The sequence below is a fragment of the Oncorhynchus mykiss genome, chromosome 10 (assembly GCF_057628025.1).
Source record: "Oncorhynchus mykiss isolate SJ-2025 chromosome 10, ASM5762802v1, whole genome shotgun sequence".
Lineage (NCBI taxonomy): Eukaryota > Metazoa > Chordata > Actinopteri > Salmoniformes > Salmonidae > Oncorhynchus > Oncorhynchus mykiss.
Window position 1 is genome coordinate 9961434 of NC_143031.1, and position 70930 is coordinate 10032363.

Below are 70930 nucleotides of genomic sequence, written 5' to 3' on the forward strand. Positions count from 1 at the left end.
GAAATAATGTGATATACTGGGGTAATCTGAAATAATGTGATATACTGGGGTACTCCGGAATAATGTGATATACTGGGGTAATCTGAAATAATGTGATATACTGGGGTAATCTGAAATAATGTGATATACTGGGGTAATCTGAAATAATGTGATATACTGGGGTACTCCGGAATAATGTGATATACTGGGGTACTCCGGAATAATGTGATATACTGTGGTACTCCGGAATAATGTGATATACTGGGGTACTCCGGAATAATGTGATATACTGGGGTACTCTGGAATAATGTGATATACTGGGGTACTCTGGAATAATGTGATATACTGGGGTACTCCGGAATAATGTGATATACTGGGGTACTCCGGAATAATGTGATATACTGGGGTACTCTGGAATAATGTGATATACTGGGGTACTCTGGAATAATGTGATATACTGGGGTACTCCGGAATAATGTGATATACTGTGGTAATCTGAAATAATGTGATATACTGGGGTAATCTGAAATAATGTGATATACTGGGGTACTCCGGAAGCCAAGAAGCAGTTAGAAAGTAACATAACGTCAAAACCACACAGAGGTTGACAGAGGTTGCATCTGAATTATCTTTCAGTGAATCGATCTTAAATAATTGATCAATGATTAAACTGTAATAGACTTCAGATAGTATGTAGAACACCTTTTCTTTCTATAAATAAAGTTTAAAAGGATAAGAGAAATGCCACTCTGCCCACTGCTGTCAGACTGCACAACAAAACTCTAGTTCTTAAATGTTTTCCCCCAAAAAATATGTTTTTAACTATTTTAGTTTCCTGTAATGTTTTAAGTTTTTTGTATTCTATTTATGCCATTTATTATGTATTTTTTTGGCAATTTTTTTAATGATGTAACTTCTGCATTTCTTCAGTTTTATCTGTGAGTAATAACTAATAAACTCAAAGATCCTTGATAAAAGTAATATTAAATAATAATACATTTTATTTGGCGGACTCCCTTCAGGGCACTCAAGGACATCTTACATTAACAGTAGGCCTACAGTGCCCCTTGAGAAACTATTCACACCCCTTGACTTTTTCCACACTGTGTTGTATTACAGCCTGAATTTAAAATGTATTAAATAGAGATTTTGTTCCACTGATCTACACACAATACCCCACAAAGTCAAAGCTGAATTTAGTTTTTAGAAATGTTTACAAATCAATAAAAAAAAGCTGAAATGTCTTGAGTCAATAATTATTCATCCCCTTTGTTATGGCCTAAATACATTTTTCTTTTTTTACCTTTATTTAACCAGGCAAGTCAGTTAAGAACAAATTCTTATTTTCAATGACGGCCTAGGAACAGTGGGTTAACTGCCTGTTCAGGGCAGTTCAGGGATTTGAACTTGCAACCTTTCAGTTACTAGTCCAACGCTCTAACCACAAGGCTACCCTGCCGCCCAGGAGTAAAAATGTACTTAGCAGTGCTGTAAAGTTCTTAAGTGCTTGAAAGTACTACTTAAGTAGTTTTTTTTGGGCCATGTGTACTTTACCATTCATATTTTTCGACAACTTCTACTCCCTACAAAAAACAGCGCTGTCTGGTTTGCTTAATATAAGGAATTGTAAATGATTTATACTTTTACCTTTGATACTTAAGTATATTTAAAACCATTAAAAAATGTTTTAAATTATTTTACTGGGTGACTTTCACTTGAGTCAAATTCTATTTTGTATCTTTGCTTTTACTCAACTATGACAAATTGGATACTTTTTCCACCACTGGACTCACTCTGTGGGACTCACTCTGTGTGTCATCATCTTTATGATTACCTCATCTCTGTACCACACACATCCAATTATCTGTAAGGTCCCTCAGTCGAGTAGTGAATTTCAACCACAGAATTTAACCACAAAGACCATGGCGGTTTTCCAATGCCTCGCAAAGGGCACCTATTGGTAGATGGGTAAAATGAAGAAAAAAAAGCAGACATTGAATATGCCTTTGAGCATGGTGAAGTTGGTGAATACACCCAGTCACTACAAAGATACAGGCGTCCTTCCTAACTCAGTTGCCAGAGAGGAAGGAAACCGCTCAAGGGATTTGACCATGAGGACAACAGTGATTTTAAAACAGTTAAAGAGTTTAATGTCTGTGATAGGAGAAAACTCAGGATGGATCAACAACATTGTAGTTACTCCACAATACTAAACTAAATGTCCGAGCGAAAAGAATGAAGCCTCTACAGAATACACATTTTCCAAAACATGCATCCTGTTTGCAATAAGGTACTAAAGTAAAACTGCAAAGAAATTGGCAAAGAAATTAACTTTTTGTCCTGAATACAACGCATTCTGTTTGGGGCAAATCTAACACAGAGTACCACTCGTCATATTTTCAAGCATGGTGGAGGACTAAGGAGTTTTTTTTCTGGGATAAAAATAAACGGAATAGAGCTATGCACAGGCAAACTGGTTCAGTCTGCTTTCAACAGGGAGACAAATTCACCTTTCAGCAGGACAATAACCTAAAACACAAGACCAAATCTACACTGGAGTTGCTTACCAAGATGAGATTGAAATTTCCCGAGTGGCCTAGTTAGTTTTGACCTAAAATTGGCTTGAAGAACTACGGCAAGACTTTAAAATGGCTGTCTAGCAATGATCAACAACCAGCTTGACAGAGCTTGAAAAATAATAAATGTTGTACAATCCAGGTGTGCCACGCTTAGACTTACTCCAAAAGAAACACAACTCTAACCTCTGCCAAAGGTGATTCTTAACACCGCAGATTTCAGGTCTTGCTGAGCACAAACTTGAACTACATTCTGTGGAACTTCCGGCGCGCATGTTTACTGTGAACACGGAGGCTGTATCCCCTTTATGTTACAGTGTTAACAGTGGCCAAGTAGGCTGCTGTGGCTATTTGATCAGAATGTAGACCTACCGTCAAAAACAATGGAGAAAAATGTGTCCCATGAAATCCTGACATGGATGTTAAATGTTGACATGGAAATAGCCGTTCTGTCATTCAGTCTACAGTAGCAGCAAATGTGTGGTGTTCAATGTAGGCCTACATTCCATGAGACTGTTGAAAGAAAGAAAAAACATGCACTGCTTGACATTTAGTGGTTTATCCACCTGTACATCAATGTGACTGAAAATGTTGTGTTTGATGGAAGAAACCACAATACAAAATAAAATTGCACTATCATTCCCATAGCATTATTGGCTACATAGCTTATTCAAGACAGTCTCAAAAATACAACACTGCCTGCCCCCTTACGACATAATAAAAGCTCTTCACCGGACTTCAAAGATGGCTAGAAATGCACAGGCTCTTGTGCTCTTGTAGGAAGCAACCACTCCCCCATTGTTAACTAGACATTAGCTATAACTAGGTTAATAACTCACTAACTAGCAAAGAATATGAACAAAAGTGCACACTTGGGAACATGAAGCTCCTGCTTCGATATAGAATTTAAAATAAATAAATGCACATCTACTTGTGACCGCTCGTGCTATAAACACAGCAGTTCAACGTGAATGGCTATTTGCATATAGGCCTACTGCAGCTCTGATTGGTTATGGCTCGCTGGTCCGTGTAGAGCAGGTGGATGAGTCATGTCTGTCAATGCAATAGAATCCTACTCCAATGCTGCTCTGCCTACAAGTAAAATCTTTCGCAGTTAGTTTTGCATACTAAGTCTTGCATAGTTCATTTTCTTTCAGTATGTTACATTGAAAGTGGCTAATATTGCGTTGACTCGAACACAATTCCAACAAGTCGAGGGAAATGTTGACAGTGTTAAGTAAAGAAGTGAAAAACTCTAGAAAGTTAAGTGGAGTTCAATCTTGTGCGTCTCTGCTCGGGCTGATATTTCCTCTCCATTAGAGAGAGTTGCTCCATTGCTCAGCGGCTTGAATACTTTTCTGAATCAAGATAAAGTAAAAAAAAATATTAAAAAAATACAAATAAAAAATCTCACTTTTACTTTAAATTAAATCCATTTTAATCCTAAATTTGTAACAAAATGTTGAAAAAGTCAAGGGGTGTGTCAACATCCGGGTAGGCACTGTACATCAAATCAAGTGTAGTACATAAGATCATGAGATCATGCACATCAATCCAAGTACAATATAAATTAAAAGGACAGATAAACATTTTTAAAAAGTGGAGAGAGGGGTTGGGTAGACGATATGAACCCGCCTAACTGAAACCATTTCATTGTTGCATCATAAAAATATACACCGTGCTCTTTGGGTAATGCTAAACAAAACACAATGTCCAAATAAATACATAAAAAAGTAAAAGTTGCGACCTTCATATAAAAGATACAGATAAACGACACATTCTACGCAACCATCCCAACCTGTAAGATCACAGATTCTCTCGAACATCAAGATCTTCATTCTTACTTGCTCACGTACCCGAAACAAGCACACTTGTGGAGGGCAGGACGAACAATGCAACTTCTCCAAATGTACACAACTTCCACATGACGAAGTAAACTAAAAGGTTTTCATCAACCAGGTCTTATGAGGTATAACAATATCCTTGAGTATCTACACATATATGTGAATGTCAGTAAATAGCTAAACACATTCATATAACTAATAATAACAATAATAGATATGCTTTATATAGCTAGTGTTTCTAATACAGAATCTCCAAGTCTCTTGACATTTTTGTAATGTTTAAATCAGGCAGCTGGCAGTTCATTGGAGATGGTCTTCTTCCACAGATAACTATGCCGTTCAATAAAGGAGTAGCTTGAGCGGAGGTGGCGTCAATGGTACAGCCAGGGAGGGACAGGAGCTTTTCATCAGGCACTTCTGTCTTTGAAGTTCACAGCTATGGCTCTGTATAGGCTGGGACATCCACCACGAAAGTGTAACCCCCACCTGGGTCATCCTTCGGCAGCGATAAGAGCCTGAGAGACCACCACACCTCGGCAGTTATCCTATAAGGCGAGCCTCTGTCATCCCCTAAACAGCATAGTCCCCGTCCTTCCAGAAACAGGGGATCAAACATCCGGTACATCATTCAAATTTAGAATTACCAGCTAGCTAGCCAAGCTAAGTAAAGACTCGCCATCGTCAGTCCTACGAAAAAAATATTGTAGCTCAACAGGTTATCAAATGCCCGAAAAATAAACATGTAATTAAACACAAGAAAATCTCATAAAAATAACAAAGATAGGCACAGTCTCAAAGTTAAAGTACTTCTAGAACAACGTGACAGTGACCCTATTTCCAGATCAAGTCAAAATTAAAGAAAATACAGGAAAAATTATAATACACAAATTATTACAAATACAGTACCAGTCAAAAGTTTGGACACACCTACTCATTCAAGGGTTTTTCTTAATTTTTTTACTATTTTCTACATTGTAGAATAATAGTGAAGACATCAAAAATATGAAATAACACATATGGAAACATGTAGTAACCAAAAAAAAGTGTTAAACAAATCAAAATATATTTTATATTTGAGATACTTAAAAGCAGCCACCCTTTGCCTTGATGACAGCTTTGCACACTCTTGGCATTCCCTCAACCAGCTTCATAAGGTAGTCACCTGGAATTCATTTCAAATAACAGGTGTGCCTTGTTGAAAGTTATTTTGTGGAATTTCTTGCCTTCTTAATGCGTTTGAGCCAATCAGCTGTGTTGTGACAAAAGATAGCCCTATTTGGTAAAATAAGTCAATATTACTGCAAGAACAGCTCAAATAAGCAAAGAGAAATGATAGGCCACCATTACTTTAAGACATGAAGGTCAGTTAATCCGGAACATTTCACAAACGTTGAAAGTTTCTTCAAGTGCAGTCACAAAAACCATCAAGCGCTATGATGAAACTGGCTCTCATGAGGACCGCCACAGGAAAGGATGACCTAGAGTTACCTCTGCTGCAGAGGATATGTTTCTTAGAGTTACCAGCCTCAGAAATAGCTTCACAGAGTTCAAGTAATAGTCACATCTAAACAACAACTGTTCAGAGAAGACTGAGTGAATTAGGCCTTCACGGTTGAATTGCTGCAAAGAAAGCACCACTAAAAGGACACCAATAAGAAGAGACTTGCATGGGCCAAGAAACACAAGCAATTAGACCGGTGGAAATCTGTCCTTTGGTCTGATGAGTCCAAATTTGAGATTTTTGGTTCCAACCACCGTGTCTTTGTGAGACGCAGAGTAGGTCTCTGCATGCATGGTTCCCACCATGAAGCATGGAGGAGGAGGTGTGATGTGTGGGGGTGCTTTGCTGGTGACACCATCTGATTTATTTAGAATTCAAGGCACACTTAACCAGCATGGCTACCACAGCATTCTGCAGCACCCCATCTGGTTTGCGCATAGAGGGACCATCATTTGTTTTTCAACAGGACAATGACCCAATACACCTTCAGGCTGTATAAGGGCTATTTGACTAAGGAGAGTGATGGAGTGCTGCATCAGATGACCTGGCCTCCACAATCACCCAATCTCAACCCAATTGAGATGGTTTTGGATGTGTTGGACCACAGAGTGAAGGAAAAGCAGCCAACAAGTGCTCAGCATATGTGGGAACTCCTTCAAGCATGTTGGGAAAGCATTCTAGAGCTCTTTGAGAGAATGCCAAGAGTGTGAAAAGCTGTCAAAAAAAAGGGTGTCTACTTTGAAGAATCTCAAATATAAAATATATTTTGATTTGTTTAACACTTTTTTTGGTTACTACATGATTCCATATGTGTTATTTCATAGTTTTGATGTCTTCACTATTATTCTACAATTTTGAAAATAGTACAAATAAAAACAGTGGAATGAGTAGGTGTGTCCAAACTTGTTACAGGTACTGTGTGTACACAATTAATCTAGACAAAGTGACAACATTGAAACAACCCACATGAAAAACATTTACGTAACTGAAAGGATTGACGCACATCTGGATCTGTCAGGTGCAGACGACCGTGAAGTGCTACAGAGAGGTCAGAGACTAGCACAAGCCTTAGTCCTGCTCCTGTGTCATCACAGCTATGCCCACCTGGGCATGTCGGATGGTGCGTCCATGGAGTTTGTACCCATCATGCTTCACCACAGCAACAGTGCCAGGCTCCCATCCCTCAGCAGGAGTGTGGCACACTATCTCGTGCTGGTAAGGGTCGTATTTAGCCCCAACAGGGCTCATCTTCATAAGGCCGTGCTTTGTAAAGACCCCCTGCAGTCTGTCTTTGATCTGAGCAAGTCTCTGGCCCTCCTCCGCCTGCAGGTTTCCTGTCGTCTGCTTCAACAGGTCAGCTACCTCCACCAGGTCACGGCAGAAACTCTGGATCCCTGTAGGAGTGGAGCGGTAGGGAAGAGGGATTACAACAGGACAAAGTAGAAGGACCATACTCGGTACGGGTCTGAGATGTCAGGGTAGGAGAAAAAACAACAACATCTCACCAAACAGCTTGGCGTCTTGAACAAACTTCTGAGTTCTTCTTCGAACGTTGTCAGAATCAGCCATGACTCTTTTGTATCTTTCCTAGAATACAATACAGCTTCCGTGAAAATATATATATATAAATATTTATATATACACACAGATTCTGATGTTGACGCACTAAACAACATCTCAAACTCATTCCACAGAGGGCTGAGTGTCTGCGAATTTTTGCTCTTCCCTTGTGCTTGATTGATGAAATAAAGTCACAAATTAATAAGGAACTCTCCTCACCTGGTTGTCTAGGTCTTCATTGAAAGGAAAACCCCAAAACCTGCAGACACTAAGCCAGGGATCTTCAACTAGATTCAGCCGAGGGACACCAGTTGGGGGAACCCTGCACTAGGCCCTCCATGGAATGAGTTAGACACCCCTGAACCATTCACACTAACTATGGTGCGTTTTCCCCTCCACTTTCCTCCTAAATTCGCATTAACGTCACCAACACTGCTGCGGTCATTCTCTGAGGCAATATGTTGTTCAAAGAGAGAGAGGACGCAGTAATGAGAGGAAAATCATACATCATTGGAAAAACAATATGATAAGGCCGACATTAAGCTTTTCATCTTCTAGGATGAATCATGAAAGGTGCTTGGCCACGTTTCAGTCAGTCCACCCCATTTATTACGCGAGAAAACGCAAAAAACCTGGCGCCTGTCGTCATTCCACGCAAAAAAATGCTGACCATCATGACGCTTGCTGCTTAAGGTTCTCTTTCCATCTGATTAAAGAGACGCAGTCCAGACAGACTCGGCCTTGTTATAGGAAACTTTCTGAAAGGACATGGAGAATTAGCAAACTCATACCCACCTAAAAGAACCTGTCAATCAAAGCCGCCTGCAGTGCATCTCACTCAGACATTAGCCAATTACATTTCTCCTTTTCCAAAAATGGATTAAAAACCTTATGCTACAGAAAGTATTTGAAGCTATCAAAAACAAGTCTACATTATAGTATAATGCTAAATAAATGTAGCCTATCATATAAACTGACAAGCAGAGTTAAGGGGGAGGTATAGAGACAGCTGTGATACAGGCTATTTGAAGATGAAATTGCCAACCATTACAAAAATAGAAAAGCATGCAACCTGTCCATAGCCCAACAATCAGCCGTTGATCCACAGCCCAACGATCAGCCGTTGATCCACAGCCCAACGATCAGCCGTTGATCCACAGCCCAACGATCAGCCGTTGATCCACAGCCCAACGATCAGCCGTTGATCCACAGCCCAACAATCAGCCGTTGATCCACAGCCCAACGATCAGCCGTTGATCCACAGCCCAACGATCAGCCGTTGATCCACAGCCCAACGATCAGCCGTTGATCCACAGCCCAACGATCAGCCGTTGATCCATGTTTGTGAAGCAATGGGTGGTTATGTTGACACTACATTTTTAATTATAGTAGAGTGCTTTATCTAAATCTGTGCAACCACTTATTGATAAGGGTCAAATCTGGCAGATATTTACTCAGCCTATAGCACAGATTCACTTTAGCAGACCATACAATATACACACACACACACACACAGTTGAAGTCGGAAGTTTACATACACCTTAGCCAAATACATTTAAACATAGTTTTTCACAATTCCTGACATTTAATTATAGTAAAAATGACATCTTAGGTCATTTAGAATCACCACTTTATTTTAAGAACGTAAAATGTCAGAATAATAGTGGAGAGAATGATTTATTTCAGCCTTTATTTCTTTCATCACATTCCCAGTGGGTCAGAAGTTTACATACACACAATTAGTATTTGGTAGCATTGCCTTTAAATTGTTTAACTTGGGTCAAACATTTCGGGTAGCCTTCCACAAGCTTCCCACAATAAGTTGGGTGAATTTTGGCCCATTCCTCCTGACAGAGCTGGTGTAACGGAGTCAGGTTGGTAGGCCTCCTTGCTCACACACGCTTTTTCAGTTCAGTCCACACATTTTCTATAGGATTGAGGTCAGGGCTTTGTGATGGCCACTCTAATACCTTGACTTTGTTGTCCTTAAGCCATTTTGCCACAACATTGAAAGTATGCTTGGGGTCATTGTCCATTTGGAAGACCTAACGAGTTTTAATGACTCCAACCTACGTGCATGTTAACTTCCGACTTCAACTGTAGTTAGAAACTTAATTCAAGCAATTTTTTAAAACTACATATAGGCTACCAGGCATAGAAGCATAGATCGATCCCCTTACTTGCTAGCATTGGCAATGAACTGGCGGGGAAGTTTGAATGGCGAGAACGCCGTGATCCCATTGGCTAAACTTGACACATTGCAAATGTAAAAAATTGGCAGAGAGAAATGTATTATTTTATTCACACAAAGAATCCACAGACCTGTCAGTGGCAGTGCGCGTTCTTTTGGTCAACAGCTTATTTTCGAATGCGAAAAGACGCAAAAATTCAACCTGTATAAATAATTGACAGATTGAGGCAGGACAATATTTTGCAATTGAACAACACCATAAACAAGACGTGCTCATATAAATATTTTTTACAGACTGAAAAAGAATGGACTTTGTGAGAAAGGGCCTCTCACCATTGAGGCTCTTACCGTGAGCTCCCTGACCTGCTCCTCCAGCTTGCTGGCTCTCATCTCCAGCAGTCTCACATTGGTCCCCGCATGGCTGGAGTCATCTGTGGTGTCATCACCATGGCAACCATCACCTGTTCCCCACTGCTTTGCTGCTGTGCTGTAGAGGCCAATCACGGCGCTGGAATGAAAAATATGGAAGAGAAGAGAAGAAATGTTCAGAATATCGGCCTCAATAGATTGTTTTACTTCGTGCCGTAATATTATTAGTAGCAATCAGGGCAAACCCGTAAAAACCCTTAATGTATGTTCCACCAAGTACATCGTGTGAAGGAATTAGCTGTTCAAACAATTTCCTGCTGAACAACATTTGACTCCTTAAAATCCTACTTAAATGTGGCTGAGCGCCAACATCCCACTTCTGTGGAATTTGTAACAGAGCTCAGGCTATAACCACTAACTAACTCAGGATCCCTTAATTCTTATTTCTTTGAGAGGAATGACAGTAAAATATTTTGACAGAGAGTGGGTGTAAACATAGACGTGTAAACTAGAGCAGTACCAATAAGTGCTTCATGCTTATCTAACACACTCTTATTCTAGTTCAAATAAACAGTTTAAAACAATAGATTCTAGATACAGGGATTGCCGTCTATGCAGTGCTATGAGAGGTGCTATGAGAGGTGCTATGAGAGGTGCTATGAGAGGTGCTATGAGAGGTGCTATGAGAGCTGCTATGAGAGGTGCTATGAGAGGTGCTATGAGAGCTGCTATGAGAGCTGCTATGAGAGCTGCTATGAGAGCTGCTATGAGAGGTGCTATGAGAGGTGCTATGAGAGGTGCTATGAGAGGTGCTATGAGAGGCATGATGCTTCAACTCCATTGACTGGGAGACTGGAATTCAATCAACCCCACCACAGCAAGGTTTACAGTCTCTAGTTTACAAAGTATTGGCCTGGGCAAGGCAAAGTAATTATCAGCTAGCTAGTTAGCGAGCTAAAATCAGTGGTAGCTAGCTAGTTAATGATAACAAGCTATCTAGTACTTAAACCAGTATCTGGGCAGAGGAGGAGACGAAGAATATGACGAGTCTCGTGTCTAGCTCAGTTAGCTACCATTAATTTTGACAGACAGCACTGCAAGCATTTTGTCATATTATGTTTTGTTACTCACCAAATATGGAGTTTCGCTGAGCAACTATAGTAATTTAGTGCAGTCACACCCAGTATGTACTAATTGGTACTATACAGACAACTGGTAACTGACAAAAAACGAGGTCGAATTATGATGTCACTGATCTTAAAATCAGAAAGTCGGTGCCTTAGAAAGATGCCCGAGTTTCTGACTTGGAATTCTGAATTGGATGGACGGTCAAAGTGATTTTCCCCCAGTCTTTTCTGAGTTGCCAGTTGTCTTGAACACACCGAAGTTGGAGATTTCCGAGCTGTTTTAAAGCAGCAATAATATCAGCGGAAAAAAATCTGACATGATTGTACCACTGTAAATTGAGAAAACCAGACAGGAATTGTAACAGTTTCTTGTTGTATTTGTCACAATTTAGTCCTAATCAACTCAAAGTTTGTTGATGTTTAAAAATAAATAGTTTAAATGTAAGCCTAAAATATTATCAGGTTATTAGCCTACAGCTTAGTGAAAATTACATTCGTTTTGGCTTACCTTTGACTGAAAGATGTCAGCCAGCTTGTTGGCCCTTTCCTCAACCCTAGCACCTGACTACGAGGGAGATTTCGGGAAGGTTGTGGTTGTTTTTACTTGATGATAACCCACTTATTGTGGTGACACAGGGAACATATCTGATTCAATATTTTTGCACTGGTTTCCTCACGTATAAAAGGGGTGTCTAATACTTTAGCAGACCATATATACAGTGCCTTGAGAAAGTATTCGGCCCCCTTGGAACTTTGCGACCTTTTGCCACATTTCAGGCTTCAAACATAAATATATAAAACTGTATTTTTTTTGTGAAGAATCAACAACAAGTGGGACACAATCATGAAGTGGAACGACATTTATTGGATATTTCAAACTTTTTTAACAAATCAAAAACTGAAAAATTGGGCGTGCAAAATTATTCAGCCCCTTTACTTTCAGTGCAGCAAACTCTCTCCAGAAGTTCAGTGAGGATCTCTGAATGATCCAATGTTGACCTAAATAACTAATGATGATAAATACAATCCACCTGTGTGTAATCAAGTCTCCGTATAAATGCACCTGCACTGTGATAGTCTCAGAGGTCCGTTAAAAGCGCAGAGAGCATCATGAAGAACAAGGAACACACCAGGCAGGTCCGAGATACTGCTGTGAAGAAGTTTAAAGCCGGATTTGGATACAAAAAGATTTCCCAAGCTTTAAACATCCCAAGGAGCACTGTGCAAGCGATAATGTTGAAACGGAAGGAGTATCAGACCACTGCAAATCTACCAAGACCTGGCCGTCCCTCTAAACTTTCAGCTCATCCAAGGAGAAGACTGATCAGAGATGCAGCCAAGAGGCCCATGATCACTCTGGGTGAACTGCAGAGATCTACAGCTGAGGTGGGAGACTCTGTCCATAGGACAACAATCAGTCGTATATTGCACAAATCTGGCCTTTATGGAAGAGTGGCAAGAAGAAAGCCATTTCTTAAAGATATCCATAAAAAGTGTAATTTAAAGTTTGCCACAAGCCACCTGGGAGACACACCAAACATGTGGAAGAAGGTGCTCTGGTCAGATGAAACCAAAATTGAACTTTTTGTTAACAATTCAAAACGTTATGTTTGGCGTAAAAGCAACACAGCTCATCACCCTGAACACACCATCCCCACTGTCAAACATGGTGGTGGCAGCATCATGGTTTGGGCCTGCTTTTCTTCAGCAGGGACAGGGAAGATGGTTAAAAATGATGGGAAGATGGATGGAGCCAAATACAGGACCATTCTGGAAGAAAACCTGATGGAGTCTGCAAAAGACCTGAGACTGGGACAGAGATTTGTCTTTCAACAAGACAATGATCCAAAACATAAAGCAAAATCTACAATGGAATGGTTCAAAAATAAACATATCCAGGTGTTAGAATGGCCAAGTCAAAGTCCAGACCTGAATCCAATCGAGAATCTGTGGAAAGAACTGAAAACTGCTGTTCACAAATGCTCTCCATCCAACCTCACTGAGCTTGAGCTGTTTTGCAAGGAGGAATGGGAAAAAATGTCAGTCTCTCGATGTGCAAAACTGATAGAGACATACCCCAAGCGACTTACAGCTGTAATCGCAGCAAAAGGTGGCGCTACAAAGTATTAACTTAAGGGGGCTGAATAATTTTGCACGCCCAATTTTTCAGTTTTTGATTTGTTAAAAAAGTTTTAAATATCCAATAAATGTCGTTCCACTTCATGATTGTGTCCCACTTGTTGTTGATTCTTCACAAAAAAATACAGTTTTATATCTTTATGTTTGAAGCCTGAAATGTGTCAAAAGGTCGCAAAGTTCTTGGGGGCCGAATACTTTCGCAAGGCACTGTACATCTGGCCCTTCCTTGGACACCAAACCTCCAAACGAGCATCAATGCCATAAAACACTCCTTCCGTGGCCTCCAACTGCTCTTAAATGCTAGTAAAACTAAATGCATGCTTTTCAACCGATCCGCCCTCCCGCCTGCCTAGCATCACTACTCTGGACGGTTCTGACTTAGAATATGTGTACAACTACAAATACCTGACCTGTAAACTCTCCTTCCAGGCTCATATTAAACATCTCCAATCCAAAATTAAATCTAGAATCGGACTCCTTCACGCTGCCAAACAAACCTTCGTAAATCTGACTATCCTACAGATCCTCGACTTTGGCGATGTCATTTACAAAATAACCTCCAACACTACTCAGCAAACTGGATGCAGTCTATCACAGTGCCATCCATTTTGTCACCAAAGCCCCATATACCACCCACCACTGCGACCTGTATGCTCTCGTCGGCTGGCCCTCACTACATATTGGTTGCCAGACCCACTGGCTCCAGGTCATCTATAAGTCTCTGCTAGGTAAAGCTCCACCTTATCTCAGCACACTGGTCATCATAACAACACCCACCCGTAGCACGTGCTCCAGCAGGTATATATCTCACTGGTCATCCCCAAAGCCAACACCTCCTTTGGCTGCCTTTCCTTCCAACTTCTCTGCTGCCAATGACTGGAACGAATTTCAAAAATCGCTGAAGTTGGAGACACATCTCCCTCACTAATTTTAAACATCAGCTATCTGAGCTGCTAACCGATCGCTGCAGCTGTACACAGCCCATCTGTAAATAGCCCATCCAATCTACCCAACTCATCCCCCTAATGTTTTAATTTACTTTTTTGCACACCAGTATTTCTACATGCACATCATCTGCACATCTATCACTCCAGTGTTAATTTGCTAAATTGTAATTACTTCGCTACTATGGCCTATTTATTGCCTTATACCTCCTCACACCATTTGCACACAATGTATATAGACTTTTTTTCTATTGTGTTATTGACTGTACGTTTGTTTATTCCATGTGTTGTTTGTGCACTGCTTTGCTTTATCTTGGCCAGTTGTAAATGAGAACTTGTTCTCAATTGGCCTAGCTGGCTAAATAAAGGTGAAATAAAATAAAAAACAAATATGTGATTTGTTAGACAACACGGGGGACTTTCTGCTATTTGAGTTCATTGGTAAATTTCAGGGTAATATTACTCAGAGAGAATATATGAAGGTTTACAAAGCAATTCCACTTCCTATACTTGGACTTATTAAGAACACTTTATTATGAGGTTGTTCCCACTTTCGAAGTTCACAAACGAATGACGAACCTTTTGGACAGAAGAAAAATTCAACAATAAATGGATGCAATTGGCAATTAATGAAGTCATTTTGGTGATAATAATTAAATATATTGCTATGGAAGTGACCAACCCATGCTATGGTCAAAAGCAACTATCTTTACCCTTAAATTGTCCAGTTATCCCAAAAGTTAAAGAAATTAATTTAAAAATAATATCTACCCTGTTTATGATTTCTTGCACAAAAAGGTTCAATTTTGACAAAATGCCTTGTGTTTTTTGTTCCTCTGCCTCAGAATCTATAGAGCTTTTTATTTTCATGCCGCCATCCTAGTAAACTATGGATTGAAATTCATGGATGGTTGTGTATAAAATCTCAAAATGTACCTATGTTTACATTTGATGATGTTGAAAGGCATTATGCTTATCCTTGTAATTCCTTGTCCTTGTAAATCATTATTATTTTCTTAAACAGTATTATTCTCTGGTGTTTATTTCATTTTTCATTGTATTTACATGAATGTCCCTGTATTGATGTGTAATAATGGTATTATTGTTGGAGAAAAAAAATATATAAATCTATCTAGTTAGCGACAGCTAGCTGGCACGCGGCGTCACCAACGACTGCTGTGTACCGGAGTCCTCCTTAGGACTAGCTGGCTAAACTAGCAAACAGTGTCCTCCGCTCCCGCCTACCGAACATCTTCCCTCAATGTCGCTAACAGAACTGCAGGAAAACATTGCCCCACAGGCGGAGGACACTACCAGTGTGTACTAGCTACTGTTGTCAACCCCCGCCTCTTCTTCTGTGGGGTTTATCGGCTGTTGGCATCCAACGTTATGGTGCATTGCCACCATCTACAGTACTGTACGGAAGCGCCCCTGCCTCCCGCCCATGTACTGGAGTCATGGCTTACAAATGTACCAAAAGAAGTATAAAGATGGGTTCCTGCAGATGTAGGCTGGACAATAGAACGAGTCAAAATTCACCCAATGGCAAAAGAACATTGGCTAAGATGGAACACTAGCGCGAGCCCATAGCAAATGAATGGAATCGAACGTTCTGTGTTGACTGGAGTGGCGCATAAAATGTAATTTAGCCTGAATGGCACCAAAGAATATATCCCTGTTCTTAGGACAAAACTGAAAAATAACAATTTGTGAATAAAGTAAACATCCGCACCTCGATGGTACCAAGTGTGCTTATGTCTGCATAACGAGGACGTAACAGGGAAAAATGGCAACCTTTGACCATTTCTGGTCTAACGATGATGACAGCAGAGTACGCTGTCCAACCTTGTGCAATTAGAAAGAGGTGGTTATCTTGATTAAAATGGTGTCCGACTTGAAAAAGAAAATCATAATATACACATTGCGAGATATTTGGCAAAATATACCAGCATGCCTCTCCATAGGAAAACAATACATATTGCGAGATATTTGGCAAAAATAGAGAGCCATACCTATATTTCCCTAAAGGAAACAACGGGACGACAGAGTTCCATGAGTCATTTTGTGTTGTTTACATTTTAACTACGTGGGCAGGTCTCATTGCCAACAATAGCAAAGCAGGCATTGTGACGTAGTACAAATAGGCTGGAATAGAACGTTCGGAAGTGTTCAATAGAACGAACAGGAGCAGGCTGAAAAATGCCCTAAAATAAGGCATGTTTTCGTGATTACTTCAAAACTACGGCAAGCAGCTGGGACATGTGATAATATTACGAAACTGGTCTAATCGGCTGATGAAATGAACTAGTTTTCATCAGGGAAAAAAAAGCATTGTTAAAAATGTCATGTGTCCAGCCTAGGATCGCCCCGAATTGCGGGCTTCAATAATCTGTAGACACAACTCCGCTACATCTCCTTTTGTCTGATCACCACACCAAACGAGTACTTTGGGAAAACGGACCCCTTCCCCCTCCTTTTGTATATTCAAGGTCAGAATACGTGCTTAACTAGGGTCTGCATTCCCCCCTAGCTAACGTTAGCAAACGCAAAGCTAACTAGCTAACGCTGGCTAGTTTGTTGAAAGTGTTGTCTTTACTTTAACGTTTACATTTTAAATGGCTAGAGGAGGTGCTATATGTTGCTAATACTCACCTGCAATCATTCGACAAGAGGAGTTGTAATCTGCCGACGCAGTTCAGATTTTTTCGAGCCGAGAAAAAACAGCGTATAGCCATATTTTTTAGATTCCGTAAAAATTTACTGCAGCGGAAGTTTAGGCCAGCCAACTGGTCACTAGTTACCACAGCCACAAAATCACAAACCCCGCCTATTTCTACAATTTATTCATTTATATGTTAAATATACATTTATAAACACTGATAACTTTAAATGGAGACCAAAACATTCGTTTTCATACATTTTTACGATATTTTGGCTGTGCAATCTTGAGGAAACCCAGCCGTTCAAGTCTTCTTCCTCTTCTGTTAGGTTTTATGGCGGAGTGCAACCCCGAGGGTGCATTACCGCCACCTGCTGGATTGGGGTATGGTGGCGACTAGGTTCTTACTGTTTATATTCTAGTTAGGAAAAGTATTAACGCTTTGAGGATGTCTTCTTCAGACTGTAGGACATATAGGCTCTGGAGCGCTCCAGCATTTTCCCCTTTGCTGGTTAAATCTTGAGTCGACTGTTCATGTATACCTCAGTGGAGGTTGCCCTTGTCCTGCCTCTTCTTCTCTGGGGTTTATTGGCAGATTACACAACCTATAATATGTATTGCCACCAGCTACTGTAAAAGGGCAGTGAACTTGAAAAATAAAACATCCATTGTGGGAAAGATGACATACCACAAACACCAAAATAGACATCAAATACAAAACCCATCCCACTCTTTCAGTCCAAAACACATCCCTACACAGGCTCGGGAGCCTGCGAGGGCGGAACAGTATTCCTTGCAAGGCATCTGCTGTGAAGTCACGAATCCCCCAAAAAACTTTCACTCAGTGGTGCTAATTTTCTCAGATTTCTTCTCCGCTTGTGCCTTGTCCTGCCTCCTACAAAAGTCTTTCCAACTGGTGGACTTCCAAGCACACAGGTAAACAAGTATTAAAATGAATTGGGAAGTGTCATCCTCATCATTGTGTATAAGCTAATGACAGAGACACTAATCTTACAGAATACACTATTAAAATGGTTTTGTTAATATTTGATGGCCATGCATATATTATCTCTCTCTCTCTCTCGGATGAAAAAGACAGACAAGATCAACGAACAGCTTTTAATGTACAATACAAATAACATAAAGTGCAAAAGTAATTAAAAGTAAAAAGGCTCATTACACTGAGAAACAGTCAGTGAATTACGTAATAAGGAAACGTCTTTGTTTAGTCATTAGTCTCACATTACAATAACTATTTGGTTTTATACAGGTGTTATTCTATCGGTTTTTTTTTTCTTTCTGTCTGTTGTCCAGCTGCACCAAATTGTTAAATCAAGATCTGAAATAAGTGTTTCATATACATGAACAGTCGTTTCCTCTCCCTCTTTGACCAGCTTACTGTATGTGTTCTGAAGTTACTTTCATAGCGGATACAGCATAGAACTGTATTTCAGTATCTCCTTTAGGCTACTATTCCAACAACAAAATCACAATCGCTACGTTCTATTTCCCTTTATTATCCTTTCGTGCAGATATGTGCATCATTTGAGTATGCATATTCAACCTCTGCAAACCACTCAGCTCTCAACATCTCAAGTCCAGCCCTCTGATGTATTCACATGGAATCCCCATAACATATCCTCTTCCACAGTCTGAAGGAACAACAGTACCACATGCAACACAAGCGATTACTGAATCACAGAATGAACATTCAGCGTTTCCAAGTGAAATAGTGCTTTGAGTGAGGTTCTACAACAATTCCAAGAGATTCAGTGTCTCGTCTTCTCCAGTCACACGTTTCTCAGCTCAGCGAAGTGCAGTAAATGTTGAGCTCTCAAGAGGGGAGTGGAAAAGTTGAGAATGGAGTGCCTGCTTCACCCGCTCTCCCCTCTTTCAAATCAGCTCCAACATGTTCCAAGACCAGAATTAGACTGTCCATCTGCATGAGCATTGTCTTTCTAAGTCCCCTTCTTCGACTCCCATTCCTGAAAAACAGGACACTCATGTAGTGTTGGTACATAAAGTAAACATATGGGTCTGACATTGCTGTATGTTTGTGAGTCTGAACTCTGATTTCGTTACTGAACATTGAGACACAGTGCTACTTGAGAAAACAGGCACAGTTGAAGTCGGAAGTGTCTTTTATATTCGGAAGTGTCTTTTATACTGATAACAAGTTCAAACAGGTGCCATTAATACAGGTAACGAGTGGAAGACAGAAGAGCCTCTCAAAGAAGAAGTTACAGGTCTGTGAGAGCCAGAAATCTTGCTTGTTTGTAGGTGACCAAATACTTATTTTCCACCATAATTTGCAAATAAATTCATAAGAAATCCTACAATGTGATTTTCTGGATTTTTTTTCCATTTTTTCTGTCATAGTTGAAGTGTACCTATGATGAAAATTACAGGCCTCTCTCATCTTTTTAAGTGGGAGAACTTGCACAATTGGTGGCTGACTAAATACTTTTTTGCCCCACTGTAGATACTTTTGTACCTGTTTCCTCCAGCATCTTCACAAGGTCATTTGCTGTTGTTCTGGGATTGATTTGCACTTTTCACAGCAAAGTACGTTCATCTCTAGGGGACAGAACGTGTCTCCTTCCTGAGCGGTATGACGGCTGCGTGGTCCCATGGTGTTTATACTTGCGTACTATTGTTTGTACAGAGGAATGTGGTACCTTCAGGAGTTTGGAAATTGCTCTCAAGGATGAACCAGACTTGTGGAGGTCTACAATTGTTTTTCTGAGGTCTTTATTTTTTATTTTCCAATGATGTCAAGCAATGAGGCACTGAGGTTGAAGGTAGGCCTTGAAATACATCCACAGGTACACCTACAATTGACTCAAATTATGTCAATTAGCCTATCAGAAGCTTCTAAAGCCATGACATCATTTTCTGGAATTTTCCAAGCTGTTTAAAGGCACAGTCAACTTAGTGTATGTAAACTTCTGACCCACTGGAATTGTGATACAGTGAATTATAAGTGAAATAATCTGTAAACAATATTACTTGTGTCATGCACAAAGTAGATGTCCTAACTGACTTGCAAAAACAACAGTTTGTTAATTAACAAAAAATTTGTCGAGTGGTTGAAAAACAAGTTTTAATGGACTCCAACCTAAGTGTATGTAAACTTCCGACTTCAACTGTACATCAGGTCAATGGGTGCCTTGGATCTTGTTTAATGACTGTCTACCTTGGCTTTCTGCATGACATTCCCTCTGCTAGATGCATAGATGGATAGGGGACGCTTCCGCATCTCAGCAGCACAGTTTACTGGCATGGATGCCTCGCTGTATAGATGATCAACTTTACTGATCTGGACCTGGACAAAGTTGAGAATATCTGGGTAAAAACTCTAAAAGACAATAAAACATGGTCTGAAATTCAAACAGTTGTTTGTGATGTAGTAGGAGATAAAGCAGCCAGGCACCTTTCTGGGGGGTTTGCTCTCTGTGGGCGGCCCCAGCACCCCTCCAGCCAGCGACTTCTTTAGATTCTCCTTCACCTCAGTGAGACGCAGCTCCAGGTCCACCCGCTCCCCCTCCTTCCCCCTGCAGTTCTCCTCCAGCTGGGCAAAACGCTTCTCCAGCTGCTTCTGCTGCTTACCTGACCACAGTCACAAACACACATTCATTTGTTCGGTTATATGGCGCCTCAATAAGTCTGAGTGAAGAATTCCTATTCTGTGGCCAAGCTGTAGGTGGCGCCAGTAATCTACACACAAAAAAACATGCTCTCTCTTTTAAAAGGATGGTCAATACAAGACTGTGTTTTATTGTCTTACCTGTAGCGTCCTTCAGTTGTTCCTTCACCTCTTTCCTCTCATTGCGTAATACAAGCAGGGCATTTTTGAGGACCTCTCGCTTCTTCTCCATCTCGTCTTTCTCCTTCAGGTACCTCCTGGCATCGCCCTCTGCTCGTGTTTTACCATACTTCCCTGATATATGCTGATTCGCATCTAAGGCAGACAAACAACGAAAATACATTCTGAGTGGTCACATTTGTAAATAATATAGGTTTATTCCAGGCATACTCTGAAAAGATGGGGTCATGTCCAATTCCTCCCTCTCTTCCCAGCATAACACACAGTCTTGGCTGACCTTCTGGAGACTTACTGGAGCAGTGTCTCTTTGTGGTGACTAGGGAGTCCAACTTCTCAGTCTCTCTGCTGCTAGAGAAAGAAGAGTGGTGTTTCACCTGATCTCCTGGTCTGGGCACCTGCTCCTCTGGCTGCTGTGGAGGGAAGAGCAGGAAAGGGTAAGGTAGAGCAGGAAAGGGTAAGGTAGAGCAGGAAAGGGTAAGGTAGAGCAGGAAAGGGTAAGGTAGAGCAGGAAAGGATAAGGTAGAGCAGGAAAGGATAAGATAGGGCAGGAAAGGGTAAGGTAGAGCAGGAAAGGATAAGGTAGAGCAGGAAAGGATAAGGTAGGGCAGGAAAGGGTAAGGTAGAGCAGGAAAGGGTAAGGTAGAGCAGGAAAGGGTAAGGTAGAGCAGGAAAGGGTAAGGTAGAGCAGGAAAGGGTAAGGTAGGACAGGAAAGGGTAAGGTAGAGCAGGAAAGGGTAAGGTAGGGCAGGAAAGGATAAGGTAGAGCAGGAAAGGGTAAGGTAGAGCAGGAAAGGGTAAGGTAGGGCAGGAAAGGGTAAGGTAGGGCAGGAAAGGGTAAGGTAGAGCAGGAAAGGGTAAGGTAGGGCAGGAAAGGGTAAGGTAGGGCAGGAAAGGGTAAGGTAGAGCAGGAAAGGGTAAGGTAGGGCAGGAAAGGGTAAGGTAGAGCAGGAAAGGGTAAGGTAGAGCAGGAAAGGGTAAGGTAGGGCAGGAAAGGGTAAGGTAGAGCAGGAAAGGGTAAGGTAGAGCAGGAAAGGATAAGGTAGGGCAGGAAAGGGTAAGGTAGGGCAGGAAAGGGTAAGGTAGAGCAGGAAAGGGTAAGGTAGAGCAGGAAAGGGTAAGGTAGAGCAGGAAAGGGTAAGGTAGAGCAGGAAAGGGTAAGGTAGAGCAGGAAAGGGTAAGGAAGAGCAGGAAAGGGTAAGGTAGAGCAGGAAAGGGTAAGGTAGAGCAGGAAAGGGTAAGGAAGAGCAGGAAAGGGTAAGGTAGAGCAGGAAAGGGAAGTCCAGGGTAGAGCAGGCCATGGCAGAGCAGAGAAGGGAAGAGGAAGGAGATAGAGATGAGGGAGGAGAGAGTAATACAACAGATGAACTCTCACTAATGTGTGGTATGTAATGTGTGGTATTGCAAAACGTACTGTTTGAGAAACTAGACCACAAGTTAAATAAACTAACCACTTCAAGTTGAGTAAAGTGGAATTTCAGTGATGTATCACAAAGTATTACAGTCAAATAGCGAAAGCTGGATTTAGACACATTTTGGGAAGTAAAGAAAAGCCTTGACACACAGTTGGATATGATTCATATTTCCCCTCAGAGAGTCATGAGTTTTCCCAAACACGTCAGGGCTGTGTGAGATCTCTGTACTCTGTACTTTTCCCCCTCGCATGACCCTCCTCTTGGACTGTAAAGTAAATGTACCCCCCATAGAATTAACTCAAAAATAACAATAACTGTAGCGACCGTGTGTTTAAAAATGTGGATATCGACTTTGCCACTTCACCAGGCTTTTGTGGTACAGTCAATTTCCACGCAGGACTACGGGCCAGAAGATTCACCGACCACCACTGATGAGCTCCCCCTCCCTGCCTGTTTCAGTATTCAACAATCAGAGTCGTCTGCAGACAATGATTTTCAACATTTGGATGCCATATCTACAATTATATAGAACACACGCAACACATTTTCCACCAACAGGTTTCTGTGCCAATGCACCACACAACCAATAAACAGAGCACACAGTCTTCGGTTTCCGTTTTCAACAACATAATACATTGACATAATCTATCTGGACAAACAGAAAATACATCCCTCCCTACCTTGTAGGTTTACCCAGTATCGAAGGCTTGGCTTGACAATCTCAGAATGTCATTAAACATTTGTGTTTTGTAACAGATTTCTCTTTCCATTCATCAATTGGCCACTAAACAGTTTGGATTGATTTTAGTTGTCAGTTTAAATAATAAATATATACACAACAAAAAAAATGTAAGAGACCGGGATTGTATTTCCATTGTGGTCTCTATTTTTTTAATTTACATAAATATGTAACAGGATTCAAATAGACATCCTTGTTGGTATGAGTTGCCATAATTAAGCAGACAGGTTATTTATATGTATGCGTAGTAGTGAAGCCACCTGCTGAATTATTTGTGCAACTGCATCTGTGCATATTTTGTATGTATGATCACGCAGGATCCAGTCAATGAATTCAACTTTTGATGGAGATTTCATGACGGATTTGCAGATGCTCTGAAGTGTACACATTGTGTTGTGTGTGTCTGCAGAATAAACTGTGAAAGAGAACAGCACTGAGTCTCAAGGTCAATGCGGATGATCTCACCATGTGTGGTTCCCACTGTGAAGCATGGAGGAAGTGGCGTGGGGGTGCTTTGCTGGTGACACTGTCTGTGATTTATTTAGAATTCAAGGCACACTTAACCAGCATGGCTACCACAGCATTCTGATGATCTCACCATGTGTGGTTCCCACTGTGAAGCATGGAGGAAGTGGTGTGGGGGTGCTTTGCTGGTGACACTGTCTGTGATTTATTTAGAATTCAAGGCACACTTAACCAGCATGGCTACCACAGCATTCTGATGCGATACGCCATCCCATCTGGTTTGAGCTTAGCGGGACTATCATTTGTTTTTCAACAGGACAATGACCAAACACACCTCCAGGCTGTGTAAAAGCTATTTTACCAAGAAGGAGAGTGCTGCATCAGATGACCCGGCCTCCACAATCACCTGGCCTCCACAATCACCCGGCCTCCACAATCACCCGGTCTCCACAATCACCCGGCCTCCACAATCACCCGACACCCACAATCAACCGACCTCCACAATCACCCGGCCTCCACAATCACCCGGCCTCCACAATCACCCGGCCTCCACAATCACCCGGCCTCCACAATCACCCGAACCCCACAATTACCCGACCCCCACAATCACCCGGCCTCCACAATCACCCGGCCTCCACAATCACCCGACCTCCACAATCACCCGACCTCCACAATCACCCGACCTCCACAATCACCCGACCTCCACAATCACCCGACCTCAACCCAACTGAGATGTTTTGGGATTAGTTGGACCACAGAGTGAAGGCAAAGGGTGGCTACTTTGAAGAATCTAAAATATATTTTGATTTGTTAAACACTTTTTTTTGGTTACTACATGATTCCATATGTGTTATTTCATAGTTTTGATGTCTTCACTATTATTCTACAATGTAGAAAATAGTACATATGTAGAAAAACCCTTGAATGAGTAGGTGTGTCCAAACGTTTGACTGGTACTGTATAAATAAAGGAAGAGAAGCATAGGCCTAACACCAGAGAGATAGAGAGACAGTGGTGGAAAAGTACTTGACTTTCAATCAAGTATGACAATCAACATACCTTAGATAATGACTCAAGTGAAAGTATTTGGTTTTAAATAGTATCAAAAGTAAATAGAATTGCTAAAATATACATCATTGCAAATTCCTTATATTAAGCAAACCAGACGGCACCATATTCTTGTTTTTTTTTTAGCCAGGGGTACACCCCGACATAATTTACAAACGAAGCATGTGTGTTTAGTGAGTCGGCCAGATCTGAGGCAGTAGGGATGACCAGGGATGTTCTCTTGATAAGTGTGTGAATTGGACCATTGTCCTGTCCTGCTAAGCATTCAAAATGTAACGAGTACATTTCGTTTTCAGAAAATGTATGGAGTAAAAGAAAAACATTATAAATGGTAAAGTAATATAAATAGAATATAAATAGTAAAATACAGATACCCCTAAAAACTACTTAAGTAATATTTTTACTTAAGTACTTTACACTACTGAAGACACATGCCGGTGGCATGCTACGACACCGACATGCTACGACGCCGACATGCTACGACGCCGACATGCTACGACATCGACATGCTACGACGCCGACGTGCTACGACACCGACGTGCTACGACACCGACGTGCTACGACGCCGACGTGCTACGACACCGACGTGCTACGACACCGACGTGCTACGACACCGACGTGCTACGACACCGACGTGCTACGACACCGACATGCTACGACATCGACATGCTACGACACCGACATGCATTTCCTTAATGTCAGATGGCTACTGCATCTGCTATACAGGAGGAGGGTAATTTGTTCATTTTCCATCTGAATATTTTGTGTAAAGATAAGCATTATATTATAGGAGTAACTCTGGTAAGGCTGAAACAGACTGTTGGAGTCAGTTGGAGCGTCAGGGCGCACTGCCTTCATAGCATAGGCATGTAGTAGCTAAAGCTTAATAATAGCCATAGCAAACCTTCAGAAACATTTCTAAACTTTAGTGTAATATCAAAAGTCAGTCAAGTCGTTGTTAATAGTGAAAATACGAGCAGAAGAACGAATGTGAACCAGGGGGGGGGGGGGGGGGGGACACAGTACCCTCCTGTGCACAATAAAGAAAAACATACAACCCTCCCCTACTTTGGACCACCCCTCCCCCAGTACATTTCGAGCTGTCCCACACACAACTCAGAGTTCCGATGAGCTACTTTCAGAGCACATCCCTGGAGTGTCGTCTATACCCTCCCACATACCCACAGAGGAGCCTATCGGCTATCAGCAGGCCTTCAGAATGCTGTAGAATTAAAATCCCTTTGACTCCTACTCCCTGATTCTGTGGAGCGATATGGGAGTATATAGGAACAGATAATTCATCAACTGGATCCTTAGGATTCCATCTACAGTTATGGGTGTGAAACACAGAGCTGGGGATTCCTTAGATGTGAATCTCAACCGAAGGAAGCCTGGGTTTTTGCTACAGTTCAGAGGTTGCTGGTATACTGCTGTCTCATGCTCTCAGCCAATAGGGTTTGGTTAACCTGTTTTTCTTGCACTGTGGTTTCTTTCCCACAAAAAAAAATAAAATAAATAAGGGTGTGGAGCTTTCCCACTTTGTAAAATGAAATGAAAGTTTGTCATTATGATGTGTCAACAAGTTAAAACATGTTTAGTATTCGTATCTCCTCACCAGTATGCTCTCATAAGGAACCTCGTCATACGTTCTGGAGTCTGTCGAGGCGCTGCTGGAGGAGGTAGCCCATCTATGGGACAGGAAGAGGCTAGCATTGTGATGTCATAACAACACCACACTGTGCAGACAGACCCTGGTAGAATTGTCAAACTACCGGTGGTAAAATGTTGGTACCCTGATGAAAACCTCCAAATAGTCAAACCGATTCAGCAATTCAAAAGAGACAAGCATTTATCCCCATGACCATCTGGCATTATAAATGTACTCCCCTTAAAATATAAAGCCCTTTAAGCATTTGGAAATGACCCCAGCCTCAGACTCACAGGAAGGAGTGTCTTGCTGCGTCTGTGATGCTAGTGATGGTGTCCACGTCTACATAGTCGTAGTGCAAAGCCTCAGGGCTTGTGGCACAGCCAGACTCTGCCAGCAGAACCCCCAGCCAGCGGCCCATCTCTTCTGAACAGCTGGCCTGTTGGACAGACAGACACTTACATCAATCACCACATGATCCCAAAGGGGACTAGAACCCACGAGACAGACCGGAGAGACTGGTCAAGGGACAGGGGACATTGGGCTACATATACACGCACAAACATACCTCCAAGGCAGCCACCTCGTTGCCTCCTTGCAGGATGCGGAAGGCGAAGGGGTGCTTGGGCCCTACTCCAGGTATGACCTCAGCCCCATGGAGGACCACAGCTCTTACGTGAGTACCCAGGTCGCCCCGGTCTTTGTGAAGGTACAGTGTTCCACTCCTCACACAGCACCATCTCTCCCTCCAACACTGGCTCAGCAGTAGATTTAGGTAACCTGAGGACAGGAACACATCAATACTTTCCAGAAAAAAAGGTAATTACACGGAGCAGTAGAGATTAAAATAACAGCTTTTAAAAGGTGGGAAGCCAACAGACAAGCAGCAACATAGTAAATACCAGAGACTGTGGGATGAACATGTCATATATGACGTGGATGGCCTCCCGAGTGGTGCCGTGGTCTAAGGCATTTATCACAGTGCTAGCTGTGCCACTAGAGATTCTGGGTTCGAGTCCAGTCTCTGTCGCAGCCGGCCGCGACCGGGAGACCCATGGGGCGGCGCACAATTGGCCCACCGTCGTCCTGGTTAGGGGAGGGTTTGGCCGGCAGGGATGTCCTTGTCCCATCGTGCACTAGCGACTCCTGTGACGGGCCGAGCACAGTGCACGCTGACACGGTCGCCAGGTGTACACATTGGTGCGGTTGGCTTCCAGCTTAAGTGGGCATTGTGTCAAGAAGCAGTGTGGCTTGGTTGGGTTGTGTTTCGGAGGACTCACGGCTCTTGACCTTCGCCTCTCCCAAGTCCGTACGGGAGTTGCAGTGATGAGACAAGACTCCAATTGGATACCACGAAATTGGGGAGAAAAAGGGGTTAAAAAAAATATACATATGTATGACATGGATGCGGGGTGCTCACCACAGCGGGGGTTGTCGTCATGGTGATAGGAGGACGGAGCGTCTCCTGGGAGAGGAGGCTTCTTCTTAGAGAAACTGATGATCCTGGTGATCTTCCGTCCAGCCGCTCTGCTCATAGACCCCGTCAGCTCTGAAAACGCCCCCCTCTTCCCCTTCCCTAAAACAGAAACACACCGGCGTCAGCAGAGTCGTTTACAGAAGTAATTTACTAGATCATTTATTGTGTGTCTGAAAGGGCCTGTTTTAGTTAGTCATTTACTGGAGGCTCATGTTCCAATGTGGCACACTGTATTGGCAATCGAACAATGTAGGCAAATGTAGTTCAGTGCTTCTAAAAATATTGTTTTGGGATCTGTCGCCCCGGTTCGCTACCTCTCTGCCTTGTGTACGTATGTCCTATGATGTCATTGTGAGACAAAGGCAGGAAGAGGGCAGGAAGGATGGTTCTGCTCCGGGCCACACTTCCTCTGTCTTTTATCTGCTTTAGGTAAAACATCCAAACTTTGACCCCTTCTTCTGACTCAGGAATATAGATCACTCTACTCTCTCCTTCCCTATGTTTTCCTCTGTCTTAAGGTTGGCAAAGCCACTGTGCCTCAGTTTAAAAAGGGTTCTAGAATGTAACAAAATGGCGTATCTAAAAGTGCTCTTTAGAATCTCAGAATGCAGACTAGTAAAACACAAAGCTACAGTAGAACAGCAGAAACCAGACACCCAGGGAAGTTAAGGTATGTTGAGGCAGATTGGGGCCTAACCTTCACAGTTGTCACGGAGCTGACCAGAGGGCAGGTTGTCACCTGTGGCCACGCTGTCAGAGTCAGAGGTGTGCTTGTCAACCAACACTACAGCGTGCTTGTCAGCTCCTAGTAACTAGAAAGAAGAGAGGGGGCGAAATTAGGTTAGTGGGGACACACACACACGTAGCAATGAGAAAGATTTCCAGCTAGGACACACACACACGTAGCAATGAGAAAGATTTCCAGCTAGGACACACACACACACACACACACACACACGCACACACACACACACGTAGCAATGAGAAAGATTTCCAGCTAGGACATACACACTGTGTATGTGCCTCTGTCCACAGCCATACATTTAGGCTATAATAGAATGGCTCTGTTTTCCTCTATGTGGAGTTTCAGTTGCTGATTACTAGACTATTTACAGTCAGCTGTTTTTAACAGTCAGAAGGCAGCATTAGAGCATCAACCCCTCCTCTGATTGAGTGTTGACACGGAGTAAACACACTATCAATGAACTGATACAAGTACATTAGAAGGTGTGTGTGGGGGGGGGGGGGGTCAAACAGGGTGGACGTCTGTCCTGTCTGGTTATTTACTGAACTGCTTTCATTCTGTCTGGTTATTTACTGAACTGCTTTCATTCTGTCTGGTTATTTCCTGAACTGCTTTCATTCTGTCTGGTTATTTCCTGAACTGCTTTCATTCTGTCTGGTTATTTCCTGAACTGCTTTCATTCTGTCTGGTTATTTACTGAACTGCTTTCATTCTGTCTGGTTATTTCCTGAACTGCTTTCATTCTGTCTGGTTATTTCCTGAACTGCTTTCATTCTGTCTGGTTATTTCCTGAACTGCTTTAATTCTGTCTGGTTATTTCCTTAACTGCTTTCATTCTGTCTGGTTATTTCCTGAACTGCTTTCATTCTGTCTGGTTATTTACTGAACTGCTTTCATTCTGTCTGGTTATTTCCTGAACTGCTTTCATTCTGTCTGGTTATTTACTGCAGCATGGTTATGTGCAGTATGTGAAACATAGCTTGTGAAAACACCAGTCCCAGGTTGTCTGAGTCAGTTGGAGTGAAACAGGATAAGGGGCCCATAGGGTCTGTGCAGTGCAGACACAGAAGGCTGTGTTGGGTTACAGGACTATAGACTGAGTATGGTATCTAGCAGGGTTACTAAGGGGAGACCCACCTTGTCCAGCTCCATCTTCCTCTGGATCATAGGAGAGGATGAGCCCTCTAATCCTTCACTGCTGGTGGCTTGACTGGCCACCTCCCGGATCACCTTGAGCCATCGTTCCGCCTGCTCCTTGCTCTGGACAGCCAGAACCAAGGCCTCTCCACCAGGCAGGGAGAAACGCAGCTCGTGCTTCTTGCGGCGCGCCTCTTTGGGAATGTAGATGACGTTACACAGGTTCAGCGGCAGCTCAATGTGTGGGCTTCTGTCTTTAATGCTCTTGTAGCACTGCAGAGGAACACACGGATAAACTGTTGTTCATTTTATTTTTATATTACAACTGACTTTAAAATACTTTACTGCAGATCACTCCTAATATCTAAATTAGATCAGGCCTGCTGTGTAATAAACCTTTAATAATGAACACGGACTGCAAGAAAAGGCCCTACCTGTAATCTGTTGTCACGGACGACCGTCAACTGTTTGGCCCATTGGCCGAAGCGTTTCTTGCGCAGCAAAAAGGCACAGATACGACAGTCCTTCATGGGGGCCACAGAGTTCTCCTCTGACTGCCACCTCTGACTAGTCCGGTCCTGGCCCTTCGCCTCCTCATCCTCCTCATCATACGATTCATAGGAGCTGCTCAGCGCGTCTGAATCAGCGTCTGGAGAACAACCAACGATAACAGATAAGGTGGTTCCTCCTCCCCTCGAAACATACAGATGTAGTAGCATCAAGTACACATTCATCTCAACCGGGTGCTATGATTTCATTCATACTCACATGAGTTCTTGTGCGGGCCATTGATTTGGGTGGTGGGGTAATTATTGTCAGCATCCTCATAATATGCATCTTCAATGGAATTTGGGGGACTTGCGCTGACTAGAAGGAAGCAGGGGACAGAGGACACAGATCAGAGATAACCCAACAGTAAGAGTGTGTAGCACAGTAGGCTGGTGGCCCCTTAACTGATGAGGACAGGCTCATAGTAGTGGATGGAACGGTATTGACACAAACGCATGCGTGTGATACGGTCCCATTCACTCCATTACAGCCATTACAATGAGCCTCTACTCCCCTCAATTCTCCTGTGTTGTGTACCGTGTATGGACAGTGAGTTGGGGTGGTTATGAATAGGCGACGGCAGGGTGTGACTGACTACTCACTGCGTTTGGTGATGTTGGCGGTGATGTATTGGGTCGCCGTGCCTGGATCCAGGGGCACTGCCTCCTCATAATAGTCCTCTGGGGGATGGGTGGTTGGCAGAGGAGGTGGGGTGTCAGTGGGACTCTGGGGGAATTAACGTTTAGGAGAAATAAACACAAGTGTTATAGACAAAGTTCTGATGCATTTATACAGTACTGTCAAAAAGGCTCTCACTTTTGAAGGCGGTATTTTGGGGGTTTCCTCCTCTACTGGTTCCTTTAGTTCTTCTGGGGAGGGTCTGAACTCATCCAGGTCTGTTGGGACAATGTAATATACACATCACTAAAGAATGACTGATCATATCATTGTTTACTCTATATTAGCATCGTCTAGAAAGTCATTATTCTTCTATATGAAATAACACAGATATGGTATTTAACTCACCAAATTCCTCAAACAGGGATTCCACAAAGCTGGTGCCATTTCCGTAAAGAGAAGTGTTCATGTATATGAAGTCTGATCCATTCACTTTAATAGAGAAGAGAATGTAAAAAAATAAAAACACTCTTCGTTCCCTCTCTCTCACACACACACTTACTTTAATAGAGAAGAGAATGTAAAAAAAATAAATGAACACAAATGAGCCCTCTCTCTCTCTCTCACACACACAAAATTAGGTTAGTGGACACGCACGCACGCACACACACACACACACACACACACACACACACACACACACACACACACACACACACACACACACACACACACCGTACCTGATGGCTGCAGCTGCCCCAGCAGGCTCCGGATCGTGCTCATCTTCTCCGTTGTGGCCCTGCTCACACTCTCCTGGTCCAGCAGCTTCAGCAGCATGTTCAGCTCACTCACCAGGTGCTCCATCGCTGCGGGGAGAGAAGAAGAACAACACAAGTCACAGGTCACGTCTGAAACAATGAGCGACAGTTTCAAGCGATTGTACAATATGATGTCAATTACTGAGCAAATCTATCAACGGTGATGGTAAGACTCATTACTTTCCCATTTTAGTCATTCAGCAGATGGACTTAGATAGCTGGGCGAGACAACCATATATCACAGAGAGTAACATTTGTCCTCAAAGTAACTATCAGCAAAGTCAGCGCTGGTAAGAAAAGACAAGTATAAAGGGTTAGTTCATTACCGATTACAACTATTGCTTTCCAACTCAACAATCAAGCCCGCTTCATAATATGCCAAGGCCCTATTCATGGGCCAACTGCGCTGACAACAGAAGTGGTTATGGGTGGAGCTAAACTCAGACATCTGGTTGTATTGGCCTGCGTCTGGAAGAACCCAGACAAAATAATCACAATGTGGGTTCTGGCGGCATAATGCAATAAACAGGTGCGATAGGGTTTCATCAGCCTGTCACAACAACAGACCCAGGGATTGACATTACGGTCTGGATGGCTCTCTCCCATTGGGTAAGTCAGGTGTAGTTTTTGTTGCCCTGAAGAAGCCTGATGATCACCTGCCTGGACACGGAAAGTATTTTCACCTACACACAGTGGAGGAACCAGAAAGACCAGACCACTGCAATGCTTTGCGTTCAGACTCAACTTGTATAACTGCTCAGGTCCCTTTCCCCCCGGGCAATAGAGCAACCCTGAGCTCAAGTGTCCAAAGAAAGGAACTCCACATTTTGGATGGATTTCCACATATTCATTTCAAGATGTTTTACACGTGTGGAACTCTAATTGTTAGATATTACTGCACTGTTGGAGCTAGGAACACAATCATTTAGTTAGATATTACTGCACTGTTGGAGCTAGGAACACAAGCATTTAGTTAGATATTACTGCACTGTTGGAGCTAGGAACACAAGCATTTAGTTAGATATTACTGTACTGTTGGAGCTAGGAACACAAGCACTTAGTTAGATATTACTGCACTGTTGGAGCTAGGAACACAATCATTTAGTTAGATACTACTGCACTGTTGGAGCTAGGAACACAAGCATTTAGTTAGATATTACTGCACTGTTGGAGCTAGGAACACAAGCATTTAGTTAGATATTACTGCACTGTTGGAGCTAGGAACACAAGCATTTAGTTAGATACTACTGCACTGTTGGAGCTAGGAACACAAGCATTTAGTTAGATATTACTGCACTGTTGGAGCTAGGAACACAAGCATTTCACTACACCCGCAATAACATCTGCTAAATATGTGTATGTGACCAATAACATTTGATTTGATTTATCAACCTATCTTCCTGGCATTGTGATGAGAGGGTCCCAGCATAGCACCCTCAAACCCATGACAGGACCATTTAACTACACTGTTTAATAAAGTGATTCATCTTATCTGTAGTGGGTCATTCCTGGAGCTGAGAGGAGATTGCCGTGCCACCAGGCACTGGGGCTCCCCTGGAGAGGAGCATCTCACACACACATACACACACATACACACAGGGAAGAGACACCGATGACTTTGTAGGCAGTAATTTCAGGCCTACCTGTTTTTCTTTGATGTCTCTGGAAGTGAGAGATGTTTTTCTTGGTCACAAGTTTTCAGTAGAATATGGGCCTGTTTTTGTAGCTTTTAGTGCTGAAGGTTGTTGTCTCTATCTCTGCTCATAGCAGATCAAACAACCTGTCGGTCTAAGTGTTTTATTTCTCCACCCACAGCAACAAACTGATCAGCTTCAAAGAGTAGACCTGAAGTGCTTTGTGAGCAGAGGTCTTCATGTAGAAACAAGGCTAACTCTAAGGTTATGTTAGCACAGTCATGACCTCTCAGAATCTCATTGGAAAATGTCTGCTCTCTTGGCTTCTTGCTTTTGTTGCAGAAGTTACTCTGTAATAACACCGTACAACCCTTACCTATCAAACAAGAGTAAACAAGTTCAGCACAGCCACTGTGATTTCAGATGACTTCACAACCCTCTGAATACAGTCCAGTTAGAGTTGTTTAGAAGTGGGGTGCCGCAACGTCTGGGCTGGTCAGAAAGTCAGAGGTTTCCTGGTCAGCTTATTGGAACAGTCGTATCAGTGACAGGTCAGGGATCAGTCTGAAAGTCAGTTTTCCTGGTCAGCTTATTGGAACAGTCGTATCAGTGACAGGTCAGGGATCAGTCTGAAAGTCAGGTTTCCTGGTCAGCTTATTGGAACAGTCGTATCAGTGACAGGAACCTTTGCACTAGCCATGATTGGCTGAGATAATGGATGGGCTGGACATGCCGAGAGATGAGTTCAGATTGGTCTGCCATGTAGCACGCTTCTGTCTATACCATGAGCGGCTTAGTATGTGTAGGTAATCCTTTCCAAAACAGCTTTTTTGAAAGATATCACGACGAACTGCACAACTGTTGCTAAGGCTCTTCACAATATGATAGCTAAGGAGGCATTTGATTGCAAATGCGGAGGGAGTCAGAAAAGAGAACACAGAAGGCTGTTGTATAAAACACCTGACTGGATTACATCTTCAAGCTAAGGGCAACCATGACAGAGGGAGAAGCTTTCATCCATATATATGGGTAAGAGATTCTAGCTGGCTACATTTTCAGATATTATAAGTTTCTAATTTTGCCAGAAAGTAATTTATTGCATGTAAAAGCGTACTGTTAGCTAGCTAACGTTAGCTGGCTGGCTCACTAGCATTATGTGTATGATCTGTGTAGTAATGTCATCCGTATCTCAGAGAAATTTGTATTGCTAGTTCTAGCCTAATGTTAGCTAGCTAGCTAAAATTGAACCTAGCAAGTTGGTTAGCTTTAGCTAACTGTAGATACATGGAGGGTAGTAACGTTATGAGTTGGGATTATGGTTCATTGTTTAGCTAGCTAGCTAGCTAGCTACATGTCTAAACAAAAGACTCCACTATGCAAGTAACCATTTCATTGTACCGTTTACACCTTCTAACAAGCTAGAAACTAACCAAAAACATTGTTTGGAAAGTTGCTTTTAGTTACCTGGTTTGTTAGATTGACAAACACTAAATACATGTTTAAACTAATAGATTTATTGGTGTTGAAATACACCATTTATGCTGTTTTGGACCACCGTGCTGCTGATGTCATGCAGCCTGTCGTTTTTGTGTTCATACTGTTTCATAACAACAATGACAAGTTTGATGTCGGAACGACAATAGAATGTTCATGATGTCATTGCGACAATTGTATACAGACATGTCAATAGACATAGTAGAAACCAGTCTCGAGTCTTGAAATCTTTGGTTGTACACTACCGTACTCACTGTTTAGCACATGGCCTCACGTGCATCCTTAAAGACATGGATGGGGCTAAGGCTTAAGAGGGTGTGAACAATACTTAATAGGTGTAGACAAAGAGGAGCTCTCCAGTAGGTGTCCCAAAACATTCAAGAGCCCATTTTCGTAAAAGTTGATCAATTTTCAAAGCTGAACTACTTTCCCATGTGTTCCTCAACTGCTGTGTATGATATACCATTTTCTAGCTTTGAATCTACTTTTATCCAATGTAAAAAAAAAACACAATTTCAAATTTTGCTACATAAGACCGAAACGAGACGGTCGGTCACAATAAACATCTCTGTAATAACAAATCCCCTCTCTTTATATCAAGGAATGGAAATGAACTGGCCCTGTCAAAACATAACTGTCTGAAAAGTAGTCAGGATCAACTTTCAGAGATCATTGAGAAAACATCCACACATCGTCAGGAAGTGGAGATCCAGTACTCAGTAGAACCAACCATAAGACTAATCACATGATCTACACGGACATCCATCTCCAATTCAAATGTTACAGTCCTGAGAGACGAGGACAAACACAACCCACACAGACCACTAAGAGAGAGGCTGCCAAGACAGTATAATACAAGCATGCAGTCGATTTGGTTGCTTACCGGCTTCAACAGCTGAAGAAGAAGAAAGCCCACCATTTCCCAAAAACAGCTCCAGTGAGAAATTCTGTGGTAATCCACACATCAGCTGTGCTCGTCTCTGGATGATTGCAGAGCTCTCAACACACAGTCATTTAACTCACTCCCTCGCTCGCTCCTACCCTGGTATTGTGGTATCTAGTGGGCTGGGCTCAAAGAATTTACTCTCCTGCTGTTACACCCTCCACTCCTCTACTCGCTCTACTTCGTCGCTCTCTGTCAGTCAGTCTCTCTGTCAGTCAGTCTCTCTGTCAGTCAGTCTCTCTGTCAGTCAGTCTCTCTGTCAGTCAGTCTCTCTGTCAGTCAGTCTCTCTGCCCATCTGAGACGTCACACACAATCTTTAAATTTCATCTACTTGTCTTTGAGGGGTTCCACTTCTCCGGGTTGGGTCTCTAGTACGATTGTAATCCTACCGGTAGTTTACCGATGTTACCAGAATCGTCAGTAATTTTGGTCATTAACAGAAAATCTATCATAACTTTGATAATCTTGAGTCACTTAAGCAATTTATTCATATATATATATATATATATAGTATTCATTTTTTCTATCAGTGTTCATGATTTTCTAGTAGATAGACCAGATGGTTCATGAGTTTCTAGTAGATAGACCAGATGGTTCATGGGTTCATGATTTTCTAGTAGATAGACCAGATGGTTCATGATTTTCTAGTAGATAGACCAGATGGTTCATGAGTTTCTAGTAGATAGACCAGATGATTCATGAGTTTCTAGTAGATAGACCAGATGGTTCATGATTTTCTAGTAGATAGACCAGATGGTTCATGAGTTTCTAGTAGATAGACCAGATGGTTCATGAGTTTCTAGTAGATAGACCAGATGGTTCATGAGTTTCTAGTAGATAGACCAGATGGTTCATGAGTTTCTAGTAGAAAGACCAGATGGTTCATGAGTTTCTAGTAGATAGACCAGATGGTTCATGAGTTTCTAGTAGATAGACCATACAGTTCAAGAGAAAATAGCCTAATAAATGAAAAAAAAGCAACTAATAAACAACAGTATTATTTACAATTAACTCTGCAACTCTTCCAACTATTGACCTTCACAGCTGCCACCAGTTTGACACCGAAACATTGACAAGATACACATACTAACATAGTAAAATAAATGTGTAAAAAAAAAAAAAATATATATATATATATATATATATATATATAAAAAGGATATTTCATGTTGAAACCTTCATTGAACAAAAGTATTCACCTAGTTGATTTACATTTAGGATTATGTTTTACAGCTTTGTCATTTAATTTTTATTTGAAAATCTTCCTGAATTATTTGGACATATTTTCCATGTGATAAGGCCACACAGAGGGCCAGTGATTATTACAGACACCTGTACAAATGTGAAGTACCTTAAAAAGGGCAACTAGATGTTGTGAGATAAAATACATTAAATCCTTGAAAGATACAAAAAATGTTGGTAGTTCACTGGTTAAACGTTGAACGTTTCCAGTATATACCCTTCCTTTGCATCCTTAGTCTCTAGAGATGGAAACTGCTAAAAGGGATTGGCGGGGGGGGGGGGGGGGGGGGGGGGGGGCTGGCAATTAAATGACATCACTGGATGATATCAAGGAAACCACAATGGAAGTCTCAATGCATGCATAGTCAGTCAGTAAAAGGTTTCCATTCAACAGGAATCGTGTTGGGTTGGGTTCTTCCCTCTAGAGGGGATATCCGGGGGGTGAGGCTGATCCAGTGACCTTGACTCTTCTGCCTCTCTCCGTCTCCCTCTCTGCTCACCACACTGACACGTCCTCATGGCTACAGCTGGACACACTAGGAAACCGTGGAGACCCCAGAGAGCCACCGACTGAACTGAGCAAAATGCCTGCCAACGCACTCACAGCAGTACAGCACGACACATGACTAGCCTCAACACTCAGACATAATAGAGAGCTTCACATGACTAGCCTCAACACTCAGACATAACAGAGAGCTTCACATTAATCAGCCTCAACACTCAGACATAACAGAGAGCTTCACATGACTAGCCTCAACACTCAGACATAACAGAGAGCTTCACATGACTAGCCTCAACACTCAGACATAACAGAGAGCATCACATGACTCACCCTCACTGCTCTGGTTGTTTCCCCATTCTTTTTTTTTTTTTAAGACTTGTGATCTTGTCATTTGAGTGTCACTTTGGAGAAACTGTACGTGTAGCTAATGAATGCTGGCTTATTTTCTCATAGTCAGCAGATTGAATCTCTAATTCATTGAGGAGACGTTTAAAAAGAGCAGCAGATTGTTTCCACAGAGAATGGTTGGTTTCCTTCCTCTTGAAAACAAGGAAATGGAGCCTAACAAAATAATAAAACCTGGATTTCTGCTGCTAAACAATATAGATGTGTGTGATCATCACCTCTCACTAGAGAGCATAGACATACTGTATGTGTATGAGGAAAGAGAAATGGGAGCAGGAGCAGAACCAGGCCAAGCGGTGCTGTAGGATGTGTGTGATCATCACCTCTCACTAGAGAGCATAGACATACTGTATGTGTATGAGGAAAGAGAAAAATGGGAGCAGGAGCAGAACCAGGCCAAGCGGTGCTGTAGGATGTGTGTGATCATCACCTCTCACTAGAGAGCATAGACATACTGTATGTGTATGAGGAAAGAGAAAAATGGGAGCAGGAGCAGAACCAGGCCAAGCGGTGCTGTAGGATGTGTGTGATCATCACCTCTCACTAGAGAGCATAGACATACTGTATGTGTATGAGGAAAGAGAAAAATGGGAGCAGGAGCAGAACCAGGCCAAGCGGTGCTGTAGGATGTGTGTGATCATCACCTCTCACTAGAGAGCATAGACATACTGTATGTGTATGAGGAAAGAGAAAAATGGGAGCAGGAGCAGAACCAGGCCAAGCGGTGCTGTAGGATGTGTGTGTTATTGGAGCGGTGTGGGGTGAAATCACAACTCCACACCCCCCGGGTCACTAGGGGTCACTAGTCTGTCTGAACCCCTACTGCCAGGGCCAGAGAGGGGCCTGGCCCGCTCGCCTCGCCACTTGCATTCCCATGCAACACCCTCAAACCTCCAGCCCTACACCCCTCTCGCCCAGACGCCCACTCCCCTGCGCCCTCTGCTCGGACATCTTTGGGAAGTGTGTCAGCCTGGGAGATCCTGTGGGTGGTGTAGCTGGTTTAGGTCGTTTCCATGTAAAATGACCAATGAGCACCAACCTGAAGTTCATAGCAGCATGTCAAATTCTGTGTCTAATTAAAAGCTGTTCTTTGGAAATTAAGGTACACACACACGCACACGCACACGCACACACACACACACACACACACACACACACACACACACACACACACACACACACACACACACAGTTCTCAACCATTTTACATTTGATTTCTGGTCAAACAGATGGAAAAGGGGTCTTAGAAAACATCAACCAGAAAACTTTAAAAAAAATAATAATATTAGAAATGCATCAAAACACAATAAATGTTGAAGTAAAGACCCCTGCCAGGTAAAATCAACACTTCTATTTAGTTTTGGAACCATTTTTCTGCCTTCTGTAAATTTAAGAAACATTGCCTTGTTACCAAAACCCCCACATATCTTCAACCCAGCTGAGACCCTCACAAAAGTACAACTGAGAGCATTCTGTCGGGCTGTATCACCGCCTGGTACGGCAGCTACACTGCCCGCAACCACAAGGCTCTCCAGAGGGTGGTGCGGTCTGCACAATGCATCACCGGGCGCACACTGCCTGCTCCCCAGGACACCTACACCACCCGATGTCACAGGAAGGCCAAAAAGATCATCAAGGACAACAACCAACCAAGCCACAGCCTGTTCACCCCGCTACCATCCATAAGGCGAGGTCAGGACAGGTGCATCAAAGCTGGGACCGAGAGACTGAAAAACAGCTCCTATCTCAAGGCCATCAGACTGTTAAATAGCCATCACTAGCTCCACCCAGTATCCTGTCTTGAACTTGGTCACTCTGACAGAGCTCCAGAGTTCCTCTGTGGAGATGGGAGAACCTTCCAGAAGGGCAACCATCTCTGCAGCACTCCACTAGTCAGGCCTTTATGGCAGAGTGGCCAGACGGAAGCCACTCCTCAGTAGAAGACACATGAAAGCCTCCTTGGAGTTTTTCAAAAGGCACCAAAGACTCCTAGACCATAAGAAACAAGATATTCTAGTCTGATGAAAGATTGAACTCTTCGGCCTGAATGCCAAGCGTCACGTCTGGAGGAAACCTGGCACCATCCCTACAATGAAGCTTGGTGGTGGCAACATCATGCTGTGGGGACGTTTTTCAGTGGCAGGGACTGGGAGACTAGTCAGGATTGGAAAGGGAAAGATGAACAGAGCAAAATACAGAGAGATCCTTGATGAAAACCTGCTCCAGCGCATTCAGGACCTCAGACTGGAGCGAAGGTTCACCTTCCAACAGGATAACGATCCTAAGCACACAGCCAAGACAAAGCAGGAGTGGCTTCGGGACAAGTCTCTGAATGTCCTTGAGTGGCCCAGCCAGAGCCCGGACTTGTACCCGATCGAACATCTCTGGAGAGACCTGAAAATAGCTGTGCAGCGACAGTCCCCATCCAACCTGACAGAGCTTGAGAGCATCTACAGAGAAGAATGGGAGAAACTCCCCAAACACAGGTTTGCCAAGCTTGTAGCGTCATACCCAAGATGACTTGAGGCTTTAATCACTGCCAAAGGTGCTTCAACAAAGTCCTGAGTAAACGATCGGAATTCTTATGTAAATGTGATGTCAGCTTTTTATTTTTTATAAATTTGCAAACATTTCTAAATACCTGTTTTTGCTTTGTCATTATGGGGTATTGTGATGTCATTATGGGGTATTGTGATGTCATTATGGGGTATTGTGTGTAGAAACAGTCAAGGGGTCTGAATACTTTCCGAATGCACAATGCATGTACAAAAAAAATGTAACGTCTAGGAGCTACAACGACAAAAGTATCTACGCCGAATTAAGATACAAAGATGTCTGCAGAAAGAATGGGGTGTCAGCTATGACATGACACATTGACTTTGGAATAATGCATTTTAATCTATTATTGAACTACAGTAAGTGAAGTGGATTTACACTTTCCGAATCCACTGTGTGCACTGTGTGTGAGATATATGGACACTCAAACACTTCAAATGAGTGGATTCTGATATTTCAGCCACACCCGTTGCTGACAGGTGTATAAAATCAAGCACACAGCCATGCATCGCCATAGACTAAAATTAGCAGTAGAATGGCCTTACTGAGGTGCTATCTTAGTGACTTCCAACTGCCCCGGTCAATTGTAAGTGCTGTTAATGTGAAGTGGAAACGTGTAGGAGAAACAACGGCTCAGCCGCGAACTGGTAGGCCTCACAAGGCTCACAGAACAGGACCGCTGAGTGCTGAAGCGCGTCTGTCCTCGGTTGCAACCCTCACTAATGACTTCCAAACTGCCTCTGGAAGCAACATCAGCACAATAACTGTTTTGTCGGGAGTTTCATGAAACATTGTGTCTGCACAGTTCTTCCAGTAAGTGTTTTTGTGTCAAATATTCAGTGTAAATTGTTAAAAGAATTCCTTGTGCATAGAGTTTGTATGGTTTGTTATACTTTGAAATCCATGTTTGTTGGAAAAAATCTGAGTCTCAGCGCAATTCTTTTTCTGTGGATTTGCCCTTCAGTTGAGTCACAGTGCTCAGAGAGGCCTCTAGTGACGTTCCCCTGCAGCCACACCCACACAGTGTGATTGAACACTATGACCCCTGCCGCAGTTCTGAGTTCAGGTCAACAAAGCCTCGCCTGCCAACTGTCAACACTCCCAGATCACAGAGCTGTCAGCTTAGATCATAAAATTTGACATGTACTCTCTCCTTTCCCTCCCCACGCCTGAGAACTATTCCAGTATAGTCAGAGCTGGCTTACAGTACAAGACAAATCAGCAAACTTACAAGCACTCACGCTACCATTAACATCCGACAGCCTCTCAGGGCTGGAGTCAATCCTTATTGCAGAAGTATCGCGGAAGAGTCGCTTTGTAGCTCCGTTGAATTGTAAAGGCAATGTTCCCGCGTTCGCGGAGACTGCATTCACAGTAAACGCTGCATGTGTCGCGCAATCGTAAATTACCTTTCAATTTTAACACGGCTCTTCCGCGATACAGACAAAATCCAACCCTTAGAGGCTGTCTGATGTTACTATAACATACATATGGGTGGTAGCAGAGCCAATGTAGACAGCTACAACAGGTCACAACAGTAATGTCTCCACTAAAACAGATCCATCCTACAGAGAGGAGAGTTTGTCCTGAACCTTAATTCAAGCTCTTTGCACTCAGCCTTTCCGCACCCTAACAATACACCATTGTCCAGACAAGGGACACAATTAGACAATGACAATACTCTTGAAGAAAGAGGGACAATGCAATGTTACAAACTAGAACAAAAAACAACAAAACATTCAGTCAAAACACACTGATATGTGCAGGGGCGTAGGGACGCAGCTGTGCGGTCCAGAGGCATCCATTGGCATTATGGGTAAAAGGATATGTCCTGCAGCTGTGGTTTCCCTGTCTAGGCTGACGACAGCAGCTTCTATCAACCCCAACCTTCTGCTTCCTATTCCTGTAATCTACACTCGTTACTACAACATCCCAAATTCACTTCATCGTCACCATCCACTGCCTTCATCCTTTCACATTATTTGACCTCTGCATCGTATAAAATATCTGCTGATCTCTGAGTCTTAAATGGTATCACATTACTCTATATTTACTTTCTGTCCAGTGGTAGGCTCTCCAGACCAGAGCTTAGTGAGACGTCTCTGCACACAACAAATGGTCTGTAGTCTAGGAGGAGAGAGAGCTATGTGGTCTGGTTTGACCTGCCATGTCCTCCCTACGGGGCAGTGCACGGCCAAGGACAGGCTCTCGCTGAAGATGCACATCAGCTGTTGTGGCGAGAGGCTTGCTGTTCATCACACTCACCGAGGGCTGAGGAATGACTCATAGAGAGGGCCTTTGTGCACCCAGAGCCTGGTCATATGGAGACCACATGGGAGGGAGGGTGAAATTCAAAAAGTTGGACTGGGTCAATCACAGATCTGAGAGAGACAACAGGCCACAGCACTGAGAGGGAGGGAAAGGACAGAGTCTAGGAGGATGACATTGTCATTACATAGAAATGATTCCACAGCACTTCAGGAAATCAAAGGCAGTGAGGACAGACGTGGCTCGAGTCTGTTGAGTCCATTCCTCCATGCATTATAAAGACAAGTTCCAGAGATACCGCATGAGAACATCCATCTCCCAGAGGAGGTCTAGGTTTCAACTGGTCAGTGGGACTTTATGTCATCAGGGAGTCTACTAAAAATGTACTTTGGCCACACCCACATTGTCAAGACGCCACCGCCACATTGTCAAGACGCCACACCCACATTGTCAAGACGCCACACCCACATGACAGGACGCCACACCCACATTGTCAAGACGCCACCGCCACATGACAAGATAAACACACCATAGACTCTTTTTACCATCTGCGTTGTTATTGTGCATGTCTCAGTTTTATTCAGGATGCTGCTCTGCCAATATTTCAACACAGAACTGTTTATTTAGAGGAGAACACAAGCTGCACATCAACAGGAAATTGATGACAATGCTCTGCAGAGGCCAGCCCCGGACCTCCTCTGTCTGGAGGCTCAGACATGATAGAAACTACCGGACCTTCTCTGTCTGGAGGGTCAGACTGATAGAAACTACCGGACCTTCTCTGTCTGGAGGCTCAGACTGATAGAAACTACCGGACCTCCTATGGCTGGAGGCTCAGACATGATAGAAACTACCGGACCTCCTCTGTCTGGAGGGTCAGACTGATAGAAACTACCGGACCTCCTCTGTCTGGAGGCTCAGACATGATAGAAACTACCGGACCTTCTCTGTCTGGAGGGTCAGACTGATAGAAACTACCGGACCTCCTCTGTCTGGAGGCTCAGACTGACCACAAGAGAGAATAATTGTCCTAATACTCGCTCCCCGCTTTTCCCTCACAACACTTGTTTTAGACCTTATACTGCCTGAGTATTGAAGAGATACAAGAGTGTGTGTGTGCACATGTTTCTTGTCTGCGTTGGTGTTGTGTAGAGTCTCCTTGACTGAAGACCCAGTAATGAGACCTAGGTCAAGCCATCATGGGAGTCATAGTTACAGAAAAACAACCCAAACTGCTCTACAGGATGGTTGTGAAAGGACTTTTCTGGGGCATTTTGAGAGAGTTGGAGGGAGTTCAAATAACTCATAAAATCTCTCTCTCTCTAACAGCTCTGTCTTTTATCGCTATTCTATGACCTTGGCTATCCGTGACATTCCGAGGTTAGAGAAAGGTCAGTTCAGCTCAACTCCCATCTACGACCATAGTAAAATCCCAGCCCAGTCAGTCTCTCAGCTTTCCCCTGCTAGGGCGCTGACCTTGGGGGGGGGGGGCAGCACACAGAGTGCCCCTTTAGACGGGCAGCTTTGATTTCCACTCAACAGGCCCCGGAGTCAAACTGTGGCGGGCCACTCTCAGACAAAGACCATTTCAGCTCTTACATCCCTATTCATAATCAACATAAGTCTGATTTCACTCTGCCGTTACACATGTGTATGTATGTATATATATACACACACACATATAGTTGAGGTCAGAAGTTTACATACACCTTTGCCAAATACATTTAAACTCAGTTTTCACAATTCCTGACATTTAATCCTAGTAAAAATTCACTGTCATAGATCACATAGGATCACAACATTATTTTAAGAATGTGAAATGTCAGAATAATAGTAAAGAGAATGATTTATTTAAGCTTTTATTTATTTCATCACATTCCCAGTGGGTCAGAAGTTTCCATACATTCAATTAGTATTTGGTAGCATTGCCTTTAAATTGTTAAATTGTTGTTGCTCGCACACACTTTTTCAGTTCCATAGGCTTGAGGTCAGGGCTTTGTGATGGCCACTCCAATACCTTGACTTTGTTGTCCTTAAGCCATTTTGCCACAACTTTGGAAGTATGCTTGTGGTCATTGTCCATCTGGAAGACCCATTTGCAACCAAGCTTTAACTTCCTGATGTCTTGAGATGTTGCTTCAATACATCCACAGTTGCAAACCATAGTCTGGCTTTTTTATGGCGGTTTTGGAGCAGTGGCTTCTTCCTTGCTGAGCGGCCTTTCAGGTTGTGTCGATATAGGACTTGTTTTACTGTGGATTGAGATACTTTTGTAACCGTTTCCTCCAGCATCTTCACAAGGTCCTTTGCTGTTGTGCTGGGATTGATTTGCACTTTTCACACCAAAGTACGTTCATCTCTAGGAGACAGAACGCGTCTCCTTCCTTGGCGGTGTGATGGCTGCGTGGTCCCATGGTGTTTATACTTGCGTACTATTGTTTGTACAGATGAACGTGGTACCTTCAGGCATTTGGAAATTGCTCCCAAGGATGAACCAGACTTGTGGAGGTCTACAATTTGTTTTCTGAGTTCTTGGCTGATTTCCCCATGGTAGACCTTGAAATACATCCACAGGTACACCTTCAATTGACTCAAATGATGTCAATTAGCCTATCAGAAGCTTCTAAAGCCATGACATCATTTTCTGGGATTTTCCAAGCTGTTTAAAGGCACAGTCAACTTAGTGTATGTGAACTTCTGACCCACTGGAATTGTGATACAGGGAATTATAAGTGAAATAACAATTGTTAACAATTGTTGGAAAAATGACTTGTGTCGTGCACAAAGTAGATGTCCTAACCGACTTGCCAAAACTATAGTTTGTTAAATAAGAAATGTGTGGAGACGAGTTGAAAAACGAGTTTTAATGACTCCAACCTAAGTGTATGTAAACTTCCGACTTCAACTGTATGTGTGTGAGTGAGTGAGAAAGAGAGAGATGCTGTTGGTCAGTCTGGTCTCAGCAGGCATTCCAGTGCGTGAGACAGACAGTGTTAGGCCTGTGTGGCCCATCAGGCCTTATGAGCAGCAGAAGACTGGGGGCTTTGTCTCTGCGTCACAGGGTATTTATAGGAGTGTGTCATGTACAGGGCTCAGAGAAGGGTCTTAATCCAGACCCACTCAATGTCTCCTCCACAATCTCCACCAAAATACTGTACAACTCTGTCAGAATTCACCTACCCCGTGCACTGACGTTTGGTGTATATTCTATAAGTAGGAGGCCTTTTTCTCTAATCAGGCCACGTGGTTGGGTTTGGGGGGGCAGGACCACTGTGAGTTCTGTTACACAGATTGTCATAGGAAGAAATTATACTCATTCAGCAGATTCAGAAGGAAAGACCTTTCCATAAACCACAGAATCCTATACTGATGTTTGAAAATTGTATCTTTTCATACCCCACAGAGCAGATCACACTCGGTATACATGACTAAATCAACAAGCACTATAAATGTTTACCCAAAGCCCTCATCCTGTGAGACATCTCGTCCACTTTTACATCCAAGTTAAACACAGCTCTGCTTTGATGTGTCGTTACATGAATATGTATTGACGTTCCCCAAGTGAATGTGCACTTCTCTCAGTGTGTAGTTGGAGATCTTTGTGTCAAGCTTCTTTGATTTGGATCAAATCCACACACGGATAACATGAATCACATATTTATTGTAATGGGACATATGGTGGGAGTGATTGTTTAGTTATTAATGTTTTCCATATGTTAATGACTGCACCTCTCTAAATGTCTTCCAAAGAGGAACAATAAGTCTTTGAGCTCAGAGCAGGTTGTAAAATATAGCAAGGAGAACAAGAATAATGTTCTGAAGTCTTGAATGAGTCATATTCCTAGCCAACACCCGCAAAGACTTCTCCCCTAAACTGTCCCACAGGTAGGGAGGTACTAACCGGTAACGAAACCTAACTAGCCTACTGATATATATATATATATATATTTTTTTTTTACACTCTTCGTCTTTGGGTTCTAGGGTCAGTAACCTGAATGAATGTGTGCATTTATGTGAGAAATCAGCGTATGTGTTGAATGTACATGTGCCAAGGGAGACCACAACATTGGTTCAGGGCCAGCCCTGTCTCTCCCAACCCTACCTTGGTTCAGGGCCAGCCCTGTCTCTCCCAACCCTACCTTGGTTCAGGGCCAGCCCTGTCTCTCCCATCCCTACCTTGGTTCAGGGCCAGCCCTGTCTCTCCCAACCCTACCTTGGTTCAGGGCCAGCCCTGTCTCTCCCAACCCTACATTGGTTCAGGGCCAGCCCTGTCTCTCCCATCCCTACCTTGGTTCAGGGCCAGCTCTGTCTCTCCCATCGCTACCTTGGTTCAGGGCCAGCCCTGTCTCTCCCATCCTTACCTTGGTTCAGGGCCAGCCCTGTCTCTCCCAACCCTACCTTGGTTCAGGGCCAGCCCTGTCTCTCCCAACCCTACCTTGGTTCAGGGCCAGCCCTGTCTCTCCCAACCCTACCTTGGTTCAGGGCCAGCCCTGTCTCTCCCAACCCTACCTTGGTTCAGGGCCAGCTCTGTCTCTCCCATCCCTACCTTGGTTCAGGGCCAGCTCTGTCTCTCCCATCCCTACCTTGGTTCAGGGCCAGCCCTGTCTCTCCCATCCCTAACTTGGTTCAGGGCCAGCCCTGTTTCTCCCATCCCTACCTTAGATCAGGGCCAGCCCTGTCTCTCCCATCCCTACCTTGGTTCAGGGCCAGCTCTGTTTCTCCCATCCCTACCTTGGTTCAGGGCCAGCCCTGTCTCTCCCATCCCTACCTTGGTTCAGGGCCAGCCCTGTCTCTCCCATCCCTACCTTGGTTCAGGGCCAGCCCTGTCTCTCCCATCCCTACCTTGGTTCAGGGCCAGCTCTGTCTCTCCCATCCCTACCTTGGTTCAGGGCCAGCCCTGTCTCTCCCATCCTTACCTTGGTTCAGGGCCAGCCCTGTTTCTCCCATCCCTACCTTAGATCAGGGCCAGCCCTGTCTCTCCCAACCCTACCTTGGTTCAGGGCCAGCCCTGTCTCTCCCATCCCTACCTTGGTTCAGGGCCAGCTCTGTCTCTCCCATCCCTACCTTGGTTCAGGGCCAGCCCTGTCTCTCCCATCCCTACCTTGGTTCAGGGCCAGCCCTGTCTCTCCCATCCCTACCTTGGTTCAGGGCCAGCCCTGTCTCTCTTGACCTCTTGGTTGGCCAGTCCAAGCGGATTGTTATTTGTTCAGATGGTGACGAAACATCAATATGTACAAAAAGGAAGCTACAAGGAGGCATGCCCACACAGATTCAAAACCAAACGAAAGGCCTCATGGCCACTAAACCAACCAGCAACCTCACAGCTCTCCAAGCTGGCACTCTGACTGGCGGCACCTGAAGTGCTTATTAAACAGGCTCAGCACCAGGACAAGGTTGCTGTTGCTCCTCCCTGGAAGAATGGAGTGTGGAAGTGGAACCTGGATCACGTGTTTGTCTATGTCCTAACACTAATCTTCCCACCATAACATAACTCTCCATCCTGTCTCATGCTACCAGGTTCTGTTGAGCTAGTGTACAGAGGAGAGACCGTGGGAACTGAATGTAGTTCTCCGAACTAAATGACTAAAACACAAATGTGCAAAGACAGTACAGGCCAGGGAATGTAGTGTAGCTAGAACATAGCTTAGCAAAGCACATTAGATATGCAACATGTAAGTCACTGAGGAATGCGTGTCTTTGTGCTTCGTCTGCCTATTTTGTCAATGAGGCATTAAGAGGGACAGAAATAATTTATTTAAATGTAGCTTAGGAGATGCATGTAACACACACACACACACACACACACACACACACACACACACACACACACACACACACACACACACACACATACACACACACACACACAGGATAGAAACAAACAGCATACATGGCTAATGGGTGTTTTTTCCTGGTGTTTGTGCATGGGGCATGCAGCTGGACTGACATCCTGGATGCAGAGTGAGGTAGTTAGTTTTCACCCGAGTCATAAATAGTCATCCTTGGCCTTCAACTAGCAGAACACAGAGGACAGGCGGTAGAGAGAGGAAGGGGAAGACTAGGAAACACTGATAGGTCAAGGTCCATAACAATGATGCAGAGTAGGATGAGAGGTGGACACAGGATGCATTATAATAACACAGCAAAAAAAGATAACGGTTTTCTCCTAAACTGGGCATTTATTATTCAAATTATAACAATACATTTGTTAAAAACATCGAAATAAAAATAACATTTTAATATTATGTATAGGCTATTTGAAAATGTTATTTCCAAGTAGGAAAAAACGGTTTTTGTAATTTTCCCCAAAAAAATCTCTCAAAGCCCTCTGATAAAAATAAATAAATAATCAATTTCTCCCTCTGTGCATTCTGATGCGCAGACAGAGACCCAGACACTCCGCGCTTCCAGCGCAGCTTCCCACAGGTACTCTGTCAGCTTCAGATTGCATCACTTCCCTGAAACACGCCGATATCTTTTTCAATTCACACAGCATGTCTGCACCGATTTAACTTTACTGCGATATACTGCATCAATTAATCAACAATAGAGGCATCAACCCCGATATGTCAGTTACAGCGATAGGTAGAGAGACATGTCCAAACTTTCCTTCAATAGTTTACTAATACTTCAACAGTTTTCGCTATTCATTTCACGCCATTGCGTTAGAAATAGTACAGTTACTTACAGTTAACACTACTGGTATCCATGTGTGTTTTCCAATCCGCTTCTTCTTTGACGTTCATTTATTTTGCACAAGTTTGCGCAGCAGTAGGCTACACGACGTGGACCCATGTGTGGCGTAAGTGACACACAGAAATGAGTCAGTCACAGACGCGAGTTTCCCTCATCTGCTCGCTCTCACAGGGTCCTAGCGCTAGTTTAAAATACATCTAATTGGCTACTGTGCTACACACGATGACATCACCTTAGTACAATCAACACAGACAAATATCCACATGTAAACTGCTTTAATTTAAATAAAATATGTACATCATTTGTTGAGCAGTAGTTCTGACATTGAAATAAATAATATGCAGATTGCTTTGTACAGTTACAAAATGAAAACATACATTTAACAGTCTCCCAAACCTTTTATAATGGATATAGATTCAAAAATGAGATTGTGAATTCTGGAAGTACTGTATGTACATTATTGACCAGTATTGCTGTTAGTATTGTAAATATCTATGATAACTTGCGACTCTCTCTCTCTCTCACACACACACACACACACACACACACACACACACACACACACACACACACACACACACACACACACACACATAAAACAAACAGCCATTACAAAGATGACAGTAAGAGTTATTTATACTAAATGACTGCTGCTAGTCAGTATGACTAATATGAGTCTGATAAAGGCAGTGCTGTATACACTAACAATCAGAACTATATCTTCCTATGACGCACAACCTCATACCAGACCATCCAAATACAACTGAAAGAAAAAGGACAGCTTTGCATGTAGGCTACCAAGAATATTGTATGATCTATTGGATTACTAGGAGTCACCTCTTCAAAACCCAACAGGAGATAACTAGGAGTCACCTCTTCAAAACCCAACTGGAGATAACTAGGAGTCACCTCTTCAAAACCCAACAGGAGATAACTAGGGGTCACATCCTCAAAACCCAACAGGAGATAACTAGGAGTCACCTCTTCAAAACCCAACAGGAGATAACTAGGAGTCACGTCTTCAAAACCCAACAGGAGATAACTAGGAGTCACGTCTTCAAAACCCAACAGGAGATAACTAGGAGTCACGTCTTCAAAACCCAACAGGAGATAACTAGGAGTCACCTCTTCAAAACCCAACAGGAGATAACTAGGAGTCACCTCTTCAAAACCCAACAGGAGATAACTAGGAGTCACCTCTTCAAAACCCAACAGGAGATAACTAGGAGTCACCTCTTCAAAACCCAACAGGAGATAACTAGGAGTCACCTCTTCAAAACCCAACAGGAGTCACCTCATCAAAACCCAACAGGAGATAACTAGGAGTCACCTCTTCAAAACCCAACAGGAGATAACTAGGAGTCACCTCTTCAAAACCCAACAGGAGTCACCTCATCAAAACCCAACAGGAGATAACTAGGAGTCACCTCTTCAAAACCCAACAGGAGATAACTAGGAGTCACCTCTTCAAAACCCAACAGGAGATAACTAGGAGTCACGTCTTCAAAACCCAACAGGAGATAACTAGGAGTCACGTCTTCAAAACCCAGCAGGATAATGTTTTGTTCTACTGTATGCACACTATAGTGTATTCTTTAGCAACCAGTAATCATTTCACACCCCTAAGTTGATTTAGATCGCACTGTATGAAACTAAAACTAAAACAAATTATATCAGGACCCTTGTTGTCATTTGGACTGGTATCCACATAGACCAATCAGGACAATTCCATCAAATCAATTCCACTTCAACATCCATAAAAATTCCATCACCTCAATTCCTTCCCGTCTCACCTCGATTCCTTCCCTTCTCACCTCGATTCATTCCCTCCTCACCTTGGTATTGTTCAAGGAAGAGTTCATTCAATCCCTTTCAGTTGTAATCTAATTCAGAACCATTCCTCTATTTCATCTCTAATCCAGATTTCTGGTCTCCGATCCCTTCAATCCACTTTCCTCCACAGGCAGATTCCATCTAATTAATGTATATCTCTATTCATTATCTCTGTCTCCATGTGTTGAGTTAGAATCAGGTCATGTCTCCCCATGAAGAGTCAGTCACGTCAGCTTTTATCCTCACTACAATCCCAGCTCTGAATACAATTCAAGATCCAATCATAACATGATATTCCATTACTGTAAATGAAACCCTTTGGTTCAATTGAAATTGATAAGATTAAATAATCCAAAACTCCAACACATACATTACATTGTTTGGATCCTTCCCGTCAATTTAGTAAAACAATCAACTGCTAGTACGTAGACAAAAGCCTGGTCTTATATTCTCTGGAAACGTGCATTCAGTGTGTTTAAAGTGGAGCTGAACTTCCTGATTTGGCCTCATTTTTTGGCTTGGTCATTAAGAAGGCCATGACTGAAGCCAAACGGGGGGGTTAAAGTGGGTGTCTTTTGTGTGTGTGTTCCCACGTAGCAAAGATGGTCTATTATATTGACAAGATAGTCGATTGACCGCTCTAACAATGGAAATACATGTCCTCGAAGACAGAAAGCAGGTGGGAGTAGGCGAAATCAGGTGGGACCATTCTAGCCAATGAGAGGGTAGATACGTGTGCGAACAAGAGGCCATAGTGATAGATGGACTCATCTTTGTATTTGTGCCATTATAGTGTCTGTGACAGCCTAAAAGGCGCTGCCCATGCTATCTTCATTTTAAAGTAGTACATTTTCTTCTTTTTTTAAAATTTGGAGCTATTAATATTTTAAATGATTGTTCCATGTACATTGTGTAATTTACTGATTGTCTTTAACTAGCCCCATAGGGATTTCAAATGTCAAACCACATTGAAATAAACCCAAGTCTAGGAAAACTGTTAGGGTACCCTTCATTCTGTTAGGGTACCCTTCATTCTGTTAGGGTACCATTCATTCCGTAACATACATTTTTTTCTATTATCTCGCAAATCTCTGATTTTGGATGAGACTGACTTTATGACCAAAACTATCCTATTTTACACTTTGTAGTAAATTTTAACACTTGAATAAATAATTTTGACTCATATCGATGCCACATAGGCTGTTTTCAAAAAGAGAAGTTGCTTTTTAGGGACAGTCGCTCTTTAAGCATGTTGCTATCTAAAACAAAAACAACACAAGCAAACAAACTAATTGGTTCTTAATATAGTTGTACTTTGGTTTTTCAGTAAACACACAATGATCCACACATTTTCTTAAACCGTACTACCACAATACATCGATCTAGCCTTTCACTCCGCGGGGGACCCTTGCTCTATTAAGAAATACAACATTTTAGTCTCAATGTAAAAAATAAATAAATAAAAGTCTGAATGAAACAATATATTTAGAGTAAAGAAAGCAAGGACAGAGTTTAACTGGTAGAACGTTCTGTTTGGACAGTTTGCTGGTGTTCTCTTTCCTGCTTGATCATAAGATAATGTCTCAGAGCTCTCCAAACCTGCAACCTGAAAAGGGTTCAAATCTGCTATAACCTCATGACGTGACAGCCATGAACTATAGTTAAACTCCTCCTAATAAAGCAAACGCATAATACTGGAAGCATAGGCAGAACTAGCCTGGTCTAGTTCTCCCACAAACAGACATGGCTCAGGGGGAGGAGCCTGTTACTCCTCTTTTTCCAGAGATATATTATTGATGTATAGACTCAGGCTGGCTGGATTTCTCTGGCTCGGAGGATGTCCTGGAACAACAGAACTATATCATTACAACTCATTCTATTTCTATGGCTAGAACCCAAGCTGGTTTTAGTTCTGGTTCTGCTGTGACTCTGACCTGATGGATCGAGGACTACCCAGACTGGTTATTATGGCTCTCAGTGAGGACTCAGGCCCCTCTAACGTTAAGCCCAGCAGGCTGCTATACTGAGCTTCTACAGTCTGATCCTTTCAGAACAGTCGGACTTGTTTCTTGAGCTCGTTTCTCTTCCACAGTGCCAGCCGGTCAAAATCAGGCATAGTCATCCTAAACACCCGGTAGAAGTCCTCAGGAGACAGGTGGCGCTGGCAAAGAGAGATTACACACAGGTTAGTGTTGTTGCAGACACTGTCATAACCAACTCAGAAATGGAAATACAATTGACTTACCACATAGCATGTGCAGTGAGAGGTGTTCATTACTTGCATGTTAACAAACCTGCGAGAAACTCACCTCTAGCCTGGCTCTGTCCACGTCATTGGGGGGCTGGTTCTGCCTCCTTATGGTGACCACCAACACATCATATGGGTAGATCTGAGGGAGGAATGGTTGTGAGGAAAACATGGAATGATTTTAGTCATACATTCACCTGTACTTCCTCTGACAACAATCACACTTCCTGGTTCTGACCTGAGGTTAATACTAAAGGTAAGATAGGATGGACACTAGCTGACTGTTCAGTCGGGACAACGTTCTCCATATCTCTCTCGGAATGGCTCTGAACCTCCTTCCCTGTCCAGACCTAATTTCCAGGTGAGTGGACCTGGGGTGAACCCGTCTCCTGAGAGGAGCAGAGGAGACTCTTATCTCTGTGACACCATGGACGAGGTCAATTCCTGTAGTAGGAAGTGTCCCGCCAGCCCAGACTTCCTCATAGAGACATCGGGAGAATCTCAATTGCATACAGCAGGTAGCCTAGCGGTTAGAGTGTTGGGCCAGGAACCGAAAGGATTCTGTTTTGAATAAAGGAGCTGTAAAGGTGAAAAATCTAATGTGTTCTTGAGAAAGGCACTTCGTCATAATTTACTCCAGGGGTGCCGTACTATTATGGCTGACCCTGTAAAACAACACAATTCACTGCAACAATTTGGTATAGGTTTCCTCAATATCCTATTCTAGTGTTCTCTACTAGTGTTCTCATCAAGTGGTCTCTACTTGTGGTCTCATCACGTGGTCTCTACTAGTGGTCTCATCAAGTGGTCTCTACTAGTGGTCTCATCAAGTGGTCTCTACTAGTAGTCTCTTCTAATGTTCTCTACGAGTGTTCTCTACCAGTGTCCTCTTCTAGTGGTCTCTACTAGTGGTCTCTTCTAGTGTTCTCTACTAGTGTTCTCATCAAGTGGTCTCTACTAGTGGTCGCTTCTAGTGTTCTCTACGAGTGTTCTCTACTAGTGTTCTCTACCAGTGTCCTCTTCTAGTGTTCTCTACTAGTGTTCTCATCAAGTGGTCTCTACTAGTGGTCTCTTCTAATGGTCTCTACGAGTGTTCTCTACCAGTGTCCTCTTCTAGTGTTCTCTACGAGTGTTCTCTACTAGTGTTCTCTACCAGTGTCCTCTTCTAGTGGTCTCTACGAGTGGTCTCTTTTAGTGTTCTCTACGAGTGTTCTCTACTAGTGTTCTCTACCAGTGTCCTCTTCTAGTGTTCTCTACGAGTGTTCTCTACTAGTGTTCTCTACCAGCGTCCTCTTCTAGTGTTCTCTACGAGTGTTCTCTACTAGTGTTCTCTACGAGTGTTCTCTACTAGTGTTCTCTACGAGTGTTCTCTACTAGTGTTCTCTACCAGTGTCCTCTTCTAGTGTTCTCTACGAGTGTTCTCTACTAGTGTTCTCTACCAGCGTCCTCTTCTAGTGTTCTCTACGAGTGTTCTCTACTAGTGTTCTCTACGAGTGTTCTCTACTAGTGTTCTCTACGAGTGTTCTCTACTAGTGTTCTCTACCAGCGTCCTCTTCTAGTGTTCTCTACGAGTGTTCTCTACTAGTGTTCTCTACGAGTGTTCTCTACTAGTGTTCTCTACGAGTGTTCTCTACTAGTGTTCTCTACCAGTGTCCTCTTCTAGTGGTCTCTACGAGTGGTCTCTTCTAGTGTTCTCTACGAGTGTTCTCTACTAGTGTTCTCTACCAGTGTCCTCTTCTAGTGTTCTCTACGAGTGTTCTCTACTAGTGTTCTCTACCAGTGTCCTCTTCTAGTGGTCTCTACTAGTGGTCTCTTCTAGTGTTCTCTACTAGTGTTCTCATCAAGTGGTCTCTACTAGTGGTCTCTTCTAGTGGTCTCTTCTAGTGTTCTCTACTAGTGTTCTCATCAAGTGGTGTCTACTAGTGGTCGCTTCTAGTGTTCTCTACAAGTGTTCTCTACTAGTGTTCTCTACCAGTGTCCTCTTCTAGTGGTCTCTTCTAGTGTTCTCTACTAGTGTTCTCATCAAGTGGTCTCTACTAGTGGTCTCTTCTAGTGTTCTTTTCTAGTGTTCTCTACTCGTGTTCTCTTCCAGTGTTCTCTTCTAGTGTTCTCTTCTAGTGTTCTCATCAAGTGGTCTCTACTAGTGGTCTCTTCTAGTGTTCTTTTCTAGTGTTCTCTACTAGTGTTCTCTACCAGCGTCCTCTTCTAGTGTTCTCTACGAGTGTTCTCTACTAGTGTTCTCTACGAGTGTTCTCTACTAGTGTTCTCTACGAGTGTTCTCTACTAGTGTTCTCTACCAGTGTCCTCTTCTAGTGGTCTCTACGAGTGGTCTCTTCTAGTGTTCTCTACGAGTGTTCTCTACTAGTGTTCTCTACCAGTGTCCTCTTCTAGTGTTCTCTACGAGTGTTCTCTACTAGTGTTCTCTACCAGTGTCCTCTTCTAGTGGTCTCTACTAGTGGTCTCTTCTAGTGTTCTCTACTAGTGTTCTCATCAAGTGGTCTCTACTAGTGGTCTCTTCTAGTGGTCTCTTCTAGTGTTCTCTACTAGTGTTCTCATCAAGTGGTGTCTACTAGTGTCCTCTTCTAGTGTTCTCTACGAGTGTTCTCTACTAGTGTTCTCTACCAGTGTCCTCTTCTAGTGGTCTCTTCTAGTGTTCTCTACTAGTGTTCTCATCAAGTGGTCTCTACTAGTGGTCTCTTCTAGTGTTCTTTTCTAGTGTTCTCTACTCGTGTTCTCTTCCAGTGTTCTCTTCTAGTGTTCTCTTCTAGTGTTCTCTACTTGTGTTCTCTTCCAGTGTTCTCTTCTAGTGTTCTCTTCCAGTGTTCTCTTCTAGTGTTCTCTACAAGCGTTCTCTCCTAGCGTTCTCTTCTAGTGTTCTCTTCTAGTGTTCTCTACTCGTGTTCTCTTCCAGTGTTCTCTTCTAGTGTTCTCTTCCAGTGTTCTCTTCTAGTGTTCTCTACAAGCGTTCTCTCCTAGCGTTCTCTCATAGCGTTCTCTTTTAGCGTTCTCTACTCGTGTCCTCTACTCGTGTTTTCTACTCGTGTTCTCTACTAGTGTTTATCTTCTAGTGTTCTCTACTAGTGTTCTCTACTAGTGTTCTCTACTAGTTTTCTCTTCTAGATTTCTATTCTAGTGTTTTCTACTAGTTTTCTCTTCTAGATTTCTATTCTAGTGTTCTCTTCTAGATTTCTATTCTAGTGTTTTCTACTAGTTTTCTCTTCTAGATTTCTATTCTAGTGTTTTCTACTAGTTTTCTCTTCTAGTGTTTTCTACTAGTTTTCTCTTCTAGTGTTTTCTACTAGTTTTCTCTTCTAGATTTCTATTCTAGTGTTTTCTACTAGTTTTCTATTCTAGTGTTTTCTACTAGTTTTCTCTTCTAGTGTTTTCTACTAGTTTTCTCTTCTAGTGTTTTCTACTAGTTTTCTCTTCTAGTGTTTTCTACTAGTTTTCTCTTCTAGATTTCTATTCTAGTGTTTTCTACTAGTTTTCTCTTCTAGATTTCTATTCTAGTTTTCTCTTCTAGATTTCTATTCTAGTGTTTTCTACTAGTTTTCTCTTCTAGATTTCTATTCTAGTGTTTTCTACTAGTTTTCTCTTCTAGATTTCTATTCTAGTGTTCTCTACTAGTTTTCTCTTCTAGTGTTTTCTACTAGTTTTCTCTTCTAGTGTTTTCTACTAGTTTTCTCTTCTAGTGTTTTCTACTAGTTTTCTCTTCTAGATTTCTATTCTAGTGTTTTCTACTAGTTTTCTCTTCTAGATTTCTATTCTAGTTTTCTCTACTAGTTTTCTCTTCTAGTGTTTTCTACTAGTTTTCTCTTCTAGTGTTCTCTACTAGTTTTCTCTTCTAGTGTTTTCTACTAGTTTTCTATTCTAGTGTTTTCTACTAGTTTTCTCTTCTAGATTTCTATTCTAGTGTTCTCTACTAGTTTTCTCTTCTAGTGTTCTCTACTAGTTTTCTCTTCTAGTGTTTTCTACTAGTTTTCTATTCTAGTGTTTTCTACTAGTTTTCTCTTCTAGATTTCTATTCTAGTGTTCTCTACTAGTTTTCTCTTCTAGTGTTTTCTACTAGTTTTCTCTTCTAGATTTCTATTCTAGTGTTTTCTACTAGTTTTCTCTTCTAGATTTCTATTCTAGTGTTTTCTACTAGTTTTCTATTCTAGTGTTTTCTACTAGTTTTCTCTTCTAGTGTTTTCTACTAGTTTTCTCTTCTAGATTTCTATTCTAGTGTTCTCTACTAGTTTTCTCTTCTAGATTTCTATTCTAGTGTTTTCTACTAGTTTTCTATTCTAGTTTTCTCTTCTAGATTTCTATTCTAGTGTTTTCTACTAGTTTTCTATTCTAGTGTTTTCTACTAGTTTTCTATTCTAGTGTTTTCTACTAGTTTTCTCTTCTAGTGTTTTCTACTAGTTTTCTCTTCTAGATTTCTATTCTAGTGTTTTCTACTAGTTTTCTCTTCTAGATTTCTATTCTAGTGTTCTCTTCTAGTTTTCTCTTCTAGTGTTTTCTACTAGTTTTCTCTTCTAGATTTCTATTCTAGTGTTTTCTACTAGTTTTCTCTTCTAGATTTCTATTCTAGTGTTTTCTACTAGTTTTCTCTTCTAGTGTTTTCTACTAGTTTTCTCTTCTAGTGTTTTCTACTAGTTTTCTCTTCTAGATTTCTATTCTAGTGTTTTCTACTAGTTTTCTATTCTAGTTTTCTCTACTAGTTTTCTCTTCTAGATTTCTATTCTAGTGTTCTCTACTAGTTTTCTCTTCTAGTGTTTTCTACTAGTTTTCTCTTCTAGTGTTTTCTACTAGTTTTCTCTTCTAGTGTTTTCTACTAGTTTTCTCTTCTAGATTTCTATTCTAGTGTTTTCTACTAGTTTTCTATTCTAGTGTTTTCTACTAGTTTTCTCTTCTAGATTTCTATTCTAGTGTTCTCTTCTAGTTTTCTCTTCTAGTGTTTTCTACTAGTTTTCTCTTCTAGATTTCTATTCTAGTGTTTTCTACTAGTTTTCTCTTCTAGATTTCTATTCTAGTGTTTTCTACTAGTTTTCTCTTCTAGATTTCTATTCTAGTGTTTTCTACTAGTTTTCTCTTCTAGATTTCTATTCTAGTGTTTTCTACTAGTTTTCTCTTCTAGTGTTTTCTACTAGTTTTCTCTTCTAGATTTCTATTCTAGTGTTTTCTACTAGTTTTCTATTCTAGTGTTTTCTACTAGTTTTCTCTTCTAGATTTCTATTCTAGTGTGCTCTACTAGTTTTCTCTTCTAGTGTTTTCTACTAGTTTTCTCTTCTAGATTTCTATTCTAGTGTTTTCTACTAGTTTTCTCTTCTAGATTTCTATTCTAGTGTTCTCTACTAGTTTTCTCTTCTAGTGTTTTCTACTAGTTTTCTCTTCTAGATTTCTATTCTAGTGTTTTCTACTAGTTTTCTCTTCTAGTGTTTTCTACTAGTTTTCTCTTCTAGATTTCTATTCTAGTGTTTTCTACTAGTTTTCTATTCTAGTGTTTTCTACTAGTTTTCTCTTCTAGATTTCTATTCTAGTGTGCTCTACTAGTTTTCTCTTCTAGTGTTTTCTACTAGTTTTCTCTTCTAGATTTCTCTTCTAGTGTTTTCTACTAGTTTTCTCTTCTAGATTTCTATTCTAGTGTTTTCTACTAGTTTTCTCTTCTAGTGTTTTCTACTAGTTTTCTCTTCTAGATTTCTATTCTAGTGTTTTCTACTAGTTTTCTCTTCTAGATTTCTATTCTAGTGTTTTCTACTAGTTTTCTCTTCTAGATTTCTATTCTAGTGTTTTCTACTAGTTTTCTCTTCTAGATTTCTATTCTAGTGTTCTCTACTAGTTTTCTCTTCTAGTGTTTTCTACTAGTTTTCTCTTCTAGTGTTTTCTACTAGTTTTCTCTTCTAGTGTTTTCTACTAGTTTTCTCTTCTAGATTTCTATTCTAGTGTTCTCTACTAGTTTTCTCTTCTAGTGTTTTCTACTAGTTTTCTCTTCTAGTGTTTTCTACTAGTTTTCTCTTCTAGATTTCTATTCTAGTGTTTTCTACTAGTTTTCTCTTCTAGATTTCTATTCTAGTGTTTTCTACTAGTTTTCTCTTCTAGATTTCTTTTCTAGTGTTTTCTACTAGTTTTCTCTTCTAGATTTCTATTCTAGTGTTTTCTACTAGTTTTCTCTACTAGTTTTCTCTTCTAGATTTCTATTCTAGTGTTTTCTACTAGTTTTCTCTTCTAGTGTTTTCTACTAGTTTTCTCTTCTAGATTTCTATTCTAGTGTTTTCTACTAGTTTTCTCTTCTAGATTTCTATTCTAGTGTTTTCTACTAGTTTTCTCTTCTAGATTTCTTTTCTAGTGTTTTCTACTAGTTTTCTCTTCTAGTGTTTTCTACTAGTTTTCTCTTCTAGATTTCTATTCTAGTGTGCTCTACTAGTTTTCTCTTCTAGATTTCTATTCTAGTGTTTTCTACTAGTTTTCTCTTCTAGTGTTTTCTACTAGTTTTCTCTTCTAGATTTCTATTCTAGTGTTTTCTACTAGTTTTCTCTTCTAGATTTCTATTCTAGTGTTTTCTACTAGTTTTCTCTTCTAGATTTCTATTCTAGTGTTTTCTACTAGTTTTCTCTTCTAGATTTCTTTTCTAGTGTTTTCTACTAGTTTTCTCTTCTAGATTTCTTTTCTAGTGTTTTCTACTAGTTTTCTCTTCTAGATTTCTATTCTAGTGTTTTCTACTAGTTTTCTCTTCTAGTGTTTTCTACTAGTTTTCTCTTCTAGATTTCTATTCTAGTGTTTTCTACTAGTTTTCTCTTCTAGATTTCTATTCTAGTGTTTTCTACTAGTTTTCTCTTCTAGATTTCTATTCTAGTGTTTTCTACTAGTTTTCTCTTCTAGATTTCTCTTCTAGTGTTTTCTACTAGTTTTCTCTTCTAGATTTCTTTTCTAGTGTTTTCTACTAGTTTTCTCTTCTAGATTTCTATTCTAGTGTTTTCTACTAGTTTTCTCTTCTAGATTTCTATTCTAGTGTTTTCTACTAGTGTTCTCTTCTAGATTTCTTTTCTAGTGTTTTCTACTAGTTTTCTCTTCTAGATTTCTATTCTAGTGTTTTCTACTAGTTTTCTCTTCTAGATTTCTATTCTAGTGTTCTCTTCTAGATTTCTTTTCTAGTGTTTTCTACTAGTTTTCTCTTCTAGATTTCTATTCTAGTGTTTTCTACTAGTTTTCTCTTCTAGATTTCTATTCTAGTGTTCTCTACTAGTTTTCTCTTCTAGATTTCTATTCTAGTGTTTTCTACTAGTTTTCTCTTCTAGATTTCTATTCTAGTGTTTTCTACTAGTTTTCTCTTCTAGTGTTTTCTACTAGTTTTCTCTTCTAGTGTTTTCTACTAGTTTTCTCTTCTAGTGTTTTCTACTAGTTTTCTCTTCTAGTGTTTTCTACTAGTTTTCTCTTCTAGATTTCTATTCTAGTGTTTTCTACTAGTTTTCTATTCTAGTGTTTTCTACTAGTTTTCTCTTCTAGATTTCTATTCTAGTGTTTTCTACTAGTTTTCTCTTCTAGATTTCTATTCTAGTGTTTTCTACTAGTTTTCTCTTCTAGTGTTTTCTACTAGTTTTCTCTTCTAGTGTTTTCTACTAGTTTTCTCTTCTAGTGTTTTCTACTAGTTTTCTCTTCTAGATTTCTATTCTAGTGTTTTCTACTAGTTTTCTCTTCTAGTGTTTTCTACTAGTTTTCTCTTCTAGTGTTTTCTACTAGTGTTCTCTACTAGTGTTTTCTACTAGTTTTCTCTTCTAGTGTTTTCTACTAGTTTTCTCTTCTAGATTTCTATTCTAGTGTTTTCTACTAGTTTTCTCTTCTAGATTTCTATTCTAGTGTTCTCTTCTAGATTTCTTTTCTAGTGTTTTCTACTAGTTTTCTCTTCTAGATTTCTATTCTAGTTTTCTCTTCTAGATTTCTATTCTAGTGTTTTCTACTAGTTTTCTCTTCTAGATTTCTATTCTAGTGTTCTCTACTAGTTTTCTCTTCTAGTGTTTTCTACTAGTTTTCTCTTCTAGTGTTTTCTACTAGTTTTCTCTTCTAGTGTTTTCTACTAGTTTTCTCTTCTAGATTTCTATTCTAGTGTTTTCTACTAGTTTTCTATTCTAGTGTTTTCTACTAGTTTTCTCTTCTAGTGTTTTCTACTAGTTTTCTCTTCTAGTGTTTTCTACTAGTTTTCTCTTCTAGATTTCTATTCTAGTTTTCTCTTCTAGATTTCTATTCTAGTGTTTTCTACTAGTTTTCTCTTCTAGATTTCTATTCTAGTGTTTTCTACTAGTTTTCTCTTCTAGATTTCTATTCTAGTGTTTTCTACTAGTTTTCTCTTCTAGTGTTTTCTACTAGTTTTCTCTTCTAGTGTTTTCTACTAGTTTTCTCTTCTAGATTTCTTTTCTAGTGTTTTCTACTAGTTTTCTCTTCTAGATTTCTATTCTAGTTTTCTCTTCTAGATTTCTATTCTAGTGTTTTCTACTAGTTTTCTCTTCTAGATTTCTATTCTAGTGTTCTCTACTAGTTTTCTCTTCTAGTGTTTTCTACTAGTTTTCTCTTCTAGTGTTTTCTACTAGTTTTCTCTTCTAGTGTTTTCTACTAGTTTTCTCTTCTAGATTTCTATTCTAGTGTTTTCTACTAGTTTTCTATTCTAGTGTTTTCTACTAGTTTTCTCTTCTAGTGTTTTCTACTAGTTTTCTCTTCTAGTGTTTTCTACTAGTTTTCTCTTCTAGTGTTTTCTACTAGTTTTCTCTTCTAGATTTCTATTCTAGTGTTTTCTACTAGTTTTCTATTCTAGTGTTTTCTACTAGTTTTCTCTTCTAGATTTCTATTCTAGTGTTCTCTACTAGTGTTTTCTACTAGTTTTCTTTTCTAGATTTCTATTCTAGTGTTCTCTACTAGTTTTCTCTTCTAGATTTCTATTCTAGTGTTTTCTACTAGTTTTCTCTTCTAGATTTCTATTCTAGTGTTTTCTACTAGTTTTCTATTCTAGTGTTTTCTACTAGTTTTCTCTTCTAGTGTTTTCTACTAGTTTTCTCTTCTAGTGTTTTCTACTAGTTTTCTCTTCTAGTGTTTTCTACTAGTTTTCTCTTCTAGATTTCTATTCTAGTGTTTTCTACTAGTTTTCTATTCTAGTGTTTTCTACTAGTTTTCTCTTCTAGATTTCTATTCTAGTGTTCTCTACTAGTGTTTTCTACTAGTTTTCTTTTCTAGTGTTTTCTACTAGTTTTCTCTTCTAGATTTCTATTCTAGTGTTTTCTACTAGTTTTCTATTCTAGTGTTTTCTACTAGTTTTCTCTTCTAGTGTTTTCTACTAGTTTTCTTTTCTAGTGTTTTCTACTAGTTTTCTCTTCTAGATTTCTATTCTAGTGTTTTCTACTAGTTTTCTCTTCTAGATTTCTATTCTAGTGTTTTCTACTAGTTTTCTATTCTAGTTTTCTCTACTAGTTTTCTCTTCTAGTGTTTTCTACTAGTTTTCTCTTCTAGATTTCTATTCTAGTGTTTTCTACTAGTTTTCTATTCTAGTTTTCTCTACTAGTTTTCTATTCTAGTGTTTTCTACTAGTTTTCTCTTCTAGATTTCTATTCTAGTGTTTTCTACTAGTTTTCTCTTCTAGATTTCTATTCTAGTGTTTTCTACTAGTTTTCTCTTCTAGATTTCTATTCTAGTGTTCTCTACTAGTTTTCTCTTCTAGTGTTTTCTACTAGTTTTCTCTTCTAGTGTTTTCTACTAGTTTTCTCTTCTAGTGTTTTCTACTAGTTTTCTCTTCTAGATTTCTATTCTAGTGTTTTCTACTAGTTTTCTCTTCTAGTGTTTTCTACTAGTTTTCTCTTCTAGTGTTTTCTACTAGTTTTCTCTTCTAGTGTTTTCTACTAGTTTTCTCTTCTAGTGTTTTCTACTAGTTTTCTCTTCTAGTGTTTTCTACTAGTTTTCTCTTCTAGATTTCTATTCTAGTGTTTTCTACTAGTTTTCTATTCTAGTGTTTTCTACTAGTTTTCTCTTCTAGATTTCTATTCTAGTGTTCTCTACTAGTGTTTTCTACTAGTTTTCTTTTCTAGTGTTTTCTACTAGTTTTCTCTTCTAGATTTCTATTCTAGTGTTTTCTACTAGTTTTCTATTCTAGTGTTTTCTACTAGTTTTCTCTTCTAGTGTTTTCTACTAGTTTTCTTTTCTAGTGTTTTCTACTAGTTTTCTCTTCTAGATTTCTATTCTAGTGTTTTCTACTAGTTTTCTCTTCTAGATTTCTATTCTAGTGTTTTCTACTAGTTTTCTATTCTAGTTTTCTCTACTAGTTTTCTCTTCTAGTGTTTTCTACTAGTTTTCTCTTCTAGATTTCTATTCTAGTGTTTTCTACTAGTTTTCTATTCTAGTTTTCTCTACTAGTTTTCTATTCTAGTGTTTTCTACTAGTTTTCTCTTCTAGATTTCTATTCTAGTGTTTTCTACTAGTTTTCTCTTCTAGATTTCTATTCTAGTGTTTTCTACTAGTTTTCTCTTCTAGATTTCTATTCTAGTGTTCTCTACTAGTTTTCTCTTCTAGTGTTTTCTACTAGTTTTCTCTTCTAGTGTTTTCTACTAGTTTTCTCTTCTAGTGTTTTCTACTAGTTTTCTCTTCTAGATTTCTATTCTAGTGTTTTCTACTAGTTTTCTATTCTAGTGTTTTCTACTAGTTTTCTCTTCTAGTGTTTTCTACTAGTTTTCTCTTCTAGTGTTTTCTACTAGTTTTCTCTTCTAGATTTCTATTCTAGTGTTCTCTACTAGTTTTCTCTTCTAGATTTCTATTCTAGTGTTCTCTACTAGTTTTCTCTTCTAGTGTTTTCTACTAGTTTTCTCTTCTAGATTTCTATTCTAGTGTTTTCTACTAGTTTTCTATTCTAGTGTTTTCTACTAGTTTTCTATTCTAGTGTTTTCTACTAGTTTTCTCTTCTAGTGTTTTCTACTAGTTTTCTCTTCTAGTGTTTTCTACTAGTTTTCTCTTCTAGTGTTTTCTACTAGTTTTCTCTTCTAGATTTCTATTCTAGTGTTTTCTACTAGTTTTCTATTCTAGTGTTTTCTACTAGTTTTCTCTTCTAGATTTCTATTCTAGTGTTCTCTACTAGTGTTTTCTACTAGTTTTCTTTTCTAGTGTTTTCTACTAGTTTTCTCTTCTAGATTTCTATTCTAGTGTTCTCTACTAGTGTTTTCTACTAGTTTTCTATTCTAGTGTTTTCTACTAGTTTTCTCTTCTAGTGTTTTCTACTAGTTTTCTCTTCTAGTGTTTTCTACTAGTTTTCTCTTCTAGTGTTTTCTACTAGTTTTCTCTTCTAGATTTCTATTCTAGTGTTTTCTACTAGTTTTCTATTCTAGTGTTTTCTACTAGTTTTCTCTTCTAGATTTCTATTCTAGTGTTCTCTACTAGTGTTTTCTACTAGTTTTCTTTTCTAGTGTTTTCTACTAGTTTTCTCTTCTAGATTTCTATTCTAGTGTTTTCTACTAGTTTTCTATTCTAGTGTTTTCTACTAGTTTTCTCTTCTAGTGTTTTCTACTAGTTTTCTTTTCTAGTGTTTTCTACTAGTTTTCTCTTCTAGATTTCTATTCTAGTGTTTTCTACTAGTTTTCTCTTCTAGATTTCTATTCTAGTGTTTTCTACTAGTTTTCTATTCTAGTTTTCTCTACTAGTTTTCTCTTCTAGTGTTTTCTACTAGTTTTCTCTTCTAGATTTCTATTCTAGTGTGTTCTACTAGTTTTCTATTCTAGTTTTCTCTACTAGTTTTCTATTCTAGTGTTTTCTACTAGTTTTCTCTTCTAGATTTCTATTCTAGTGTTTTCTACTAGTTTTCTCTTCTAGATTTCTATTCTAGTGTTTTCTACTAGTTTTCTCTTCTAGATTTCTATTCTAGTGTTCTCTACTAGTTTTCTCTTCTAGTGTTTTCTACTAGTTTTCTCTTCTAGTGTTTTCTACTAGTTTTCTCTTCTAGTGTTTTCTACTAGTTTTCTCTTCTAGATTTCTATTCTAGTGTTTTCTACTAGTTTTCTATTCTAGTGTTTTCTACTAGTTTTCTCTTCTAGTGTTTTCTACTAGTTTTCTCTTCTAGTGTTTTCTACTAGTTTTCTCTTCTAGTGTTTTCTACTAGTTTTCTCTTCTAGTGTTTTCTACTAGTTTTCTCTTCTAGTGTTTTCTACTAGTTTTCTCTTCTAGTGTTTTCTACTAGTTTTCTCTTCTAGATTTCTATTCTAGTGTTTTCTACTAGTTTTCTCTTCTAGATTTCTATTCTAGTGTTCTCTACTAGTGTTTTCTACTAGTTTTCTTTTCTAGTGTTTTCTACTAGTTTTCTCTTCTAGATTTCTATTCTAGTGTTTTCTACTAGTTTTCTATTCTAGTGTTTTCTACTAGTTTTCTCTTCTAGTGTTTTCTACTAGTTTTCTTTTCTAGTGTTTTCTACTAGTTTTCTCTTCTAGATTTCTATTCTAGTGTTTTCTACTAGTTTTCTATTCTAGTGTTTTCTACTAGTTTTCTCTTCTAGTGTTTTCTACTAGTTTTCTCTTCTAGTGTTTTCTACTAGTTTTCTCTTCTAGTGTTTTCTACTAGTTTTCTCTTCTAGATTTCTATTCTAGTGTTTTCTACTAGTTTTCTCTTCTAGATTTCTATTCTAGTGTTCTCTACTAGTGTTTTCTACTAGTTTTCTTTTCTAGTGTTTTCTACTAGTTTTCTCTTCTAGATTTCTATTCTAGTGTTTTCTACTAGTTTTCTATTCTAGTGTTTTCTACTAGTTTTCTCTTCTAGTGTTTTCTACTAGTTTTCTTTTCTAGTGTTTTCTACTAGTTTTCTCTTCTAGATTTCTATTCTAGTGTTTTCTACTAGTTTTCTCTTCTAGATTTCTATTCTAGTGTTTTCTACTAGTTTTCTCTTCTAGATTTCTATTCTAGTGTTTTCTACTAGTTTTCTATTCTAGTGTTTTCTACTAGTTTTCTCTTCTAGATTTCTATTCTAGTGTTCTCTTCTAGTGTTCTCTACTAGTTTTCTCTACTAGTTTTCTATTCTAGTGTTTTCTACTAGTTTTCTCTTCTAGATTTCTATTCTAGTGTTCTCTACTAGTGTTCTCTACTAGTTTTCTCTACTAGTTTTCTATTCTAGTGTTTTCTACTAGTTTTCTCTTCTAGATTTCTATTCTAGTGTTTTCTACTAGTTTTCTCTTCTTGTTTTCTATTCTAGTGTTTTCTACTAGTTTTCTCTACTAGTTTTCTATTCTAGTGTTTTCTACTAGTTTTCTCTTCTAGATTTCTATTCTAGTGTTTTCTACTAGTTTTCTCTTCTAGATTTCTATTCTAGTGTTCTCTTCTAGTGTTCTCTTCTAGTGTTCTCTACTCGTGTTCTCTTCCAGTGTTCTCTTCTAGTGTTCTCTTCTAGTGTTCTCTTCTAGTGTTCTCTACTCGTGTTCTCTTAAAGTGTTCTCTTCTAGTGTTCTCTTCTAGTGTTCTCTACTCGTGTTCTCTTAAAGTGTTCTCTTCTAGTGTTCTCTTCTAGTGTTCTCTACTCGTGTTCTCTTCCAGTGTTCTCTTCTAGTGTTCTCTTCCAGTGTTCTCTTCTAGTGTTCTCTACAAGCGTTCTCTCCTAGCGTTCTCTTCTAGTGTTCTCTCCTAGCGTTCTCTCCTAGCGTTCTCTCATAGCGTTCTCTTTTAGCGTTCTCTACTCGTGTCCTCTACTCGTGTTTTCTACTCGTGTTCTCTACTAGTGTTTATCTTCTAGTGGTCTCTTCTAGTGTTCTCTTCTAGTGTTCTTTAGAAGTGTTCTTTAGTAGTGATCTCTACTAAGTGTTCTCTTCTAATGTTATCTTCTAGTGTTATCTAGTAGTGTTCTCTACTAGTGGTCTCTTCTAGTGTTCTCTTCTAGTGTTCTCTTCTAGTGTTCTCTACTAGTGTTCACTACTAGTGTTCTCTACTAGTGTTCTCTTCTAGTGTTCTCTACTAGTGTTCACTACTAGTGTTCTCTACTAGTGTTCTCTACAGCCAGCTTACATTTGGTTCAGTGATAGTCAGTTTGTTCATTAATTTGCGTAACATCTTACTTTGTATTCTGTAGAAAAAGAGAAAAAAAAAGAGCTGATCACCACATTTATTCATATTCTCATTGGTTATGTAATTTGTAAGTGAAATTATTGAAAGGTAAAGCCACGATTGATTACCTCGGATTCCCCAGTTAACTGCACTGCTGCTGTCGTACTGGAAATAATCTGCACTCTGGGGCTGAAAGAGACAGACGACAAGAATAATTATTTTAGAGATACAAAAAAGTTATTGGTCTTTACTCTTGCTATGGGATGGTTTGGGTCCACACAGAATCAATTTACAACGCCCACATCCTGTGACAACCCCCCGCCCCCATCAGGGAACTCACCCTGTGCAGTCCGTTCCTGCCATAGCCTGGCAACGAGGCTGACTTGGAGATGAAGGAGTCTGAAAGAGAAGAAACACGAGCATCCCAGCCGTTCAGCCTGGGACCTGACCCATACACTGCGTCCCAGCAGAACACCGCAGCACGACTCAGTAGAAACACTGTGAGGGATGGGCAAGTAGCAATCTCTAACCGATTGCAAATGCAAGGCGATATAAGAGACAGCAGGGGGCGCTAACAGCAAACACAATGGAGAAGCCCTCTCTGTGATTTTCATTTACAGGCAATGAAATTACAAAGCAATGTCAAAGCCTGGAATATTATGTGCTGCATATTGCATTATTACATTGTTACGAAAAAGCGTCTGCTAAATGAATAAAATGTAAGAATGCCCCCCTCTACGATGCAACACGCACGCTTTATAATCCTTGTGTAAACAATCATCAGGATAATTGATCTCAGGCTCTTGAAATGGCATTTGTTATCAATGTAATGACCATTGTCCCAGACAGAGAACAATCACAGGGTGAAAGAGGAATGACTCAATCAATGTCAGTGGTGTGAAGTACTGCAGTAAAACTACTTGAATGTACTGCTTAAGTCGTTTTTTGGGGGGGTATTTGTAATTTACTATACTATTGATATTTTTGACAACTTCTACTTTTACTTCACTACATTCCTAAAGAAAATTATGTACTTCTTACTCCATACATTTACCCTGGCACCCAAAAGTACTCGTTACATTTTGAATGCTCAGCAGGACAGGGAAATGGTCCAATTCACACACTTATCAAGAGAACACCTCTGGTCATCCCTACTGCCTCAGATCTGGCCGACTCACTAAAACACATGCTTCGTATGTAAATTATGTGTGTTTATGAGTGTTGGAGCTTGCCCCTGGCTAGCAGAAAATAAACTTTACAAAACAAGAAAATACACAGCCGTCTGTTTTAAGGAATTTGAAACAATTTATACTTTATACTTTTAATACTGAGGTATATTTTTGCAATTACATTTACTTTTGATACTTAAGTATATTTCAAACCAATACTACTCAAGTAGTATTTTACTGAGGGACTTTTAACTTTTACTTGAGTCATTTTCTATTAAGGAGTCTTTATTTTACCTCAAGTGTGACAGTTGGATACTTTTCCACCACTGGTCAACATCAGACGAGAGACATTTTTTATTTCACCTTTATTTAACCAGGTAGGCTAGTTGAGAACACCTTTATTTAACCAGGTAGGCTAGTTGAGAACACCTTTATTTAACCAGGTAGGCTAGTTGAGAACACCTTTATTTAACCAGGTAGGCTAGTTGAGAACACCTTTATTTAACCAGGTAGGCTAGTTGAGAACAAGTTCTCATTTGCAACTGCGACCTGGCATAGCTGTGAACCATAGCTGAAGAGCCCATGTTGACTCCCCCCTGCATACCGAAGGGATAATCAACAAGGCTATGTGTTCTGTGGAAGGTGTGCCATGACACGCTAGTTGAATGGCACTAACTTTACAAAAAGTGGTGGTTGATTATCCCGCTTATATTACAGCTATAACACATTTTGCCGCTAGAAATGTATTAATTTAGTGGTAGAAATGTGACAACATCCACTGAAGTAACTAGCACGTTTACTGAAGTAGATAGCAGGTTTACCGAAGTAGCTAGCAGGTTTACCAAAGTAGCTAGTGTAACAGTATAACTTTAGACCGTCCCTTCGCCCATACCCGGGCGCGGAGATTGCACGTTTACTGAAGTAGATTGCAAGTTTACTGATGTAGATAGAACGTTTACTGAAGTAGCTAGCAGGTTTACTGATGCAGATAGCAAGTTTACTAGCTAGATAGTGAGCTACAGCTACATCATAGAACATGTAAGAATGAACTTCATAGCCATTTAATTATACTGTGAATTATAGGAAAATAATGCATGCTCTAGAATGCCCTTCAAGCCAATCAGAAACAAGTATTCAACAATACCATGGTATAAACTGATGTAACTGTACTACTGTCCCCCGTGATGACCCTGTGATGACCCTGTCTACAGACAGACAATATACAGTAGTAGGGCACTGATGCACCTCACTCACCACTGTCCGTACTGTAGTGGGATCTGGTGGGAGCTGAAAAGAGAGAGAGCGAGAGAGAGATAGGAACAGATGGAGAGAGGGAGAGAGAGAGAGAGAGAGAGAGAGAGAGAGAGAGAGAGAGAGGCAACGAGGGTAGGAGAGGGTGGGAGAGAGAGAGAGAGAGAGAGAGAGAGAGAGAGAGAGGCAACGAGGGTGGGAGAGGGTGGGAGAGAGAGAGAGAGAGAGAGAGAGAGAGAGAAGCAACGAGGGTGGGGGAGAGAGGGAGATATGGTGAGATAGAGAGAGAGAGAGAGAGAGAGAGAGAGAGAGGCAACGAGGGTGGGGGAGAGAGGGAGGTATGGTGAGATAGAGAGAGAGAGAGAGAGAGCGAGAGAGAGAGAGAGAGAGAGAGAGACACATAGTTAGATACAGCCTCTGCCTGTACAAATGCATGGTTAAGTGTTCTCATCTGGTCTCATAAAGCTCCTATAATGGTTTCTCATCAGAGCCTTGAAACTAAAGACCTTCCTGATACAATCAGTCTTAAATCCAGGTTCATGACAATGATGAAAGATACCAAACACACAGCAGCTGTGGTTCACAAGTTTTAGCGAAACAATGCTGTAGGATACTTTACAACGTGGATGATGGAGTGATGGAAGAAGTCTACAGGGACATTAGATAACACTGTTTGTCTTAGTGAGGCGTAAGACCTATAACAAAGACGAACAAGAGATATACAACAACGAGAACTGAAATGACAGTAGATTAAGGTCATCTTAAACAAGACATCTCAGTCTTACCCCCCCCCCGATAAAACACGCGTATTTGTCTTTTCCGACTAGTTCTGACTTTGCTGATAGCTACTTTATCAAGGAACTGACTACGACTGTGATATGTGGTTGTCTCACCTAGCTATCTGAAGACGAATTCACTGACCGTAAGTCGCTCTGGATTGGAGCATCTGCTAAATGACAATAAATGTCAACGTAGATGTGTCACGCCCTGGTCTTAGTATTCTGTGTTCTCTTTATTATTTTGGTTCGGCCAGGGTGTGACATGGGTGAGTTATGTTTCTTGTTTTGTCTACTCTCTACTCTCTGCTCTCTGCCCCCTGCTCTACTCTCTGCTCTGCTCTTCTCTGCTCTACTCTCTGCTCTACTCTCTACTCTCTGCTCTCTGCCCCCTGCTCTACTCTCTGCTCTGCTCTTCTCTGCTCTACTCTCTGCTCTACACTCTACTCTCTGCTCTCTGCCCCCTGCTCTACTCTCTGCTCTGCTCTTCTCTGCTC

General features: G+C 41.0%; 3 protein-coding genes and 1 long non-coding RNA gene across 23 annotated transcripts in view; all 4 read right to left on the bottom strand.

The window, feature by feature from the left end:
- Positions 1 to 3969: 3969 nt before the first annotated feature.
- grpel2 (GrpE-like 2, mitochondrial) lies at positions 3970 to 17216 on the bottom strand. 4 transcript variants are annotated; one of them, XM_090188925.1, is made up of 6 exons: positions 16883 to 17025; positions 10000 to 10159; positions 8533 to 9853; positions 8131 to 8218; positions 7406 to 7487; positions 3970 to 7294 (listed from the first exon to the last, which is right to left on the bottom strand). In XM_090188925.1, the coding sequence occupies exons 4-6, from the start codon at positions 8134 to 8136 to the stop codon at positions 6969 to 6971; spliced, it is 414 nt and encodes a 137-aa protein (XP_090045051.1). In that variant the 5' UTR covers positions 8137 to 8218; positions 8533 to 9853; positions 10000 to 10159; positions 16883 to 17025; the 3' UTR covers positions 3970 to 6968. The 4 variants fall into 4 exon arrangements, with proteins under 4 accessions (XP_090045051.1, XP_090045049.1, XP_090045052.1 ...); XM_090188923.1 differs by lacking the exon at positions 8131 to 8218 and having other exon boundaries at positions 16883 to 17046; XM_090188926.1 differs by lacking the exon at positions 8131 to 8218 and having other exon boundaries at positions 9783 to 9853.
- A 778-nt stretch (positions 17217 to 17994) lies between these two features.
- afap1l1b (actin filament associated protein 1-like 1b) lies at positions 17995 to 49339 on the bottom strand. Of its 14 annotated transcripts, none has more exons than XR_016484106.1 (18): positions 49125 to 49298; positions 31314 to 31439; positions 30982 to 31065; positions 30772 to 30851; positions 30558 to 30681; positions 30175 to 30273; positions 29841 to 30055; positions 29407 to 29679; positions 28222 to 28336; positions 26950 to 27623; positions 26616 to 26827; positions 26341 to 26486; positions 26015 to 26087; positions 21008 to 21122; positions 20677 to 20850; positions 20323 to 20498; positions 20086 to 20214; positions 17995 to 18874 (listed from the first exon to the last, which is right to left on the bottom strand). XR_016484106.1 is itself a non-coding variant. In XM_090188916.1 (18 exons), the coding sequence occupies exons 1-18, from the start codon at positions 49180 to 49182 to the stop codon at positions 18848 to 18850; spliced, it is 2385 nt and encodes a 794-aa protein (XP_090045042.1). In that variant the 5' UTR covers positions 49183 to 49339; the 3' UTR covers positions 17995 to 18847. The 14 variants fall into 14 exon arrangements, 8 of the variants coding, with proteins under 8 accessions (XP_090045042.1, XP_090045041.1, XP_090045040.1 ...); XR_016484105.1 differs by having other exon boundaries at positions 21008 to 21125; XR_016484107.1 differs by having other exon boundaries at positions 20993 to 21125.
- Positions 49340 to 49390: 51 nt separating this feature from the next.
- On the bottom strand, positions 49391 to 53395 carry LOC149979932 (uncharacterized). The gene is made up of 2 exons (XR_016484108.1): positions 53275 to 53395; positions 49391 to 53126 (listed from the first exon to the last, which is right to left on the bottom strand). It is a non-coding gene; the product is annotated as an uncharacterized LOC149979932 (long non-coding RNA).
- A 13374-nt stretch (positions 53396 to 66769) lies between these two features.
- The window catches only part of LOC110534842 (actin-binding LIM protein 3), a 112830-nt gene continuing 108669 nt past the window's right edge, over positions 66770 to 70930 (bottom strand). For all 4 annotated transcript variants that reach the window (XM_090188922.1, XM_090188921.1, XM_090188920.1 and 1 more), the window contains 4 exons: positions 69661 to 69693; positions 67578 to 67636; positions 67366 to 67426; positions 66770 to 67256 (listed from right to left, as the gene is read on the bottom strand). In XM_090188922.1, the coding sequence (XP_090045048.1) occupies positions 67228 to 67256; positions 67366 to 67426; positions 67578 to 67636; positions 69661 to 69693 (182 nt within the window). In that variant the 3' untranslated portion in view covers positions 66770 to 67227. The remainder of the gene's footprint in view (positions 67257 to 67365; positions 67427 to 67577; positions 67637 to 69660; positions 69694 to 70930) is intronic.

Bases quoted from the DNA above. Each gene is read 5' to 3' on its own strand.
- grpel2 (XM_021617564.3), bottom strand. From the start codon at position 16,965: ATGGCTATACGCTGTTTTTTCTCGGCTCGAAAAAATCTGAACTGCGTC. The intron at 10,160-16,882 runs GTGAGTATTAGC...TTTTCATTCCAG, and splicing joins CTCTTGTCGAATGATTGCAG to CGCCGTGATTGGCCTCTACA. The intron at 7,295-7,405 runs GTGAGATGTTGT...CCACTCCTACAG, and splicing joins TCAAGACGCCAAGCTGTTTG to GGATCCAGAGTTTCTGCCGT.
- afap1l1b (XM_036989651.2), bottom strand. From the start codon at position 35,484: ATGTGTGGATTACCACAGAATTTCTCACTGGAGCTGTTTTTGGGAAAT. The intron at 30,682-30,771 runs GTGAGAGCCTTT...TAATTCCCCCAG, and splicing joins CCAAAATACCGCCTTCAAAA to AGTCCCACTGACACCCCACC. The intron at 20,215-20,322 runs GTGCCTGGCTGC...AACTTTGTCCAG, and splicing joins AGAGCAAACCCCCCAGAAAG to GTCCAGATCAGTAAAGTTGA.